Source organism: Thalia democratica, chromosome 5, assembly GCF_965202585.1.
Source record: "Thalia democratica chromosome 5, ktThaDemo2.hap1.1, whole genome shotgun sequence".
NCBI lineage: Eukaryota > Metazoa > Chordata > Thaliacea > Salpida > Salpidae > Thalia > Thalia democratica.
In genome coordinates this window covers 63987409-64059497 of record NC_139169.1, presented here as the reverse complement: position 1 = coordinate 64059497, position 72089 = coordinate 63987409, and the positions used below count along the sequence as shown (strand labels likewise).

At 25.7% G+C, this 72089-nt stretch overlaps 2 protein-coding genes across 3 annotated transcripts in view; one reads left to right on the top strand and one right to left on the bottom strand.

The window, feature by feature from the left end:
• LOC145835812 (ovochymase-like) overlaps positions 1 to 10308 on the bottom strand; it is a 17205-nt gene extending 6897 nt beyond the window's left edge. Inside the window, exons 1-10 of one of the 2 annotated variants that reach the window (XM_082943533.1) lie at positions 10179 to 10308; positions 7890 to 8040; positions 7060 to 7160; positions 6368 to 6529; positions 5670 to 5793; positions 5213 to 5397; positions 4386 to 4502; positions 4083 to 4210; positions 656 to 745; positions 363 to 495 (exon numbers count right to left, since the gene is read on the bottom strand). In XM_082943533.1, the coding sequence (XP_082799659.1) occupies positions 363 to 495; positions 656 to 745; positions 4083 to 4210; positions 4386 to 4502; positions 5213 to 5397; positions 5670 to 5793; positions 6368 to 6529; positions 7060 to 7160; positions 7890 to 8040; positions 10179 to 10275 (1288 nt within the window). In that variant the 5' untranslated portion in view covers positions 10276 to 10308. The remainder of the gene's footprint in view (positions 1 to 362; positions 496 to 655; positions 746 to 4082; positions 4211 to 4385; positions 4503 to 5212; positions 5398 to 5669; positions 5794 to 6367; positions 6530 to 7059; positions 7161 to 7889; positions 8041 to 10178) is intronic. The other variant, XM_082943534.1, reaches the window with a different exon arrangement.
• A 32690-nt stretch (positions 10309 to 42998) lies between these two features.
• On the top strand, positions 42999 to 62348 carry LOC145835792 (uncharacterized). Its single transcript, XM_082943511.1, has 33 exons — positions 42999 to 43118; positions 44983 to 45133; positions 45883 to 45983; positions 46494 to 46655; positions 47126 to 47249; positions 47513 to 47697; positions 48557 to 48684; positions 49028 to 49117; positions 49293 to 49425; positions 49996 to 50109; positions 50305 to 50366; positions 50572 to 50750; positions 51388 to 51480; positions 52497 to 52642; positions 52964 to 53118; positions 53433 to 53589; positions 53693 to 53809; positions 54565 to 54696; positions 54811 to 54927; positions 55479 to 55595; positions 56411 to 56542; positions 56680 to 56802; positions 57058 to 57189; positions 57395 to 57511; positions 58267 to 58398; positions 58513 to 58629; positions 59205 to 59321; positions 60138 to 60269; positions 60407 to 60529; positions 60784 to 60915; positions 61103 to 61231; positions 61614 to 61745; positions 62051 to 62348. The coding sequence occupies exons 1-33, from the start codon at positions 43022 to 43024 to the stop codon at positions 62137 to 62139; spliced, it is 4167 nt and encodes a 1388-aa protein (XP_082799637.1). The 5' UTR covers positions 42999 to 43021; the 3' UTR covers positions 62140 to 62348.
• Positions 62349 to 72089: the final 9741 nt, after the last annotated feature.

Sequence of the window (72089 nt, the reverse complement as noted above, 5' to 3'; positions counted from 1 at the left end):
GTTTGTGCAAAAGTTTTTCCTTAGTTTTTTTTCAGTTTTCTACAAGATTTTGAACTTATTTCGTTATTTAATGTTCTAAAGCGATTAGTTTCAACTTATTTAGCTTCAGTTTATACTTGAAATATTTTACAATGAACTAAATTAAATAGCAGAAACTTATTTGAAAAAGTATTAAAGTGTTAACATAATTTTTTTTCATTAAACTTTTAGGAACTAAGATTTATATATTTTTAATCATAAATTAACAACAAACAAAAAACAGTACCTAACAAATAAAAGTAGTCCATAAAAGTTGACGAAAAATACTTTCAGTTTACTAAAGACATAACTTTTTTAAATACAAAATCATAAACTTATTATACCTTCAAGAAACTTCCATTCTATAATAAATCCTTTTTTTTGTACGTAGCTATCGCTAGTGAAAATGATTTCTACTTTTTCATCTGTCACAAAATTTCTTGCTGGCGTTGTAGAACAAAACTTGTGTCCAGCGTACTAGTTAAATTGTTATTTTTAGATTTTATAATCTTTAAATAAATCTTAAAATCTGTTTCATATAAAAAAGGTTTGATTATCCCAGGTAAACTAAATCTAGATGTGTTATTTAGTTTTAAAAATTTAAATAGTCTTATTTATTTTACAAATGTTCACTTACTACTTCGCTTCCAACATTTAGTTGCAATGCATCATAGCTGCAATAATCATCTTGTTCAATATCAGTTTCAATGAAGCTTATTTCAAGTAACTGTATTATACTATTTGTAATAATAATAAACTATGTTAATACAACAAAACTATATCAAATATTAAATTGCACTTATTTTTGAATTTACAAAGGATAATAAAAAAACAACGTTTAATTTTTTCTTTATCTTTTAACGGCTGCTTTACTAAATTTAAAATGACAATAACATAGTTAAATTTTGTCCTTTAAGTGAAATTCAAGTTACAATTATGTTTCATTGTTTAAAGTGTTTATGTTTAACAATCATTTGAGATAGTAATTTAAGTTTTAGGGTACAAATGACATTAAACTAATAGTTTGTAAGAAGTTGTTTGTGTGTAAAAAAACAAAACTACACATTGGGTGGCTTGGCGTTTAGCCAACAGATCCTTCGCTCTACTGAGCACAAAAAATAGCTTTTTTGAAGAAAGTATTCAACGTTTAAAAAAAGCTTACTGTTATCTAATATAAAAGTTCATTATTGTAAATAGTTAAATAGCGATGAAACCAATGCGAGTTTGAAAAATTAAATTTAAATATCAGTTTTAAACAGGCATATTTTCAAGTGTTTTTTAATGTATTCTTACACTATACTTTATCTAACTTTCGCTATTTGTACAAATTAGTTATGTTGTTTTAAAGGTTAAAATATCTAAATAAATATTATTTTGTTTAAAAATTACATGTAAAAATCAACCTTACCTATTCAAAATTAATTTATATATAAATTAAATATTAAGATAAAATAATTGTTGTTTAATAAGACTTATAATATCGATTTAAAAGTTTTAAACAAAAACTTTTATAATTTTTCTACATTTAATGTAAAATAAAATTACACGATTTTAAAATATTTTTAATAAAAGCATTAATTAACGTATTATCTTTTTTAAGTTAATTTAAATACGCAAAGGGATATTTTTAACATATAGTTATTTATTAATTGTTTCTATTTTAAATAAAAACTAATAAAAAGTAGCATTTACTTATTTAAAGTATAATAATAAATTGTATTTTGAAAAAAGTTTACACTTTAAGATGTAAAAATGATTAAAACTGGTGAACAAATATAATTTTTTTCTTAAAACAAAATAAGAAACTGTTGAAATGTAATAAAACAAATTTATAGATTAAAAGGTTGGAATTTAATCAATTTTAAATAAAAAATAATTTTAATAAATTTATGTTTAAAATAAAAGCAAAAAAAGTTTTAAACGTAATAACTAGAACTCATTTTTAATAGTTATAAGTAATAATTTTAAAAGTTTCAATAAAACTTTTTCAATAATTAGTCTTTCACTTAAAATAAACCTAAAAAACTGTTTAAACGTACTTAGTAGAACCCTTTTCTACATATTTAAAATTAGTTATTGGTCGAGGCATGGCTTTATAGGCAATTTAAGTAGAGAATATGAGAATAAATATACTTTTAAGGTTTTATAAACACGAAAACAAAGTTATAGAATACAAAATTCTAATAATATTGTTTTAGTACATAAATTAGACAGACAGTTTTAATCTAAAGATAGCAGTTTTAACAAAAAAATTAGTAAATATACTTTTTAGTAACAAAAAACGTAAAAATGCTTATAAAACCTCTTATGTAGAGGTTTTTAGCACAAAAATACAAAAAACAATAAAACTTTAGTTTAAGCAGGTATATTATATAAACTTACAATAAATAAACTTTTTTACAGAAACAAAAACACAATTAAAGCGTCTTTAAAGTTATTTTAAAGAAAGCTTTATGAAAAAAAAAAACAAATACTGTACTTAACAAAGAAAGTAACTTATCCTAAAAATATCTACCTACAATCCTTATTGACAACATATATTACAATTCAGATAGTCTAATAATCTGTTCAGCAGTTAAACTTAGTAACAGTTTGTATAGGTAATATAATTTCCTATGACAACAAACAATTTAAAATGATTTGGTAAGCAGTTATAAAAAAGATAATCTTACAAAGTTCAAACTTTTTGGTAAAAATAAATACAAAAAAACTTTTAAAACGTCCTAAGTAGAGGTTTTTATCACATAAGTTAGAAAACTAGTTAAAATATGTAAGTTTAGCATGTTTAATAAAAAAATTTACAATAAATGAACTTTTAGGCTTAAACAAACACAAAAGAAAGAACATTTAAAACGACTTTAATGTTGTTGTAAACAAAATATTTTAAAAATAAATAAGTTCGTATCTTATGTTTGTTTTATGAATTCATTTTTTATTTAGTTTTTTTGTTATTTTAGCCAAATAGACATATAGTTAATTGTTTTAGCATAATTTCTTGAACTTACATCTAAGAATATAATTGCAGTGCAGAAATTTGGGAAAAATTTCTAGAGTTATAAAATTTGTAAAAGCTAAATATGATAACTTCAGTAAGCCCCGATGGCCGAAAGGTTAAGGCGTAAGGCCTCAGAACAGCCTAATCTCAACCGTGCGGGTTCAAAACCTAGCATGGCCATATTTTTAAATGTCAATTGGTATTCTGCTGCGCCCACACCTGCTGGTACTCACCTTTTAACTCAAAAAGTTTTGAATCTAGATTTTGGTTTCTTTAAAACTTGTTTTTTTTAAATGTCACTAAAGGAGTCAAATTAGCTCTGCTGATATAAAACAGGGCTAATTAAATTACCTTGCTGAAATTTAATATTCACTAAAAATAGATATCCTCTATCTTTTTAAAGCAATATACTTAAAATTATTTCATAAAGGCAGATAAATTGTATGAACAAAGAAACAAACAAAATGTTACTAAGGCTATTATAGGGAGGGGTCAATCAATTTTGTAAAGAAAATTTAACACATTTATAAATAATGAGAACTTCAACTAAACAAATGGACTTAAAATTGTATAATATTCACACTATAATCACATTCTTAGATTAGGCTAACACCAATTTTATTTATCTATGTGCTGTTAACTGTGTCACCATTACTACTGTTTATAACTTCAAATATTATAAGATTTTATTGTTTCACTCAAAAATGTTATATTGTGTTTTACTGTTTAGCTGTTAGCATCAATTTATACGGATGAATGATTTTACTTCATTAAAACAAGCTATCTTTTATGCTCAGTAGAGCGAAGAATCTGTTGGCTAAACGCCAAGCCACCCCTACACATTTATTACTTTTAACTTAAAGTATTTTAAGTTAAAATATAATGACGATAAAACTTTACGCCATATTTTTACCAACTTATTCTATTACTTCAAATTATTAGTAAAAAAAGTTAAATGATTACTATAGTGCTAAGTGTAATTAAATAAATACTAACACAAGAAATATAAGATTTTATGATTAAGATGAAAAAAAAAATGAAAAAACACTTTTGATGTTTTCTAACTTACCATCCCTGGTCGTGAATTTATTGTAGAAGAACAACTTTGATCATTGTCGTAAGGCAATGGGTAGTTAGGAGATACTAAATACCCAAAACTATCAGTTGTGTTTTCAAATTCATAAATATTTTTTGTTTCTAATTAATTATGACAGTCAATAAAAAAGCATGAAAATATACAGCAAAATACACAAATATTGAACGAAAACTTAAGTTTAGAAATTTATGAACGAAAATTTTGTCTTTATACATTAAAATTTAATTTTTTTTTCAAAGGAATGTGTTTATTTAAACTAGTAGGTTTTAAACTAACCAACACAAGATGATCCATTGTAGTATAATTCATTACTACAGATGCAATTGTATCCTTCGAAAGTTGTTACACAAGTAGATTCTGGTGGGCATAATGATGTACTATTACAGTTGTTTTCTGAAAAAAATAGTTTAAATAATAGTTATAAAGTTTTAAAACTAAAATAACATTTATAATTAAGATTACTTTAATCTTAATCTAGATTTTAGATCTTGTTGATACTTGTTTTAAATATTTTATTTTTAGTTTTGGGTAATTTTTAATTTATATTAAACTTTTACTTTTTGCATTAGTTTAATTTTTAACTAGTACATGTTTTATTCAATTATTATACATTAATAATTTGAAAGTTTTGAATACGCCATATCTTAGTTTTGTCTTTATTTCATGCATGAACAAGTTTTAATTCTCAACCCTTACTCAACAATATGGTATAGAGCAATTTTATAATTCTTTAAGTTTTGATAAGATCGGAACTTTTCTGTACTGAAACTAGATAACAAATAGAATAGTTAATTCGCACTTGTATTATTATATAGAACATAGGTTAAAAAAGGTTTTTAATAAATATTGTTTAAACATTAAAACTGTTGAAAGCTTACAATTTTATTAACTGTACTTTTGACAATAAGTTAAGGCTAAGTTTAGATCAAAGACTTGTTTTATGTTATTAAAAAATCCTATGTTTAACATCAAAATAAGTAAATGTTTAGATAACAGCATCCTTAGTTCATAAACTTAAAACAAATTCTTAATCATTCTAATGTTTTTCTGACAAAGTATAAACTATAAAAACACTTTATAACATAAGGTAATTAAAAACTTACTTTTCAAATAGATGTTTATCCAATCACTGTACTCTGAAACTCGAGTGTAGACCCCAGGTAGTTCCGGTAGAGCGCACCCAATACCGAAACTGGTAACCCCGTGAAGGTACGAAGTTGCCCCATCCGGACAAACCAATGGTCCTCCGCTGTCACCTTGACAACTGTCCACTCCTCCTATCTCTATTCTATAGTTCAGTCGAAAATTAAAAAAGCTAATTATAAAATTAAATTTTAATTCAAATATATTTATAACTGTTTGTCCTGTTTGTTTATTTTTTGACATTTATTAAAGTTGTATTTTAAGTACTTTGAAGTATCTAATAATAAACTATTTAGTTAGAAAAAGTCAAAGTTTGTTTTTTTTTAAACTATGTTAAATAGCATAATTTAACACTTTGTTTCGAAACATTTTTTATGAATATACTAAAAGTTAAAATTTTAAAGTTTTTAAACTAACCCAGCACATAACATAGAATCAAGTATTTCAATTGTAGGTATTCGTACTCTCAAATAGTCTTCACACTGATCATTACTAAAAACTTTTACATCTGCTTTTTGAAGCTGTAAGGGAAGAGGTCCTCCTGAAATTAATAGTTTTATTTAAATTTATAATACTTTATTGCTTTAACACTTTACGCAACTACAAAAATAAGTGAGTGTTGATTTATTATTTAAATTCAATTTTGATAAGAGACAATGCTTCGTATTTTCTAAACACAATAAATTTTAAACAGTTTAAAATTTATTGTGTTTGATAAATACGATATATTTCTGAAATCACAAGTACATTATAAACTCGTGCTTACTTAAATCTTTACTTATACTTTTCGTTCTTTTTTAAGGCGAGTTTAGCAAGTTAGCTTTAATTTAAGAAAGAAGCTTATTTGATAGACAAAATTACTATTAATATTATACATTACTTAATTAAAATAATCTGTAGTAGATTAAAGTTAAAATAGTAGCGTGAAGTCGTTTTATAGACAAACAAGCCTAATTTATATTTTATTTTTGATAAATGTACATATTTTACTAATACTGACTCACTAAGGGTTTTTCACTAAATTTTATAGTTTTTATTTAATTAATAATACTTACTAGGTTTTTTATATCAATGTACGTTGAGTGATAGGTATTGTTTAGAGACAAAAATTTTACCTAATGAAAGCCTTCCGAGTCCAGTTATAACACAAATTGTGTTGACAGGAATATTTGCACCCTGACTGGGAATTGCAACTGGTTGAACGAAACCATTGAAAATAATATTTTTATCCAGTTCAAGCAAGCTAATGTCATTTTCATTAGTTGATTCTTCGTAACCTAACAAATTATTACAACAAGTTGTTATCGACAAATTATTAATACGCGACATTCTATGTTAACAGATATTAATTATATGGCAAAAAATATTTTAGTCAACCTATTGCTTTTAGAAGTTAATTTAGTTCTAACACTACAAACAAAATTCTTTGTGTAACTTTAGTTTTAATAACTACTATATAAAATAAATCAGCTGAAAAAAAAGTAAAACAAATTAGACTAGTTTTAAGTAAGCGTTATACCTAAAGCAAATCATCTTTTTTAAGTTTTTGTAGATTTTAGTTACATAAACTAAGCTTTTGTAATAAACACAAAAATTTTAATTTAATATCATAAATACAAGTTTAAAACTTTTAGTATATAAGAATTTTATTTTTATGTTTAAAATTTTTTCATTTATAAAGAGTAGCTTCAATGATTTAAAATAAAATTTAAATTAATCTAATAAATCGCACTGTTAAAAATACAAATTTTAAAGTTTGTTGGCTAAATCTTTGATTTTGATCTTTATAATAATAACTTAAAATAACCAGGATATTCAAGTTTTCTTGTAAGAGTAAATTCTTGAATGTTCGTCAAATCATTTCTATTTGTTACTCCAGCAACAACTATCATATCAGAAAAAGCATAACTGTCGATAACAACAAAACGTTAAAGTATACTAAGGTAAGTACGATTATGAACTTGAAAAAACGTTAAAACTTTTTATAGTTTAAATTGCCAAAGACTACCTTTATACTGTACTACGTGTTTGGGTTAAAAAAAAACTTTTTGACATAAAGTAAATAAAATTACTTAATAAATTAAAAAAAAACAAAAAGAATGATTTTAACCGAACAAAATCTGGTAGGGTTCTTTTAACATTTTTGTCATTAAAACATTATTTATAAACCAAAACATTAGAGGGTTACTTTTTGACTAAAACTTTTATAGTGTGTTATAAATTATATTGTTTCAAATTTACTAATGTTATTTTCTAAGATTAGTTATCTACGTATGAAATTATAAAAACTGTTAATAAAGTATTCGTCTTTTAATGATTGTTATCAACAACAGTTATAAACTGAACAAACACAGTATATAGTTTGTCCTTTATTTGAAAAAATAATTATTGAAAATAACTAAACGTAATTAAAAACTAAAATAATTCAGAATCTCATTTCTTTATTATCTAATGTAAATTTGAATTGTTAGATTAAATGCTTATATGAATATATATTAAGTTAGAGTTACAAATTGTGTTTATGGTACAAATATAACACAAAATAAGTTTTTTTTTAATTTTTATTTTAAACTGTGAATGAAATCACACAAGAGGTTTTCATCTAAGGATAAAAGAGAATTTAAGAATTAATCTTACTCTTCAGTGCAGTGCGTAGCTGTTAAAACCCATTTCTCCGATATTATTGAACATCCGCAAAAATAGTTGGAATTATAAATTAGTCGTAGATAGCACTGGTAAGGAAATTCTCCTTCATTGGCATTAGTTCCTCCTACTATTCTGTTGTTTTCTAAAAAGATGTAATTTTAATTGTATGTTTTTAAAGTTCTTAAACAAAATATTTTTGTTATTTATGCTTTTGTTCATTAAACTTGTTTAAACTTTATAAAGATAAACGTTAAGAATCTCGAACAATGTAACGAGTGTCAGAATAGCACGTAGTTGATATATTTCGAGATTTATTACAAAACATAAACAACATGATCAGATTGTAACAACCAGTCATGGTAGCAAGAACAACTTAACAACAGAATAGCATTTAATACTTTAACAAATCCACGAGTTTTTTGTAAAGCAAACACGTAATAAACTTTAGGTACAACATTGGTGTGTCTAACCGTGGCGAACTCAATGTTTTAATGCAAAAATGTTTTTACTCATTAAGTTTTAAAAGCTAAATTGTTACAACTAATTCATACTCTTTAATTAACTATTTGAAAAGTTTATTGCACTAGACAGCTTTAAAACTTTATTTATAATTTTCACAAAAGTGGAGACAAATCTCATTCGAAAACGTTTTATTGAGCATACACATGTAAGATATATTTCGGCTAACCCTTATCAATTACTACTGTAAGCAATTAATTTCAAAATTAAATTTTATTTGAGTAAACAATTTAAAGTTACATCACAAATACTCATTGAATAAAAATAAACAAAAGTAATTAGAGATAGATTAACAACTTCTGTTAACAACTGCAACATAAAAATATTTTAAGTTAAATTGTAGTTTAATTAAGATAAGAATAAGTACAAAAAGTAAGGGAAGGAAATAGAAGACATAAATTTAATAAAAAAAAAAGTTATAAAAAAGATTTTAGTTTTTATTCTGTACTTTTGCTTATATTATTTAGATTACTACTGAAATAAATTATGTTTATCAATTTCGAATTTTCAACTTATTTTAACGTTATGCTATTAAAATAAAATTAAAATTAACCGAGGTAGTTTTTACTATCCAGCTCCCTAAAGCTTCAGAAATTATTTTATTAATGATTGTAGAGTAGTGCTTCATAGTAGTATATATCACTTTGTCTGTCTTACTTTATAGACGAAATCTTTTAAAAATTGTGATCATTGCGTTTGCATGAAACATTGTGTAGAATAAAAACCCTCAATTTGAAATTGTCTAATGTATGTTATATATATATATATAACATACATTATACAATATATATATATAAATTAATATACAGTTTTGTGTTTTGAACTTGTTTTGAAATTGATTTGTGCATAAGCACAAAACTCGAGTCCTTCAAAATTTACATCTTTAAATAAACCTTTTTATTAAAAAAGCCCTTAAGGTAGGCTCCGTGTGAAAGATTTAATTTATTAAGTTAATTTTTTATTTCTACATATATGTATCGATTTCTCACATTTCAGTTGAATCGCAAAAATAAAAAGTTTATTTGGGCCACAGCTCTGTTTGAAAATTTGGTTTTTACACTTTTATTTTTGTTTAATGATGTAGGTTTATTAAACAAGTAAATTCTTATTTAAAGAAACTTGCCCTTTTTAAAATTAAAAATTTTGTTTAAATTTATAGCTTTTTTTTTTTCGTAACTCGCGAAAATTAAGTTTTGTGTTGTAATAACGCACTTGTATGTAACCAATGACGTAAAAATTTCTAGTTTTGTTTGAACCGTTTAAAAAACTTAAAAGATGGTTTTCAAAAACCAATTTATCATTTTAATTTTACGCTTAAATATAGAATTTACGTCTGGAAGTTACGGTGCGTGAACAAAAGTATGAATGTGTAACATGTAAGTATTGGAAAAAACAATTTGACATTTGTTAAATTAAAAATAGTTGCAATTATTTTTAAATGTTTAATTATTTCTTTTAGCAACGTAGTTTATAAAAGTAAAAATGTTTTAAATTCTTATTTTGTTACAAAGTTTTGTTTTAAAAATATAGAGCTATAGTAAACTTAGTTTCGTTTATAATTACGTTTAAGTTTGACAGCTAAAGATTTGTTTGAAAGAAAAGCATTTAGACTATTCATGAGCATAAACTACAAGTTAGAAAAATCTGATCAAAAATAAAGTCAAAATGCAACTTATTGTAATTTTTATCATAAACTAAATAATTTTCTTCACGCATTATAGTTTACATAATTTATTTTATAAAAAAATTGTATAAACTAACCATTATAGTCAATTTTTTGAGCAACATTAAATGTTTTTGAATGAAAACATGGAAATAAAATCAGTGCAACGAAAAGTTCAATATATATTCTCCTCATATTTGCATAAAAATAAGCTTTTGATTACTAGAAAATTGCAAGTGTTTTTTATTAATAACTTTTTTTGTTTAGATGAATTTTAAAGATACTAAAATATAGAAACAACTTAGTAACGTTTTGGTTATCATTTTAGTTTCTAATTATATTGTAACATTATTAAAAATGGCATGTTTAGTAAAGTCAGTAATAAGATTTATAAATATTATATATAATGAATTTTTTACATGTAAAGTTAGAAACCTTCAGATAAATAAGCCTTTTTGCTGTTTACTTAAATAATAAAAATTAAAATTAATACTTTAAACCTTTTATGGTAAATATAAAATTTTTTGAACAAACTACTTATCTAAATTTTCTAAACTATATCTCCAACGATAAAAAAAACATTCTAGTTAAATCACAGATTTTCTTTTATACTAACACTCACAAGCTTTAACAAAACATCCACAACTAAAACAGTATTACTTAAACCTTATATATAATAAAGCCTTATTTCTTTTTATGTGCATACTTGTTTTAACCACTCTATAAATCAAATTTTCCTAACATAGGCTATAAATCAAGTCAAACAAAAGTTCTAAACGTGTTTCATTAAAAGCAAACGAAAAAGAGGAACATAACCGTTTTGGTCGAGCACTTAGAAAATATGTTAATTTTATTTTAATTGCAGAAGTGGAACTAATTACAGTAAGGAAGAAACAAATAAAGTGCAAAATTTTATTAGTTTCATTATTTTCAATTCAAAGTTAACATATACCTAGTCAAATATTTTGAAACACATCTTTTATTTAAAAAGCTGAACACTGTATTTATTTTCGATTTTTACATTGTATATAGTAAACACGAAACTTTCAATCTTTCTGCAAAATACTTTGAAACTTGCAATTTAGCATGGCTTTAAATTTTACTTTTAACACCTTTTTCGAATGTCACTTTCTTTGTTATCCATTTGGTACAATAAATGAATTTTCTCCACAATACATTATAAAAATATTATAAACAAAAGCAGCAGGTTTGGCTCACAAAAACAAAGGAGGTAGTAGCAACTACTTTATATATTTCTTGCATGTTTTTTAATAATAAATCAAAGCAATAAAAGCTTAAAGAATAGTTTAGCTGAAATTTAAATACATCTGTAAATTATGTCTTTTAAAATACTTGAATTAAATTTAAACCATCGAATATATTTACAAAAAGTAGCTAAAACTTTTTATTGCTTGTCGTTATAACAAACCTCCAGACTATAAAAACTAAAACTTAAACAAGATATAAAACATTTAAAAAAATTTTGACTTTTTAAATCTTTTAACGAACGACTATGATGAAACTAGAGCTTATGCTAGGTATAAATAAAGCTACATCATTTGTAAAATAATTATTATTTTTCTCCTTACATAAAATAACTTTTAATCGTATATAAAAAATACTATTTTAACAAATTTATTAACTAGCAATGCTTTTTGTAAATCTATATACAACCTAACTGTGTATTGTTATGCTTTTTGTCACCTTGTTTATTTTTTTATTGTTTTAGATGTTGGTTATTGCTAAAAATAACTATTAAACACTTTAAACTTAATTTTTTAAATCCGGTGTGTTTTGGTTTTGCTTTTGTTATTTGACGGCTCTTTATATTTTTATAAAATTTTTAAAAGTTAAATATGAAGTATAGGTTTATACTTTGGTTTAAGTTGATTATAAAAAAAAGGGCAGTAAAAATCAGAGTTAACTTAAATATTTTATTATTAAAATTGTTTGCAACTTTTAAGGATATAGAAAGTGTTTATTGTAAAATAAACTTAGTCGCACAACAGACCAAAAATATAAAACGATTGGCAGTGTTTCAAGGAATTTAAATGAGTATGAATGCTAGCCTCTATATATTAATGGATTAAGGGACAAAACTTAAACAATGCCAAAATAATTACGTTTTTACACAAATATGCAAAAATTTTATACAAACCTTTTTTTTTCTCTAAATAAAATCCTTGATATTAAGTAAGATTTTATATTTTACAACGTTTTTTTCCTATTTTTATTTAAGTTTATAATTCACGATTTATAAGATTAGTTGGAAAAGTTTTTTAAATCCTTAATTTGACGTCAACAAATACATTAGTCAAAAGTTGTTCTGAAATTATGAAAAACGATTTAAATTAAAAATACCTATTAAGAAATACTGTAATTCATTTACAGCCCAAACATGATGACGTCATGTGAATAATTGATTGTTGATAATCAAAACATGTAATTAGAATGCTTTCGAGATAAAATGTTTAATGAAAGTATGTTGCAAAGGATGCACAAGTAGTAGTTCGTTATTTGCTCAACATTTGATTAGTAACTTGGATCGCTTTGACAATTACAAAATGAGGATAATTCAAAGTTAGTATCAAAGTAACGTAGTGGTTTTTATCTAAAACTTAGAAGAAATTTATATTTTAAACGTGAAACGTGAGCTTTGCAGGCAAAATAAAATTGCAAATTTGACCATTTTGTTTTATAATGTGAACCTAAATTGATAATTTTGTACTTTACTTAATTAATTATAACGGCAGCGTTAAATAAAAAACTTGTAACTAACTTAACTTTGTACTTTAATAGAATATATTTATTTTGAAGTAAAGTAATTATCTTAAATACAACATTTTTAACTTTTATATTAAGCATCATATTAAACATTGATGAACGTAGTAAAATTAATTATAGTATTTCTGCTTTTCTTATTTGTAGTGAATGCAATGTTTTATGAAATTTTGTTGTAGACTATGTAATATGGGACAAAACAATACTCTATACTAGGGTTTCCCAAAGTGGCCCCTTAAGGGGCCATGACAAATACTCTGGGGGCCACGAGCAGCAAAGAGGTAAAAGGGGGGCCATGAAAAGTAAAGGAGCCACAGGGGGCCATAAGGTCATAAATTGAAGCTTACACTTGATGTTCTTGAGTTGCAGATGAAAAGCAAAAAGAAAAAAGGTCTTCTAAGAGTAATACTGTTAAAGGGGGCAATGGCGTTTTCAGTTTCATAAAAGGGGGCAATATGCAAAAAAGTTTAGGAAACCCTGCTCTAAACATAAATAGTTATATGTCGTAACTTTTGATCGTATTTTACGCTTATAAAAACCATAAGTTAAATTTAAACCCATCTTCTTATTTTACTAGCATAAATGTTTTACTTTGAAGCTTATTTTTTAAGTAACACGAGTAACAAAAGATAAAATATATTTACTAAATGTAATAACTGTAAAGTTAACGTAGGCTGAAAACTAAAATACATAAGAAAAACATTTGTTTAAAACTTTTGAGTAAAATTAAATAGCTTTACTTCCAAAAACAAATGAAGCAGATGCTAAAACTATTAGTTTTTATAATAATCAAACTTTTATTCCGCTTTACTATTTTCAAAGTGTAAAAAACACTTTCAAATTTATACACTTAACTAACGCGCACTAAATAGAAGTACATACATTGCATTTATAATTGTTTTACAACTTCATAGTGTTTCAAATGACCAAAGCTCACTAATAGTTATTTCAATTGTTTAAATTTTTTTAGAAAATGGTGATTTTGAGTAATTGATTTTAGTAGTATTTATAAAATTTTTGTAGTAAACTTGTTGTTATAGCAAATTATTTAGCAAATTATTGTATATATTTTAATTTTTGTATTAAACAATTTAAACTGTATGTATTTTGCCAATTTCTTACATGCTTTATCTTTTTATAATTAAATCTAAAGGTGCATACTTAAAGATATTATAAATTCTAAACAACTTAATAAGCTTAAGTAATTTTATGTAAACCCTGTTTTAGAACTTAAATACCATTTATATATATGTACACTTATCAAATAACACTTTTCTTCTTTGTCTTGTAAAACAAAACAGATAAGTAAACAACTGGTGTGATAACCAAAAGTCTTTCTATGCACCAGGTCCTTCGATCGAAGTATTTATTTCTCGTAAAACAATTGAATTATTGATAAATGACTAAAAAAATTACTTTTCCTTTACTTAAGATTTGTATTAACCTTACAACTTACCATATATTTTTAGATTAAAACTACAGCAACTCGTATGTTTTGTTCCATTTTAAATGCAGGGTATCTTGTCATTGAGGAATACCAAAATTTGTTGTTTCTAGAAAAAAAATTTTTGCTTCATATTTTTCAAACTTTTTGCTCTAAAAAAATCTATTCGTTTTTGGAGTATTGTAATTGCTTTATTATGTTTAGTTTGTGAGTATCATCAAATACGACATTTTTAATGATGTTTAAGAAAATGCTATTTCGTACATATTGTCTAAAAATATCTAAATAACCTACTAAAGATTTAAGTTTAAATGAAATGAAATACGTTTAAAAATAAATTTCAAATAAACATTTTATCACGGAATTATTTAGGTAAATCATAAAAACAAAATATTTTTTATTTAAGAGAGCATCAAGTTTAGATAAGAAACATTTTGAGAACTAATAGTTCAAGGTATGAACAACTTATCAGCCAAAATCGTTCCCCTATAAAGTTTAAGAATGTAGTAAGGAAGTGTAAGTTACACCACGCATATCCGACATACAACAAGCCTTTTCTGAAGAAGGTATCACCTGTTTTGTCAAACTCTAGTATCGAATCAGAGGAATTCGAAAATTTGTAAATTCATTTGTTAGGGGCAACACGAATGTGTCAACTGCATAACTGACAAGTCTTGCTAATAAAAAAACCTACATCATTTCAATGTCTACTGTTAGCGAGCCGGCAACACTTGGTACACAAAATTAAAGTTCTTCAAATGATCAAAGCGTTTTCAAGGACATAAAAGACGTCAACGATTGTTTCAAAAAAGTTGTGATCATAAAAATAAAAGTATTTTTTAACAATAATTTGTGCGTTGAACTAAACATCGCAGAAAATCAAAAATGTATCCTTTAATTTATAAAAAAAAACTGTTGAGAAAAATCTAAAACTCTATAAACAATGTAAATCAGATAAGCATATAATACAGAAAAACAAAAAAAAAATTCAAATGAATATAAAAAAGCAAATAAAATGTTAAATGTGAAACATAGAAAAAGTTTTTTCAAGAACACAAATGCAAAAAAAAATACTACTATGTAAAATCTAAACTTAAGATACCACCTGCTTTTTCTGTTTTGCATGACGAAAACAACTTACTAATATTATCAGATTTTGTAAAAACCTCTTTTGTAAAAATCAAGAACCAACTTTGTGGCCAACAGATATACAAAAATAAAACAACTTAAATAAAAAATATTGAAATACTATTAAATGATAAAAGAGTAAATTGCCCTGTGGTGTAGTTGTCTAAAGATGATTTTGACAACTCTCTGAATTGAATTTTTTAAGGTTTAAACCCAGTTGGTTGACACATAAACAAATAATATAAATGCTTAAGTATAAACACAACATTATCATATAACAGCATAACACAAAAGCTTCTGATAACATTATTATATACAATAAACTAACCAAAATTAAACTTTAGTGATTATATTGGACATTTTTTTAAGTTAAATTGTACTTACTAGTTCAAAAACAATACTGTATGAAAAGTTATTTACACTAAGTTACAATTTATAGTGGGAACTAAAGCATCTTAGTAAAAAGTTTACTAGAAAGAAAATGCTACTTTAAAACTTTTACCTATTATGACGTCACGATTGAAATTTTATTTATAATCTAATTCAGCTGGGAAAATAGAGCTTTTTTTTAAGAAAACTTTTTAATCTTTCAGTGTTATAAATTCAATATTCAAAGTTTATCAAATAACCAAAAACTAAGTCAATAAACAAGGTTTTTAGTGTTATTCTAAGAATTTTTTTTTGTTTTTCTTTTCTTTTTTTTCAGGGGGTTCACAGAAAACAGGAAACCAGTCAAAACACGCCCCTGAACTATATGTCTTGGTGTTCAATAGTTTACTGTTGGCAAACTGTTAGATATTACTAAAACGCTAATTGTCAACTTTGAGAAATAGTTAGTTAAGTTTATGTTCTTCTGTGTGAAAAATGTCACGAAGCCAAGATAATATTATTCTGATTAAAACAAAGCATAGAATATCATTAAATCATTACTAGATATAAATGTTAAGTTAAATTCTTGTAATAGAACAAAAAAAATAACACTTTTAAAATAACTTGCTTATCTAAGAGCTTATGATGTTTTTAATGTTTTCAATGTTAATTCAAATCTATAATATAACGTTCTCAGTAGCTTTATCTTAAGTTTTTTATGCGTACTAACTATATTTCAATAGTTTTTTATAAGTAAGTTACTAAATCACAAACAAATGTTTACTTAAGAATTATACATCGTTCTGAAATAAGAGCTATTTATTTGAACAAAACACATTGGTCACAAATAATATTTTCGTTGTAGATTCTTACTATTTCTTACACTAATGCCTTAGAAGTTGGTAAAAAAAATCTTTATTAATTTTAACATAATTTTTTTTTTAAGTTTTCTACTTTGCTACTTGTTCCATTTCTAATATAAATGTTTGATAGAACTATGTAGCAAAATCATATTTTATAAGTTTTAATAAAGTGTAAGATATTTTCAACTTGTTTTATAAAATATTAATCAAACTAAATAGATTTATTTTAAATTAAATTTATACTTGTAGTATACTTTGTAAAAATTATTTTTTACTTAAGAGAATTTCTAATGAATATAAATAAAAAACACTATGTTTATATTATAATGTATCTACCAAGAAAATCAAATAGTAAACTTTTGTTATGGTAAACAAGCAAATACCTGATAAATTAAAAGATTGTTATTTATATATTTTTTGATTTTAAATGCAAGGTTTATGATGTAAATTTTTACTAAAGTATAGAAATGAATAGAGTTTTTATACAACATTATTACGACTTTAAAACAATTGTAACACTAAGATCTTTTAACCACAAAATCACAAAAGGTTAACCGTTGAAAATGAAAAGTACTTACAGAGCTTAAAGCTCCATTTTGGGAGCAACGATGGAACTAAAACACGTTATGTCTTTAGTTGCTTCACATTTTTCTTCAGTCCATTCATTTTTTTCTACATCGTAGCACAGAAAATTTTCTGAAAGTCACCAAGTATAATTAGTTTACTCCCAACTGCAAATGTGCTAGCAACTGAATACAACTCAAGCGTAGTTGAATTTGGTGGCTGTTTCAAAGCAACAAATTTAATAGTTGTTGAATCAAAAACTTCACATGAGTTTTTTATTGACCCAATGACAAACAACTTATTTCTCACAGCAACTGAAGCGTGACTATACCTTGCTTCAGTCATATTCGGCATTGGTGACCATTTATTACTTACATGGTCATATGCCTCAACAGTAATGAAAATATTATCAATATATGCTGCATCAGTGTGACCGTATCCGCCAGAAACAACAATTCTTCCTTCGTACACAGTACAAGCCGCATATGTTTTTGCTTTGTTCGTTCCTGTAACTTGGAACCATTTGTTACCTTTTCTATTGAATGTTACACAATTATTAACAGGAATAAAATCATTACCATCTCCTCCAATTATAAAAACTTTTTCCACAAAAGCAGTAACACAAAATCCTGATCGCTGATCTGAAATATAACTCACATCTTCCCAAGTTTTGTTAATAAAAGAATACTTTGCAACAGTCTTTATAAATTTTTTTTTTCATCATACCCTCCAAATAAAAAAACTGCTCCTCCACAGTACACTGATTGTTCGTATAATCGTATTTTGGTTTTTGGAGCTATATTTTTAACATCATTGAAGTTTTCACAATTGATTTGTTTGGTAAAATCAATCTTTTGAAGAAATTTACCTGGTTGTTTTGCGAAGCCACCAGCTAAAAACACATTAAACATATTCTGACTACAATACCTAATTATTTTATTTTGCAAACAACTTTCTCTTGTTTCTAAAACGTTTGTCAGCATTAAAACACAACTAATAATTTTCCTAAAGGACAGATAATTTTCTTTGATATTATTTAAAGCAGCAACTGATAACAAGTTAAGACGAACTTTAGACAAAAGCCTACATGCAAATTTGCTTCTTTCATCAAAATCATGACTGATTCAAATATCAATTGCTTTTATTACTTCCATCTCTGAATCAATATTTAATTCAGGATCAGAAATAATCTTCACAATTAGAGCGAAACCTAAGTTTTTAAAATTGTTTTTTTTCGTATACTATTGGAAAACAATGTTCAATATAGCTCAAAGAAAGTTTTGCTAGCTCGGCGAAGTTAAAAATACTGGCAACCTGGTAAAACAGAGCCACATTTATATTTTTGAACTTCTTTTCAATTTCTTTGAATGCTTTCTTTTCTTCATCGTTAAGTAAGAAAATTTTCTTTGATTTTAACATCTTTAAAAAGCGGTTTTCGCAAAAGTTTTCTAAATTAAAACTAATTAGTATTAAGTCTCTATGTTTTATACATTAAAAATCTAAATAAAAGTTTAGTCGTACTTCAACAAAAATTTATTCATAACAGTTGATTTGATAGAGTTTAACAAAATTTCAAATAACAAGTTTTTTTCAGAGAGTAAAATCTACTTTAAAATTAAAAAAATAATTAAATCGAACTTAAAAATACTTTTATAAGTTCCGTATTTATTAAATTAAATTCTCATTCAAAAACTTCAATGAAACTTAAACTGAATGGTTTAATCATTTTGTTAGTTTGTTAATTTAACGATAACTAGTTAAAATGAGATAAGAGTTAAGCTTTGAATTAAAGCTTCTAAAACTTATAATAAACTTGGCATAAAGTTATAAACAATCGTCCCTTTACTAGTTAATAACTCAATTAATTGTTGGTTCCTTACTACTTATTGCCGAAATAAATAACCCACAAAATTAGGATCCGCCAAAATTTATATTTTGTTCTAAAATTTCGATTTTGGCAGAACCGGATCCGAATTCAAGTATAAACTTAGGATGCGGCAGGACGCTTTTTTCCGGCTGGAGGCTTTTTTAGTTAGGATCTTAGATCCGATAGGTTTCTAATATCAAATACATGAAGAATAAATTTTCGAGACAAAACTATCAAACTACAACTCGTAAAAAAAAAAATATTAACCTGGTAGGGCAGCATTGTTAAAAAAGTGCAAATCCTTATCGCTATTAACTATTGCTTGTTTACAAACATTTACAATATTGCAATTTGTATATTGACATTGAAGAGAGACAATTTTCTTGTTCAAAGTAATTTTGCTCATGTTACAAATTTTAAAACACCTGAAAAAATAACTTTGGTAGTTCTACTCAAAACCTTAGGATAATAAGTGTTTAAGTAATTATTTAGAACAGTCTTTAAAAAATATTTAAAGCAAGATAAAATTATACAGTCTATTTAAGAAAAAGTACGTTTTTAGATATGTTTTAGTCTAAATTCTTAAGATTATTAAAAAAATATTAGTCAGTAAAAGTATGCAAACTTGTACAAATCTTATCTATCAAAATTTTTCTATCTTTGAAAATACCGACAAAGTTGTTACATAATTTAATTTCATTCTCTGACTTCTGTTTAAAAAGCAGAATTTTTGTGTTTAAAATATTTTAGAATTAATCTCTGCTTTTAAGTGAAATTTATTTTCTATAAGCTTAAAAAATACTAATACAAGTTTAGTTCTTCTTTCTTCTTAAAATTTAAATAAATATATAAGCACTTGGTATACTAGCTATCACAATAAAAACAATAGCTTTTTCAAAATATTTTTAACCTGCAGTTTATTTTGTCAATTCAATTGATTAGTTACTAAGGTTATATTAAAATCAACTTTAAACCACTTAAATATGTGTAACAAAGGTTCTCTATTTAAAATTAATACCAATGTTCAGCAGTTTTAAACTGACAAAGAATCCCTTGGCAGGATTGCCACAAACTGCTATGATAAGATTGTTTGTAAATCTAGCGGTTGTAATTAACTTTTCATACCAAGACTCTAACTTAAAAAAAAATTTAAACTAGTTTTACAATAGATTTATTAAACAAACCCTTACTAATATGGAGCCTACTTTCAAAATTTATATTTATGTGACAATGAGTGAATATAAAAAATTACTGAAGAGTGATAAATTAAAAAAACAAATTTATGATAAATTTTTTTTTTCTTTTCTCGCATTCTGTCAAATTTATTTCCAGAAGTAAAAGATATTTTTTGAGTTTTAAATAATTTTAGCTAAAAACATAATGGAAAAAAAATTTCAAAATTAATATTGATAAAGAAAAAAAAATTAATTTGTAGTACAATCAGTAAAATAAAAGGTATACTTAGAAACTTTTTACTACAATATATCACCAAACTAACCCATTTAAAAAAATTAAGTACCATTAAACAAAAAAATAATTTTTTCAAATGCTTATTATAATATCAAAATTAAACTACATCATGGTATCCAAAAATTTTTTCATGAGGATCTTTTTAAAGAAATTAAAAAAAGCTATGGTGCCTCAAAAATATAGGTTTACATACGCTAAGTTAAGGTTTTATGCCTTTCCCTATTGTAACTTATGACCCCTAAATCTATTAAATGGTCCAATATGGGAAGCCCTGGTCTAGTATAACTTTTAAAACTTATCTTAATTAGCCTAAGACCTATTTTTGTTTGATGTTTACTGCTAACTCCAGAATACCTAGTGTAGTAAGTGGAGGCCCTGTGCCTCTTTTACTACTCACTGCCCCCTTTGATCCCTCAAATCCCATTGGGATATTATTTATTTTAACCTTTAGATGACTTAGTTTTAAAACTGCACTAATGATAATCTAGACCAGTGGTTCCCAACCTTTTTGATGCCCCGCACCCCTAAAGTCTCTTAATTTGATCTTGCACCCCTAACACTATATGCTATTATTATTTATTAATAATTTGATTATAAAATTATTGCTTTTATTAATTAATAATTTGTATTTTAATTTTTATGATAGTGTACTATATTAACAAAAACAAAATACTTGGAAATTTAGAAATATAATAAACTATATTCGAACAAGTTTTATCTATCTTTTAATTTATACAAAAACAATGCTTCAGCCTATGTCTTTTTCATTTAGTTTTTTAAAATTTAAAAAGATATTAGAAGTGAGGAAAAAGCACTAGAAATTAATAAATATTAGGCTTAAAATTAGAAATAAACTTTTTATACACTTTGTTATGAATATGTGTACTTAAAAAATAAAAATCATCTGTTTTAAGTTAAGCTTATGTGATGTTTTATTTTCAAAACTATTGGCAGCTAGGAGGTTTCAAAATAATAAGGGTTTTAGTTAAGATTTTTTAAAGTTAAAAGATTTAAAAGTCTTAAATTGAAAAAGATATGTATAAAAGCAAATACAAAAATAAAGTTTGTATGCTTACAACAGTGGCGTAGCATCATATTTTGGTCAAAAAAATTCCCTAAATTAAAACTTTTGTAATTAGCTATATAAAGATCTTTTTATAAGTAATATAATTGAAATTAATTTATTAAGTAAAATAAGTTCGAAGTAACTGTTTTAAAAAATACTTAGAATTATTAGAAGTTACTTAAATAGAAGATTACATTATAAATATAATAGATTTAACAGAACCTGTTCTTAACAGCTAATAAAAAACCTGCTTAAGATACTAATTTTTATTTAAGTATTTCAACAAAATAGATGCTAGCTCATAAACTGTTTTAAACAACTAATGGCCAGTTAAGAAAATAAAATATTTAAAGAATAGATGATTAAAATTCACAGGTGTAAAACTCTAAGAAAGCTTTAATGAAATGTTAATTCTAAACTAACAGCTATTATATGAAATTAATAAAATGAATTTACTTCTAGAAAAGCTCTCTTGCTCTATGATGTACAACTAAAATTAATTTATTCAGAAAATTAGCGCCAACTTCTTTTTATAACAAAATGTACTTTTTAACTTTGTAAACTTTATTAGAGAGTGAAAATCTCCTTATTTATCATACAAAAATGAAAAGCCATCTCGCACCCCCTGGAATGCTGACTCGCACCCCCAAGGGGTGCGAGCACCCCTGGTTGGGAACCCCTGATCTAGACATTAAATTTTCAAGCAGAAATTATAGCAAAAACTTACAATTAACAACTAGATAGTATTAAATTGTCTGAGAATTAACTTTCAATAAAATCAGAGTGACAAACGTGCATAAATCTGGTTAATATAAGTAAGACGCATAATAAATAAAGCTAGTAACAATGTTGTTATATTAGAACTACAAAAAAATTCTTTATACGTAAGGACTTTCTTTTTGAAACTGCATAAAAAACTAAAATACTATTTTAAACTAATTAAATTGTTGTTTAAATGTTATATAGTCTTGAGCTTGTCTCACGGCAAACGAAAGTCCAGGCTTCTGCTCTGCTGATAACATAAAAACATCTTTCATTTTGTAAGTATGCTACTTTAGTTTGAAACAAATAAGTGGACTAAAGTAGCATACTTACAAAATGAAAGATGTTTTTCAGCTTGTACAGTCCTTAAAGGCAAAATTGTTGTTACCGGAGGTAGTAATTCTAATGGAAGTTAAGATTCGTTAGAAGTATTTTCATCATCATGAAAACAAGTGGACTTATTTATCTGATACAGTTGCAAAAACGTATGATCATTCTACAGTTAGCATTGGTAATAAAATGTTTGTAATAGGTAAAGAAAATCCAGTACTCTATGAGTTGTATGATAGCAATTCTATAAAATTTATTATTTTTAATGTCAGACCACTCTGTTTAAATTTATCTTTTACAATTTTATTTTTTTATTTTTCTGTTTTTTTTTTACTCGCGTGCAAAAATGACCCTCCGTGCAGTATTGTAACTCGTGCAAAATTGACTCTTTGTGAAAAATTGTCATCGTGCATTTTTTCCCCTTGTGCAATTTTGTCCCTTCGTGCAAATTTGTCTTCGTGCAAAAGTATCTTCGTGCAATTTTAAGCCCTCATGCAATTTCGTTTTCGTGCAATTTAGTAACCTCGTGCAGTTTTGACCCGTTCCTAAACAATATTACAGAACCAAATAAAGGTTTTAATACTTTTGGTAATGATTACTATTTAAAATATTAATAAATAATGCAACATCAAGTGTAGTCAGAATCCAGCAGCTTTTCATAAGGAACAGTGCAAATCTACGAAAAACGATCTTTTCTGGCCAAGTTGTCATGTGTTTTAGATAATTTTAGTTGAAAACCAGGTTTAAATGTTTTATTTTATAAAACTATGTAGTGATTTCACTACATTATTTTACTGTATTTTTAAAAGCTAACAAACTTTTGCTCAGCAGGCTACTGCCATAACGAAAGGTACTAACGGGTATATGGTAAATAAAAATCTTTAAAATATGTTTAGAGGATCATTACTCCAAAAGTAATCTATATTTAGAATAATTATTCTAGTAAGTCTCAATAGTAAAACTATGATGAAAAAATAAATTGAAAAAACATTTATAAAAACGGAAAATTAATATTTACCAAAAAACTTCAAATTTAAGCAAGTATTGAAGCTAATTTTAAACATAGCTAAAAAAAAAGTTTAAATTAAAAAAAAATGATCACGTAGGTTTGGTAAACAAGATTATGATAGTGAAATACTTAAAAATTACTAAAAACTATTAGAATTATAAAAATCGTTTACCAAGTAAAAAAGTAACATCAAAAAATTATTAAGATAAGAAATAAATTTCTCAAAGAAGAATTTATACACGTCTGGGAATTTTTAACATACTTTTATTTGAAGCTGTAATAATTATAAAATAATTTAATTTTTTTGAGGTTTGGTAATACTAATTTTGAAAAGTTCAATGTGCTTAAATGGTATAAAATACTGTTTTTTTAACTCAATTTGTTTTGGGTTTTTGTACATAAAAACACCTAAAATATAAAACAAAATAAATAAAAGCTATTTTAAGTCAAGACTGTTAATATTATATAAAAAAACACTTAAATTTAAACTTTTATAGGAAGTTTAATAAAAGCTTTAATACTTTATAGCCATCTTAGGAAAAATTTAAATCAGCTGACAACAAATTATCATCACAGTAATTACAAAAGAAAACAATAATTTTTGATAATTGAAAACTATCTAACCGTGAAACTAGTTAACCTTTTTTATTACACTTTCTAGCATGGTGATGTCATAACTGCTTGCCAACAAGTACTAGTATCATTTTCAACTGACGCGTATATATACTAACTATGTTCATACAAATAGTACATGACTGAGTCAGCAAGCACAAAAGTAGAAGTTGAATGCTGGTCCTGTCATGCCTATTTTTATTTTTACTGATGAGTAAAGTTAAAAACCAAAAAACATGCTTTTTGTTTCACTTTTAGTATATTGTTTTAAACTTCCATGTTTCAAAAATAGTTATTAATTTTTACAAGCAGGGTTGCCAGAAAAATTAATCAAAAATATTTTGGCAACACATTAATCGCCACAATAGCGACTAATAATGTAAAATGAGTTAATAAAAGATGTGTCAAATTGAAAATATTTTACTCCCTTGCTCCTGATTAACACAGAATCAGTTACTTTTGTTTTGTAACCAGTTATGTGTTAATCATAAGCACAATGCATATGTATTGACGCAATGTGACTTGAACCAAATATCTCTGTCTTAACAGCGCGGCGAACCTTAATGCTACCAGCTACATATTTAAATACTTTATAAGGGCTTATAAACATACAGTAATATTACTAGTTTAAAGAGAAAAAAAATAGAGCTAAATTTAAAGGTTCTTTTTTCTTAATTGCACATAAATCAGGTAAAACTTAAGTATGTTATCTTAATGTGGTAAAAAGTTATAAAAATAACAAAAAAATTAATTTAAACAAATTGAAAAATAATATCTCAGATAATATTACAAAATATTACACTCAAATAAGTATAAACTTAAAAACGTACGTATCTTAAACTAGTTAAATTATCTAATAATAAAATTTGTTTTTTTACACAACTATAGTTTAAATACGTGTAGTTATCTTACAATAAAAGTATAATGAGAAAACTATTACTACTTACAAATATAGAGTATAGTACTTAAAAATCAAATACACTATTGAGTATATTTTTTATGTTATAATACTTAAATGGTTTTTTTCTCTTAAATTTCTGTATGGTTTACTATGCATACAAATTTTTTTAATTAAAATTAAGCTTTACTTTTATTTCACTTTCTTAGCATCTAAATATAACTTTTTCTAAATTATATATGTTTTATATTGTTTTAAATCATTTAAAACTATAGTTGTCATCAGAACTCTAAAATAATATTGTCATTTAATTATTCGAACATAACATTCAAAGTTTAAACTAACATCGTCTTATTAAACTTTAAAAAATGTTTGTATGTATATGATATGCAAGTTAAATTTCGTACTAATCCCATATTAATGTAGATTTTCTCAAGCTTAAATTTCTTTTTTCTTTGTCTAATTTTCTAAAACTTACTGATGCAACTCCTCAACATATTTTTATAAATTTAATTATTTTAAATTTTACATATTATATAGTCACAAACAAAGCATGATTTACTTAAACTTTTTAGTAAAAAACCATATAGTTTAGTATAAAATTTTGTAAGTTTTAAAATATATATTGTTATTATCATTTTTAGTAACATTGTTTTCTAACTCTGAAAACTATGAGCACAAAATTAAATGTATGTTTAATTATAAAGTGTATTATAGTATAAGTTATAAAATTTATAGTACATATTTTTTTATGAATAAAGTTGTTTTGCATTAGACTCAAACAACCACCCATTATGTTTTTAATTGATTATTGGTGTATTTATGGCTTTGACTTTATTTGTTACACATAAACAAGCATAAACAAGTTTAAGAAACTATCTAAAATTTGAGAAATTTAAACATTTTTAAAGGTGTTTTTTGGTATATATTTTCTCTATTGTATGGTATACAAAATATTTTAGAACTTGTAACAAACTTCAAAAAATTTTAACATATTTAATAAGAAATGTTTTTTATTAATAAAATTGTCTGTTAGTATCTTTAAACTAACATTTTTTAATTTTCATAGAAGCTAATATCAGTAAAAACTTAAATACATTTTATTATGAAATACTAGATAAAATAGTTTTTTAAAAACTGTAAAACTAAAGTTTAAAATTATTAGTGTTGTTAATTTTTATATTTGGTTGTAAAATTAAACTTTAAATACTGCTTAAACTCATGAAATTAATTTAGGATAAATTTAAAGCTTTAACATCTATAAGCAAATATTCAGAATTTAATAAACTTTTAAAAACAAAGAAAATAAACCTTGTTAATTTTATCTAATGTAATTTTTTTCGAGAAACACTTAGCTTGTATAGCTTGGCTTGTTAGATAGTTTGTATTAGTTTGTCTTTGCTTGTTTAGTAAAAATATTTCTTTTTTTAAGAAATTTGTAAAGTTTAAATTTCAACAAGCTTACTACATTTTAAAATGAATCATTTTTTCAATTATTCATCTGAATTAAATAAAGTTTACGGGAATTTAAAAAAGAGTTTATTTATATCTTATTCATTAATAAGTCCTTAAACATTAGTATAGTAATTCAATTAAAGTCAAGCCTTAATTTTTTTTAATAAATCAAACTAAGTTAAAAACTGTATGTTAATCTTAAAACATAAGAATGAATATTCTTTAAAACTTTAAGATAAGCTTTTTAGTCAAGATTCCAGGCACGTAGCTTGGTACGTTTCTGCAAAACTACAGAAACGTAAATATTTGTGCGAAAAAATCGCTTTTCTTTCGATTATTCAGCTTTTAAGACCTTGTTTCTTTAGCTTCAAGTAATCGATTATACTTAGTTTTGCACTCCTGAGAAATAATTTTATTTTTACGGGTTGTCTAGCGCTTTTAGTGTCGTAAATATTGAACAAATTGAATACATCTAAATTGTATACAAATAGCTTGGTGTAAAAGTCTATTATCATATTACATAGCAAACTATTGTAAAAAAATCCATTTTGAGGCTGTAATGATGTTAGAGAATAAAAAAAAAGTAAATGTGTTGAAATATACATTTTTTGTCTTACAAAAGAGCAAATACAGATAGAAGATATATTAAAAGATAAATTTTAGAATAAATGAACCTCAAAGTAAAGTAACATGAAGAATTAACTTTTGTTTTAAATCAAATTTACTATCTGAGTAGAATGTTTTAAGATTAAATCCCTGTGGTTGACAAACATACAAAAATGAAAAATTTTTGAAACAGAGTTAATATCATGATTTCCTGAAGTTTTATCAAAAAGATTTGAATCTATTAAATCAGGAAAATAACACAATAAGACAAATAGCTTCTAACAAGAAGAAAAATTTAAAAACTCAATAATATAAAATTTTTTTAGAAAAATGTAAACAAATTATTTTTTTTAATTAAAACTGGTTTGAAAGATTTTATAAATGCTTACCTTAGTTAAAGTTTTCATTGCATTTTTTAGCAAAGTTAAAAGATTAAATTGTACATTTTAGCAACAAACTCAAAGCATTCTAGATAACTCTAGGATATTTAGAGTTTCATTTTTGAACTCAGGCTGACTCAGTATAGTTTTTTTTTTATCTATGAACTAATTTTTTTAACTAAAGACATTTTAGGTTTTTTAATAATGTCATAACAGATGTTTTTCTAGATTTGAATGAGATTTTGCTAGCTAGTTTTAATAAATTTTTATCTTATTACCAATTTAAAAAAAAAAAACATTGATAAATTTGAAAAGTTAGTCTTATTAAATAAGAAGAAAAATTAGAAAAATAAAATATTTGAACTGGTGTTGGTCATAGGGTAGAGCTGTTGTTAATACCTATTTTACTTGTATTGTTATATTATTTGTTTACAATGAGTTTGTTTTCTATGCATATTGTTTTATTATATGAACATTTTTTCAGAGTTTTTGGTTTTATTCCCAACTTTCAAAGGTTTTTCATTATCTCTGTATTTTTCATCTTTATATTAACAATTTTTAAGTAGTTTACAAAATTACAAAAAATTAAGTTAGTACATTTGTATTTTCTAGTTAGCTTTACATTTTGAAAATTGTTTTTGAGTTTTATTTGTATTACTACTGTAAACTTGGTACACTATGTGTGGATTTTAACAAATTTAGTTGTTTCACAGACTTTTAAAACTAAGTTTAAAAGTTAAGTTTTCTAAGGTTAGTTAAGTTTTTCAATTATGCAAATATCATTTGAACGATTGATTTGACACCATTGACACTCAAAGCTTTTAACAAAGTCAATCAATCTGAAGTTCAGTTTGTTACAATGAGTTCCAGATAAGTACTTCAAGAAAAAGCTCTTTGAATGATATTTTCAGACAACTATGTAAAATATTAAGTTTGTTTCAACTTGTTTTTAAATATTACTGTAAATTTTATCTTTCTACAAGCATTGTTGTTTATAATATGAAGATTTTTATATTTTATATTTTCTTTAAATGTATCAAGAATATGGATTTTATCTGTTGTTTTAAAATAAGTTTATAAATTTTAGAGTGGTTTACTAATTTAAAAAAATATATTAGTTTAATTCTTTTATTTATGTTTGATAAATGATAAAAAGTTTTAAAGTAAGTTTTATATAAATTTTTCAATCTAAGATTAAAAAGAATAAGTTAGTACTATTTATTTTAACAAGTGTATAGTTGTATTATAGATTAATAAAAAGTTTAAAAAAAACTAATATATTTTATGTTTAAAAATCTTTATGTTTGAATTTATTTATATGTTTCACATTGTATCTGAAAAATATTAATGTTTATCAATCAAGGTTTGTTGTTATTCAACTAAGTTGTTTTATTTAACAAGTTTTTTTTGTAAAAAAAAAATTGATTCTGTTTTACAGCTTTTATTTAGCAATATTTTTTTAATAAGAAAATGTTTTATTCTTATTTACAGCTTAAATATTTATGCTACCAAAGCTAGTAATAACATTTACAAAGACCTGTACTCTTCCTTTCTTTATGAATTTTTTTTGACAAAATAAAGTAATTGTACTTCTGAATTTTATCTAATGTTGTGAACTTTTTTGTTATATATCCTTTTTGTTTTTTATTCAACTCCTAAAACTTATGATTTTTATTTCAATAAAAGCAACAATTTTTGCAAATATTTTCTGAAGTGGGGAAACTGTTTTCAAAGTTATATATTTTAGGCCTATCAGTAATACTATTAAAGTTAAATTCTTAATTGATATTTTTATTTTAAATAAAAAGTTTTAAAGGTTCATAAAAGTATTAACATATAAATAACTATAGGGGGTCAAGAGCAGTACAAATTGTCTTGTTTTCAGTTATTCATTATACTTCAACATTCAATTTACTTTTATACTTTTAACTAAACTGCACACTTTCATATAAAATTAATGGTAGTTAAAACTACTCTATTCCCGTTATGACGTCATCACACATTATTATTGATTTTTTTTGCAGATTCGTAATTTTTTAGAGTTAGCTACGTCCCTGGTCAAGACTATCAACAGCTAAAGTTTAAAATTTCACTTCTTAAACGATTGCCAAGGTGCGCGTCGTTTTTTTTCACAAAGTAATGACGTATTTTAGTTCACCAATTTAAGACTTGAAACTAGTACTTATGTCCTATAAAACGCTTTATTTGAAGAACTTAAGTTTTGTGTACCGACTGACGACTGATGCCGTTTCGCTAACAGTAGACTTGTAATGGTGTAGAATTTTCTTTATTAGCAAGAATTGTCAATTATGCAGTTGACACCTTAGTTTTGCCCCTAACAATTGAATTTACAAATTTTCGAAGTCCTCTGATTCGATACTTGAGTTCGCCGAAACAAGTTTCACCTTCCTCAGGAAAGTCTTGTTGTATGGAGAATAACCGTGGTGTGATTTACATTTTCTCATCTTTTTATTAAAATTAATAGGCCCGTGATTTTTGCTGATAAGCTTTTCATACCTTGATTTATCAGTTTTTAAAATGCTATTTATCTAAACTTGTTTCAATCTTTAAAAAAAAATAAACAGTTTGTTCTTATGACTTACTTAATTACTGTCCGTGGTAAAAAGTTTATTAAAAGTTTATTTTTAAACGTATTTTATTTTGTTTAAACTTAAACCTGTTAGTAGGTTATTTAGAGCAGTGCTTCTGAACCTTTTTCTAGTGGCGGAACCCTTTTCCAAAGTTCAACTTTTCCGCGGAACCCCTAATTTAGTTTTACATAAAATGTTTAATATAATATTTCCTGCAAAAACAAAAGAATTTCAGTGAAAAACGAATTTTTTAGCAAAACTATATCATTGTTAGAAATCATACCAATTGTAATAGTATTAAGCCGAGTCAAACTCAAAGTGCGCCAGAGGCAATAGGTATTTTATGATTCTATAATAAATAAATGAAAACAAACTTGTTTAATTGCAACGTCATAAAAATCTTTCCTTGCATAATAAAAACAAAATGAGAGCTACTAACAATAACGAAATGAACATGAACCTAATCAAGTTCACAGATTACCGTAATAAACGGGTAAGATGCCTAACGAAAAATAAATAAAAAATATTTAGTGCGAAACTTGAACTTGTCTCTTTGCAACAAGCATGTCAATGCGCGGCTGGATTTTGGATAGACTGAGACGGAGATAGGGAGATAAGGTTGGAGTCAGCATACAGTTCCCTTGCTTCGTTTTAATGTTTGTTACATGCGAAAAGCCGGACTCGCAAAGATAAGTGGTAGTGAATGATAAAAGAAATTTTACTGCACGCTTTGCTAAGACGGGGTACTCTGCAATTGCACATATCCAAAAATCTAAAAGCTCCCTTTGAAACTCAGTTTTAAATTTCTATCTTCAGATAGTCGCAGCAATTAGTTTTCTGTATCTGTAGGAAGATTCACTTCTTCTGAAGCAATATCACACATAAAAGGATTCAAAATCCATAAACTTCCGATGCGAACATCTTCAGGAAAATAATGTTGAAACTTTATAGACAAAAGATCAAGGTGGTTGTATGTTTCATCAGAGAAGTTGAATTCTATGCTTTTTTTATGGGCCTCATCAAACCGATGAAACATCGCAAAAATACCATTGCTAACCTTTTTCTTCCAAAAATTAATTCTATTTTTTAACGCCTCAATCTTGTCTGTCATGACAAAAATGGAATTTTGCTTCCCTTGCATGCTTAAGTTCAAAGCGTTCAATTCTTCGAAAATACCGGTGAGATAAGCTAGCCTGGCCAAAAAAACATCATCTTCAAAGAACTTAACTAATTCGGAGCCTTCATCTTTAAAAAAGGTGAACACCTGCTTCTTTAATTCAACGAGACGAACCAGTGTCCGCCCCTTCGACAGCCAGCAAACTTCGTTGCGATAAAGAAGTCGCAGATGGTCAGCATCTAAACTTTCACATAGGTCTTTGAGACATCTGGCCTTATATTTATAAAATTAACAGTTTTAAACGACGCTGAGAGAACTTCTTGTAAACAAGAAGGAAGATGTTTTGTTGCTAAATTTTCTCTATGTAAAAAACAATGTATCCATTTAGCTTCAACTGCTTTATCCTTCATTTTCCTCACTACACCATTTTTGGACCAAGTCATAGACGCTGCACCGTCAGTACAAATGCCGACACATTTATTTCACTCTAAACCAGGGGTTCCCAACCAGGGGTGCTCGCACCCCTTGGGGGTGCGAGTCAGCATTCCAGGGGGTGCGAGATGGCTTTTCATTTTTGTATGATAAATAAGGAGATTTTCACTCTCTAATAAAGTTTACAAAGTTAAAAAGTACATTTTGTTATAAAAAGAAGTTGGCGCTAATTTTCTGAATAAATTAATTTTAGTTGTACATCATAGAGCAAGAGAGCTTTTCTAGAAGTAAATTCATTTTATTAATTTCATATAATAGCTGTTAGTTTAGAATTAACATTTCATTAAAGCTTTCTTAGAGTTTTACACCTGTGAATTTTAATCATCTATTCTTTAAATATTTTATTTTCTTAACTGGCCATTAGTTGTTTAAAACAGTTTATAAGCTAGCATCTATTTTGTTGAAATACTTAAATAAAAATTAGTATCTTAAGCAGGTTTTTTATTAGCTGTTAAGAACAGGTTCTGTTAAATCTATTATATTTATAATGTAATCTTCTATTTAAGTAACTTCTAATAATTCTAAGTATTTTTTAAAACAGTTACTTCGAACTTATTTTACTTAATAAATTAATTTCAATTATATTACTTATAAAAAGATCTTTATATAGCTAATTACAAAAGTTTTAATTTAGGGAATTTTTTTGACCAAAATATGATGCTACGCCACTGTTGTAAGCATACAAACTTTATTTTTGTATTTGCTTTTATACATATCTTTTTCAATTTAAGACTTTTAAATCTTTTAACTTTAAAAAATCTTAACTAAAACCCTTATTATTTTGAAACCTCCTAGCTGCCAATAGTTTTGAAAATAAAACATCACATAAGCTTAACTTAAAACAGATGATTTTTATTTTTTAAGTACACATATTCATAACAAAGTGTATAAAAAGTTTATTTCTAATTTTAAGCCTAATATTTATTAATTTCTAGTGCTTTTTCCTCACTTCTAATATTATTATTATATTGTTTATTGTGCAATGTTGGACTCAGGCATCAAAACCTGAGCCACTTAAACAGGACACACAAAAAGAGAAAAAGAAAATAAACTTATATTCAAAACTTTAAGATAAATTATACATATATATATATACAAACACAATTTAAATGGAAACACAAAGTTAAACACAATATGATAAACAAATGAACTAAATTGAAAATTCAGTTCAAAAAATTCAAATTTATATATTACTTAGTACACACAGTAAAGAAGTTTGTCTAAAATCATGGCTTATAAAACAATATTCATAACTACAAAATATATAAGTAAACTAATAGTTTGTAGGGGGGAGGCGTAGGGAAACGAATATTTTTCCTTTTGTTACAGTGGAAAGTTAGTTAATTTTACTGGTATTTATCGTATTTAAGTCAAATCTTTTTAGCTTTAAACGAAATTGTTCTACCCTCTCACAAGATACTATATCCTGAGGTAGTCTGTTCCACATAGCTTTTGCTCTGTGAAAAAATGCGCCTTGCCACTGACTGTTTTGAAAATTATGTTTACATTTTATTTTCAAATTATTTCCTCTTAGTTGATATTTATTTTGGGAAAAATTAAAAAACTGGTTAAAAAAACTTTTATATTTGCCATTGATAATTTTGTAAAGAATTAATAAATCAAATTCCCATCTTCTATATTCCAGTGATTTTAAGCCAAATTTAATCATTCTATCATTATATGACGTGTAAGATATGTTGCAACGACTACAAATATGACGGGTAAAACTCCTTTGCACAGATTCAATTTTGTTAATATCCTTTTTTAAATGGGGTGACCAAATTTGGGTACTAAACTCAAGTTTAGGGCGAACGTATGTTTTAAATAGTTTTGTCAGAATTGAAGCAGAATTAGTTTTAAAACTTTTCAATATTTGATAACATGTAGTTTTTGCAATCTTATATAAATAGTTGATATGTTCATTCCATTTCAAATCTTTGGAAATATAAATTCCTAAATCTTTAAAAACTTTAATTTCTGGTAACTTGATGTTATTGATTAATAGGTCAGTTGGAGAAGATTCTTTTTTGTTAATGGTTAAAATTTTACATTTGCTAGGATTTAAGTTTAGTTTTCTTGTTTTTAACCATATGTAAATATTATCTAAAGATAGTTGTAATGAAGTATTTGACTGACTAAATATTTTGGCATCGTCTGCAAATAAGCTTAACTCACTTTTAATATCAATGTTTGAACAAATATCATTAATATAAATTAAAAAGAGAAGGGGACCAACTACACCACCTTGTGGTACTCCACTGTAGATTGTTAAAGAGTCAGAAAGCGTATTATTGATGAGTACTCTTTGTGATCTATTATTTAAAAAGTTATCAAACCAATCAATTAAGGTTTCATGTAGCCCATACTGATTTAAAATTTTTAATAATCTTTTGTGTGATACTGAATCAAAGGCTTTTTGAATATCCGTATAAACTACTTTAGTAAATTCATTTTTGAGATAAGGAACTAACCACGAATGTAAGCATGTTAACAGTTGAATGGTTGATGAGCGGTTTGGAACAAAACCAAACTGTTTGTTAGTTAATAATTTGTTATCAAAGAGGTGATTGAGAATTTTTACAGATACAATATGTTCATAAATTCTTGAAAAGCCACTTGTTAGAGATATTGGTCTGTAATTTAATGCATCGTGTATATTACCTTTCTTGTGCACAGGAATAATAAAAGATGTTTTCCATTGTTTAGGAACATCAGATAGTTCTAGAGAGCAATTAAATATTAATGAAAGTGGAAATATTATTGATTGGATAACATGCTTGATATAATAGGGTGGAATGTTTTCTGGCGTTCTTATGATTTTATCTTTTAAGTGGTTAATTGAACTTATAATGTCTTCATAGGTTATGAAAAAATTTTGCATCTTACTACAATTCTTTTGGGGTAGCTTAAAAGACTGGTAACTCTCGTCTTTTTTAAAAACTTTTTGAAAATTAATGTTAAAAAGTGTTGCTATTTCAAAATCTGAGGTTACTGTTTTGTTTTTATCATTATCATATAAGAGATGTATGGAATTATTTAACTTAAGTTTAGATTTCACGTAGCTATAAAACTTTTTTAAATTTGGGTTTTTGCAGAATTTTTTTTCATATTCAAAGTTGTATTTTTTAACAGCTAATTGATATTCTTTAGACTTGTTTTTGTATTTTATCAAAAGTGATTTATTTGTCTTACTTTTTTTGTATAGATTCGCTTTTTCTTTTAATAACTTTTTAATATGAGATGGATATTTTTTACTTTTGTTTTTTTTAGAAAAAATTGGAACAAAACGTTTGATTGAGATTTGGATTGAGCTGATGAATTGATCGTAGAAATGCTGGAGATTTTCTGAATTTTTAAATAAAGAGGTCCAATTAATTTTTGACAGGAAATCATTGATGCTTTCAAAATCTGCTTTTTTATAGTCATATGAGACTTCTTTAGCAATAGGTACTATTTTATTTTCAATTTTAATTTTTAGTGAAAGCAAGTTATGGTCACAAGTGTTTGTTAATGGAAAATTAGTTGAGTGTGATATGATTCTATCTAGACCAAAATGATTGCAAATTATGAGATCAAGAATGTTACCATTCTTATGGGTTGGATTTTCAATTACTTGGGTTAAAAAATTGTCTGTACAAAAATTAAGAAAACACTCATGGGGTTTATTGAAATCTGTGCTAGGAATCCTCCAATCTATATTTGGCATATTAAAATCACCAAGAACATAAAAAGAACACTCTTTTGGAAAAACCATTTTAATCATTTTGATTACATTTTGAACAGTCAGTGCGCATCTAGCAGACAGTGGAGGAAGGTAGACACAACAAAATCTTAATTTCATCTTTTTAAAAATTACATCTACACATAGGTATTCAAAATTGATGTTGCAAGTAGAGATAGATTCGTTTTTAACTTTAATAACTTTAAGCGAATTTTTGAAAAGGATAGCAACACCTCCACCCCTACTAGACCTATCACTTCGGTAAATGTTATAGTTAAAAGGACACACTGTGGCATCGTTGACCTTATTAGTCAACCATGTTTCAGTCAAAAAAATAAATCAATGTTATTCAAATTTATATAGTTCTCTAAAATATAAAATTTATTTAAAACAGATCTTATATTAGTGTAACAAACTTTTAAATAGTTGTTGTTACAATTTATATAGGAAAACTTGTTAGTGTTAAAATTAATCCTATCACTTAATAAGTTTATACCCGTTGACTCATGATTTCCTCCACTAATCCCAGATGTCCTGGGAGCGGTAACGAAAGGGCTGTTTTGTCAGTTCAACTATCTTGTTGTTCCTTATAACATATTTTATGTCCAATTTATTCTCATCAGCGATGGCTTGCTTTATTTTAACTTCTTTTCTCAATTTTCTGAAAGCTTCAATTTCCAAGAGAGTTCTGTCAGGGTTGATGTAGACTTTTGATTCAATTTCACCATTAAACATTTTCAAATCTCTCAGTCTTAACAGTCTGTGTTTGGATGCTAAATTATTTAATTTGACTATAATTGGTCTGATTTTGTTAGCTGCAATTTTACCAACTCGATAAAGTGACTTAAATTCTTCTTTTTTCATTTTATTTTCTCCTAATACTTGTTGAATTATTTTTAGATCATTTTTGCAACTTTCTAGTGCATTATGAGTTGGATTTTTACTTTCTGGAATGTTAAATATTATTACATTTAAAGCCTTCTTTTCTTTCAGTTTTTGTTCATTTTCAGCATCTATTTTTTCTGCTACTAAATTTAATTTGGTACTAATGTTTGTGATAATTTCTGTTGGTTCACTTTTCTGCATAGCATCAGCATATTTGGAGAATTTAGCTTCAAACTTGTTAAATTTAGAAGAAAAATCAGACTTAAATTCTGAGAAACTTTTTTGTAATTCTGTAATTCTATTTTCTATATTGTCTATTCTCTTACTGCTGAATTCATCTTTTTGAATCTGATCAATGTTATTTTCAATAATTCTACTTTTTTCATTATAATCTTTCTTCAATTTAAGCATCTCAGCTTGAAAACAACTAAATTCATTGTCCTTCTTGCTTCCAATGGCAATCAGTTTTTCTTTCAGCTGTTTCCCAATTTTGGAGGACTCAACTAATGCTTTAATTTCAGCTTCAACAGACATTTACTTTTTTATATTACAAAACCAAATTAAAACATATCTTTTTAAATTTTAAAAAACTAAATGAAAAAGACATAGGCTGAAGCATTGCTTTTGTATAAATTAAAAGATAGATAAAACTTGTTCGAATATAGTTTATTATATTTCTAAATTTCCAAGTATTTTGTTTTTGTTAATATAGTACACTATCATAAAAATTAAAATACAAATTATTAATTAATAAAAGCAATAATTTTATAATCAAATTATTAATAAATAATAATAGCATATAGTGTTAGGGGTGCAAGATCAAATTAAGAGACTTTAGGGGTGCGGGGCATCAAAAAGGTTGGGAACCACTGCTCTAAACTCTTGCTGATGAAATAATTTTCGACACATTTCATTACTTCAACAGAAGTTTTTTTATAAATAAATATCAAAAAAAATGTCATTGAGTTATAATAATTAAACAGAAAAAGCAACTACGTAAATAACAAACTTTAAAACTTTGCTAACACATAGGCATTTAAACATTTTTATCATGTGAATTTAAAAAAATATTTCAAACTCAATTTCTGTTAAAATTTTAAAGACCTGGCCACAACTTTTAAAAATCAGAGTATCATTTTTTATCATGTAAGTTTAAAAAAACTGTTTAAAATTCAATTTCTGTTAAAATTTTATAGATCTGGTCAGAAATTTTCAAAATTATAGTTGCATTTTTTAAGTAAAAAATAAGCTTTTATACATATTAAATTTTAATTCAAGCTAATAGACATCTTTTTAAACATTTTTACAGCATTTCAAACAATATAATATACCAGAAATAAGTTTCTGATAAAGATTTTTTATATAGTTTTATTGTGTAAACATTTAGAACTTGTTTTGATTGCTCCTACATTGTTTGCTTTAGTGATAATACAAGTATTTTCATGACTTCACTAAAAATAGAAATTCAAAAAATTTGGGCAACCAGGACACTTATTAATAATGAATACCCATTAAAAGTCCTACCGCTAGATACACACTAAGCAGATCAATGAATGCTATAATTATATATGTTTTTCATTTTATGTGTTCCATTTTTTTTTTTGAAGTTTTATGATTTATGTTGTTTTTCTTTCAAATTTTTTTTTTACGTTCGAAAGGCTTCGCGGAACCCCTAAGAGGCGTCGCGGAACCCTAGGGTTCCGCGGAACCCCATTTCAGAAGCACTGATTTAGAGTATTTAGTCACTATAATCGTTGTTTTAATCTTATAAAACACCATTTTCTTGAGCATTATTGAAGATGTAATCTATTATTATAACCAGAAAATAAACATAATAAAAAATAACATAACTCCAAAAACGAATAGCTTTTTTTAGAGCAAAAAGTTTGAAAAATATAAAGAAAAAAGTTTTGATATTCCTCAATGACAAGATGCCCTGCATATAAAAAGAAACAAAACATACTGTAGTTTTCAAAAATATATACTAAGTTGTAAGGTTCACAATAATATTAAGTAAATATGGTAATTTTTTTAGGCAGTTATGAATAATTCAATTGATTACGACAAATATATTATTAAACACCCCGATCGAAGGACCTGGTGTATAGAAAGACTTTTGGTCATCAGACCAGCTGTTTACTTATCTGTTTTGTTTTACAAAAAAAAAGAAAAAAAGTGTTATTTAATAAGTGTACACACATATGAACGGTATTTAACTTGCAAAATAAATTTTACATAAAACAATAACTTAAGCCTCGTAGCCTATCAAATTGTTTTGAATTTTTATATAATTTTTAAACTTTAAACACACACCTTTAGATTTGACTATAAAGCGACAAAGCACGTTAGCAAATAGCAAAACTTTTGAAACACTATAAAGTTGTAACACAATCATAACTACAATGTATGCACTTCTACTTAGTGCGCGTTAGTTAAGTGTATAAATTTGAAAGTGTTTTTTACACTTTGAAAAAAGTTAAACAAAGTAAAAGTTTTATTGCTAAAAACATATCTTTATTTGTTTAAGCATCAGCTTGTTTTTTTTATGCATGTAAAGCCTTTTACTTTTATTTGTAAGTTTTTAACAAATGTTTCTCTAATGTATTTTTGTTTTCAACCTACGTTAAATTTATAGTTATTACATTATATGAATATTTTTTTTGTTACTTGTGCTACTTTTAAAACAGGGTAGCTATCTAAATTGATCGAGCGTACAAAATTGCACGAAATACTTTTGCACGAGGGGATAAAACTGCACAAAGATAAATTTTCACGAATATAGTTTTACACGAAGACACTTTTGCACGGACACAATTTTGCACTGGTTAATTTTTTTTTTTTTAATATTTTTATTAGTTTTTTTTTTTTTTTCATTTTAGTCTTTTTTACTATCACTGTTACCACTAACCCTTACATTCGGTCGGTAAGTTACTTTTTTAAATAATTATTATTAATTAATTTTTTATTTTTATTTTCACTATCACTGTTACCCTTAACCCTTACTCTCGGTCATTAACTTTTTTTTTCTTATTTTTTGATTAATTTTTTTTTGTCTGTTTATTTTTTTTTTCTGTATTTTTTTACTCTCGTGCAAAAATGTAGCTCGTGCTAAATTGACCATATAGTACAAAACCGTCTTCCTGCAATTTTTTTCCCTAGTGCATTTTTGTGCCCTCGTGCAAATTTGGCATCGTGCAATTCTGTGCCCTCGTGTAGTTTAGTAACCTCGTGCAATATTGTCTTCGTACAATTTAGACCCGTTCCCTTTAAAACAAGCTTTAAAGTAAAACATTTATGCTAGTAAGATAGAAGAATCGCATTAAAGTTTAACTTATGGGTTTTATTACTATAAAAATAAGATCAAAAGTTACGATATATATGTATTGTTTTGTCCCTTATTACATATTCTACAACAAAACTTCATAAAATATTTTATTTACTAAAAATAAGAAAAACAGAAGTATTATATTTATTTTTGCTACGCTCATTAGTGTTTAATATCATGGTCAATATAAAATTTAAAATGTGTAGTAGTATTTAAAATAACTTTTTAACTTTTAAATACGTATAATTTACTGAAATACAAGGCTCAGTTAAGTAGAGGTTTTTTAATTTAACACAAAAGTGATAATTACCTAAGTAAATTACATAATTAATCAATATAAGTTCAACAAACAAAACAAAACAGTCAATTTTTCAAATTTATTTTGCCTGCAAAGCTCACGTTTCACGTTTAAAATATAAAAAGTTTTAGATAAAAACTACTACGTTACTTTGATACTAGTTTTGAATTATTATCCTCATTTTGTAATTGTCAAAGCGATCCAAGTTACTAATAAAATGTTGACCAAATAACGAACTACTACTTGTGCATCCTTTAACATACTTTCATTAAACATTTTATCTCGAAAGCATTCTGATTGCATGTTGTAATTACTAACAATCAATTATTCACATGACGTCATCATGTTTGGGCTGTAAATGAAATAAAAGTGTTTCTTAATAGTTATTTTTAATTGAAATTGTTTTTTATTATTTCAAAATAACTTTTGACTAAAATATATAATGATGTAAAAGTAAGGTTTTTTTAAACCTTTGTCAACTAATCTAATTAAATATTGAATTTATAAACTTCAAATGACAACTGAGTACTTTTTTGTTATATAAATTTCTACGTGTAAAAAGCCTACAACTTCTTCGTAGCTTAATTGAGGTTTTAATACAGTTATTTTTTATGCTGATATAACGTAGAAATTACCTTAGTAAAATAACTTTTAAAAACAAACTTAATCTTTATAGTAGAATTTATAAAAGATTAAAACGGCAAAAACCCGTTGATTCATGTTAAAGTATTAGTTATAATATCAAGGGACTATTTTTAAAGAAAAATATAAGTATAATGTTTTTAAACAAACTAAAGCTTAAGTATTATAAATATATAGAGTAATGAAACAAAAACAAACCGTAATAAATTATAAAAGTTTAACTTAATATCATAATATTTTGTTTAGATAAAGAAATAATTTGTTTAAAATTTTTGCATATTTAGGTAGAAGCGTACTTATTTTGGTATTGTTTAAGTTATGTTCGATTATCCATTAATATAAAGAAGCTAGCTCTCATATTTATCTAAATTCTTTAAAAAGCCACCAAGCACTTTGTATATTTTTTAGTCTAAAATATTACTATGTTTTTTTTTAATAATAAATACTTACTATATATGACATAAATGTTTGAATTAAAGGTATTTTAATAATGAAATAGTTAAGTATATTGCGGTTTTTGCTGCATTTTTTTTTAATAATCAATTTAAACCAAAGTATAAACTTATACTTCCTATCTAGCTTCTAAACTCTTTTTTAATAAATTTAAAGAGCCGTCAAATACCAAAAGCAAAACCAAAACACATCCAATTTATAAAATAAAAATCATAATGCTTAATCGTTATTTTTAGCAACAACTAACATCTAAAATTCTAGAACAATAAACAAATAAACAAGGTAAAAAAAAATCAATTCACAGTTAGGCTGTTTATAGTTTTATACGCAGCAAGTTAAGTATTCTGTAGATATAATATTTTTTTATAAGATTAAAAGTTCTTTTATGTAAGGAGAAAAATAGTCACTTTTTGTAAATGATGTAGTTTTTTTATACTTAGTATAAGCTCTAGTCAAAAATTTTTAATCATAGTCGTTCGTTCAACAAATTTAAAAAATCAAATTTACTAAAAAATGTTTTTACTTTCTAGTTTAAGTTTTAACTTTTATAGTCTAAAAGTTTATTATAACGACAAGGTAAAAAAAGTTTTAGCGATGTTTGCTTATGTAAACATTTTTAATGATTTAAATTTTATTGAATTTTTTTTAAAAACATCAATTACAGTTGTATTTGAATTTAAGCTAAATTATTCTTTAAATTTTTATTGCTTTGATTTATTGTTAAAAAAACATGCAAGACAAATATAAAGTAGTTGCTACTGTTCCCTTTATTTTCGAGAAGCACACCTTTTGCTTTTGTTTATAATATTTGTTTAATGTATTGTAGAGAAAATTGATTTATTGTACCAAATGGATTAAAAAGAAAGTGTCATTTGGAAAATGAGCTAGAAGTAAAATTTAAAGCTATGCTAAATTGCAAGTTTCAAAATATTTTGAAGAAACATTGATAGTTTGATGTTTATTATAAACAATGTAAAAATCTAAAATAAATACAGTGATCAGTTTTTTAAATAAAAGAGGTGTTTCAAAGTATTTTACTAAGTTTATCTTAATTTTTTAATTGAAGCTAGTGAAACTAAATAAATGTAGCACTTTATTTGTTTCTTCCTTACTGTAATTAGTTCGACTTCTGCACTTAAAAATTAATTAACATATTTTTCACGTGCTCGACCAAAACGGTTATGTTCCTCTTTTTCGTTTGGTTTTAATGTAACACGTTTTGCTTTTGTTTAGAATATTTGTTTAATTTGATTTGTAGCCTATGTTAGAAACAATTTGATTTATAGAGTGGTTAAAATAATAATGCTGAAAAAAAAAGAAATACGTTTGTAATATATATAAGGTCTAACTAATATTGTTTTAGTTGTGGATGTTTTGTTAAAGCTTGTAAGTGTAAGTAAAAACGAAAATTCCGTTTTTAAACTAGAATGTTTTTTTTTTATCGCTCGAGATATAGTTTATAAAACTTAGACAAGTAGTTAGTTAAAAAAAACTTATTTTACCATAAACGGCTTTAAAATATTAATTTTTATTGCTATTAGCTCAGTAAACAACAAAAAGGCTTATTTTTCAGAAGATTTCCAACTTTACATAGAAAAAAATTAATATTCAAAATATTTATAAATTTCCTTAACAATTTTACTAAACATTTTTTTGATTATGTTATAATAAAATTAGAAAATAAAGTAATAACCAAAAAGTAACTGAGTTGTTTTTATGTTTTAGTATCTTTAGAATTTATCTCAACAAAAAAAGTTGTTCATAAAAAACACTTGCAATTTTCTAGTAATCAAAAACTTATTTTTATGCAAATATGAGGAAAATATATATTGGATTTTTTGTGGCGCTGATTTTATTTCCATGTTTCTATTCAAAAACATTCAGTGTTGAACAGCAGTTTGACTATAATGGTTAGTTTGAATTATTTTTCATAAAATAAACTATGTGAACAATAATGCGTGAAGGAAAATGTTTCAATTCATGATAACATTTATTCTAGCGGCAGTTTGACTTTATGTTTGATCAGTTTTTTTCTAACTTGTAGTTTATGCTCATGAATAGTCTAAATACTTTTCCTTCAAACAAATCTTAAGGTGTTATTTTTAAACGATATTATGAACGAAACTAAGTTTACTATAGCTCTATATTTTTAAAACAAAACTTTGCAACAAAATAAAAAGAAATAAAAATGTTTTTTTAAATAAACTACATTGTTAAAAGAAATACTTTAACATTAAAAAAAAAATGCAACTATTTTAAATTAATAAATGTCAACTTGGCTTTTCAAATACTAACATATTATACATTCATACTTTTGTTCAAGCATAGTAACTTCCAAACGTAAATTCTCTATTTAAGCGTAAAATTAAAATGATAAATTAGTTTTAAAAACCAAACAGCAACTTTTAAGTATTTTGAACTTTTCTAAACAAAGCTTGAAAGTTTTACGTCGGTCGTTACGTATAAGTGCGTTAATACAACACAAAACTTAATTTTCGCGAGTTACGCGAAACATAGTAACTTAAACAAGTTTATTTATTTATTTTTTTTGTCGAAATAATTAAGCAAAAAAAAAAGTGTAAAAACTAAATACCTAAACAGAGTTGTGGCCCAACTAAACTTTTTATTTTTACGATGCAACTAAAACGATAGACATCGGTATATGTATATATATATATATATATATACAATCAATATTAAAAACATTTCTTAAGCTTAGGTGGAGACTATTAACACTCCCTTAGTTGATTTTTGTTTTATTTTAGTATTATAATGTTTAAAATAAGTTGAAAATTCAAAATTGATAAAAATAATTTCAATAGTAACCTAAATAAGTTAAGCATTGTCCTGGACATGACATTAAACTGTTCTGGTGTATGACTCGATAACCAAAAAGTTTTTTCGTACACCAGGTCCTTGAAACAAACTTTTTGAGCGTATTTTTTGTCGTTCAATAAATAATATTAAGTACAGAATAAAAACTAATATAATTTTTATTTTTATATTTTTGATTTTTTTTTTTTGACTATTTTACTTAGTTTTTATACTTATGCTTATCTAATTTGGCAACTAATTAACTTTAAATGTTTTTAAGTTGTAGTGTATGTTATTAGTCTATCTCTAATTTTTTTTTACTTGTTTTTGTTCAATAAGTATTTCTGATGTAACCTAAAATTAATTACTTGCTTAAAATTTAATTTGAAAAATAGTGGCTATTAGTAGTAATTAATAAGGGTTAGCTAAAGTGTATCTTTCATGTGTTCACTAAATAAAACGTTTTTGAATGAGATATGTTTCCAGATTTTTGTATAAAACTAGAAATAAAGTTTAAAAGTAAAGTAATGCAGTACACTTGTTAAATAGTCAATTTAAGAGTAAGAACTAGTTATAACAATTTAGCTTTTAAAACTTAATAAGGAAAACATTTTTCTATTAAAACATTGAGTCCGCCGCGGGTTACACATAACAATGTTGTACCAAAAGTTTATTACGTGTTTGCTTTACAAAAAACTCGTGGACATGTTATTAAATTCACTTCTGTTGTTAAGTTGTTCTTGCTACCATGACTGGTCGTTGCTATTTGAACATTTTGTTTATAAATCGTAATAAATCTTGAAATGTACCAAATACGTGCTACTCTGACACTCCTTACATTGTTCGAGATTCTTTGCGTTTACAGGTATAAAGTTTAAATAGCTTTAAGCAAACAAAAACAATAATAACATTTTGATCGGTAACGTTACTAAACACACAATGTACGTATTATTTTCGTAGAGAACAACAGAATAGTAGGAGGAACTGATGCCAATGAAGGAGAATTTCCATACCAGTGCTACCTCAGACGAAGCACAGAATCTTTTTATTTTTGCGGATGTTCAATTTTATCGGAGAAATGGGTTTTAACAGCTACGCACTGCACTATAAAGTAAGATTGATTCTTATATTCTCTCTTACCCTTAGATGAAAACCTCTTGTGTGATTTAATACTATCTTAAATAAAACTTAGTTTGTTTTTTTATTTTTATTTTGAATTTTTTTTTTTTACAGAATTAAATATTTTATTTGTATATATATCAAATATATTCAAACAAACAACATTTGATAACGAACAACTAAGATTCAGTAATATTTTAGTTTTGGTTACGTTGAACTATTTTCAATAATGGGTCTTACGATACAGAGCACAAAAAATATACTGAGTTTGTTAAGTTGATAACTATTGTTGAGAATAATCATTTAAAAAAGAATATTCTAATATCAGTTTTTATAATTTTATACGTAAGTATTTTATCTTAAAAATATTGTGCATTTTTTAATTTATCTAAACAGAATTTAAAAAAAACAAAAAAAAAAAAGAAATTAAACAAGTTTTAATCAAAAAGTTTACCTTAAATGTTTTGGTGTATTACTGAGTAATAACGTTTTTACGGCGCTTAAAAGTAATTTAATCATATTTTGCTCGCTTAAAAACTTTTCTTTTTGCTTTATGTAAAAAGTTTTAATTAGTTTTACCTACATCAGAATAAACTTGTATTACTTAATTCAAGACCCCAGCACTCGCAGTATAAAGGCAATTTTTGACAATTTAAACTTACTGATTACAAATTCTTATAATTTTAAAAGTCATAATCGTACTTATCTTAGTATACTGTAACGTTTTATTGTTATCAACAGTGAAGCTTTTTCTGATATGATAGTTGTAGCTGGAGTTACAAACAAAAATGATTTAACGAACTCTCAAGAATTTACTCTTACAAGAAAACTTGAATATCCTGGTTATTTTAAGTTATTTTTATACAGTTAAAAACCAAAAATTTAATCATTAACTTTAAGTATTGTTGTTCTAATAGTACGTTTTTTTAGATTAATTTTAGTTTGAATCATTGCAGCTACTCTATTTAACAAAAATACTTAAACTAAGCAACTTTTATTCTTATATACTAAAAATTTAAACTTATGTAAACGATTTTATTTAAATTTTGTGTGTATATTGGAACAGCTTTTAATGTATACCTTAAATCTAAAAAAATTAATGTTAAAAAAAGGGTTTGCTTTAGATATAACACGTACTTGAAAATGGTTTAGTTTTTATTAACTTATTCTAATTTTAGGTATTAGTTACAAAACTAAAATTATAGCAAGCATATTTGTTGTAAAATTAGAACTAAATTGACTCTTAATAGCAAGAAAATTGACAACAAGATCATTTACCATATAATTAACATCTGTTTACATATAATTCTGAATACTTTGTCGATAACAACTTGTTTTAATATTTTGTTTAGGTTTCGTAGAATCAACAAATGAAAACGACATTAGCTTGCTTGAACTGAATACAAACATTATTTTCAATCGTTACGTTCAACCAGTTGCAATTCCCAGTCAGGGTGCAAATATTCCTGTCAGCACAATTTGTGTTATAACTGGACTCGGAACGAATTCATCAGGTAAATTTTTGTTGTCTAAACTAAACAATACCTATCACTTAACACACATTAACAAAAATCTAGTTAGTATTGTCAATAAAATAAAAAATGTTTTAAAATTTATTGAAAAATCTTTAGTGAGTCAGTGTTAGTAAAATATGTATTCGATCAAAATTAAAATATATACTAGGTATGTTTGATTATAAACTTGCTAAACTTGTCTTAATTAAGAGCAAAAAAGGTTAAACAAAAATTAAATTGAGTCTAAGTTTATCATGTGGCTGTAATCTCAAATGGATACAACACATCGTATTTATCAAACACAATAAATTTCAAACGATTTATTGTGTTTAGAAAATACAAGCATTGCCTCAAAGTTGTCGTTACATAATAGATTAATACTCACTTGTATTTGTAGTTGTGTACCAAGTGTTAAAAATGGTAAAGTTTAACAATTTCATTGCAACTATCTATAAAACTATTAATTTCAGGAGGATCTCTCCCCTTACAGCTTCAAAAAGCAGATATAAAAGTGTTTAGTAATGATCAGTGTGAAGACTATTTGAGAGTACAAGTACCTACAACTCAAATATACGATTCTATGTTATGTGCTGGGTTAGTTTTGAAATTAAAATCATAATTTCTAGTATACTCTTCAAAATTTATTTATAACAAAGTGTAAAATTATACTACATACATAGTTTGTAAAAAGCTAAATTTTGTTATTTTAAACTAAGTAATTTATCATTAGATATTTTAAAGTACTCAAAACACAACTTTAACAAATTTAAAAGAAACACGACAAAATGTTATTAGAATATATTTGATTCCAAAAATATATTATGTTTAACTTTTTTTTTTTTTCAACTGAACCATAGAATAGAGGAAGGAGGAGTGGACAGTTGTCAAGGTGACAGCGGAGGACCATTGGTTTGTCCGGATGGGGCAACTTCGTACCTTCACGGGGTCACCAGTTTCGGTATTGGATGCGCTCTACCGGAACTACCTGGGGTCTACACTCGAGTTTCAGAGTACAGTGATTGGATAAACCTCTTTTTGAAAAGTAAGTTTTCAATTACCTTATGTTAAAGTGTTTTTACAGCTTATATTTGTCAGTAAAAGTTTTAGAATGATTAAGAGTTTGTTTTAAGTCTAGGAATAAAGAAATTAATTGTCTATATATTTACTTAAGTTAATGTTAAAATACCATTTCAATTAATATAAAACAAGTTTTTTTTTAACTTAGCTTGGATTTATCACGAAAAGTAAAAAGTACCGTTAATATAATTGTAAACCTTCAACAATCTTAGTGTTAAAACGATATTATTAAAAGGCTTTTTGTTCGAACAATAAAACAACTGTAAATTGACTATTCTATTTGTTATCTGGTTTCAGTAGGAAAAAGTTCCGACCTTATCCAAAACTTATAAAACAATAAAACTGCTCTATAAAACATTGTTGAGAAAGGGTTGAGAATTAAAACCTATTCATGCATGAAAAAAAAAACTAAGATGTTGCATATTCAAAACATTCAAATTGTAATGTAAAACATGTACTAGTTTAAAAAGTTAGACTTATGCAAAAAGTCAAAACTTAAATTAGTTGAAGGTCATCTTAAACTAAAAAAAAAATTAACAAATATTAACAAGATCTGAAATCTAGTTTAACATTAAAATAATCTAAGTTAAAAAAGTTATTTAGTTTTTAAAGTTTATAATTATTTTTACCCAATATTTTCAGACAAAAACTGTAACAGTACATCATTATGCCAACCAGAATCTACGAAATAAAGTTTTATTGTAACAAAATAAAATTGTGTTCATATTTTTCATTACATAGATTTTCTTTAAATAGTACTTGTTTATTTCATTCTGGTTTTTCAAGATTTTTATCAAAAAGTTATAACAGCCTTATTTAAATAGAAACAACGAACATTTGTGAAGTTGACAATATTGTGGATAGTTCTGGGTATTTAGTTTCTCCTAACTATCCATCGCCTTACAATAATAGTCTCGATTGTTCTACGACAATAAATCCACGTCCAGGGATGGTAAGTAAATAAAAATAAAATTCTTTTTTTCAATTCTGACGTTTTGCTTTGAAAATTTCATCAACCTTTTACAAGTTTACTTTTTATTTTATTACTTTTTTCAAAAAACAGTGTAAGTACTTAGTTTTCCTAAAAATGTAACCAAAGAATTAAAATGTGCACAAAAATTCTTTATTTATTTTATAAGTTAACTTAAAACTCTTCGATCGTTTAAAATAACGTATGATTTTAATTCCATGTTTAATTTTTAATAAACTACAATTTCAAAGCTGAAGGATAATTAGCTTATGGTTTTGTTGTATGAACAAAATGTGTATGTATTGTGAAGACATAACTTTTACAGCTACTTGAAATAAGCTTCATTAAAACTGATATAGAACAAGATGATTTTTGCAGCTATGATGGATTGCAACTAAATGTTGGAAGAGAAGTAGTAAGTAATAGTAGAAGTTAATAAAACAAATAAGACTAACAAAATATTCATTTTTAAATAAATCATGTTTTTTTAGTTTGTTTGGATAGTAAAACTATTTTTATTTAGCAATTTCTTACTATGCTTTGTTTAAAATACAATATTATAAAAATAAGCAAAACCGTAATAAAATTAGTACGCTGGACACAAGTTTTGCTCTACAACACCAGCAAGAAATTTTGTGACAGATGAAAAAGTAGAAATTATTTTCACTAGCGATAGCTCTGTACAAAAAGGAGGATTTATGATAGAATGGAAGTTTCTTGAAGGTATAATAAATTTATGTTTTTTTTACTTAAAACATTTATGTCTTTAGTTAACGGATGGTAACTGTAGTAACTTTACGCAGGATACTTACAGTATTTTAGAATTTTTTTCTTTCTTTTTATTTTTGTCCTAAGAAACTAATGAACCGATTAATATAAGAATCAGAGCCATAAAAATTGAAAACTATAAATTATTATTATTTTCTAAGAAACTTTTACCATATAATATAGTGAATTGAAAACTTCTCAAGTACATACTATGACTAAATTAGTTGTAACTAAGTGGTTTAAAATGTTATATATTAAAAAAGATTAATAAAAAAATTGAGAAAATAAAAAAAAATACTTTTGTAAAAACTAATGAACTTTTAGTTGCATTTTAAGACAATACTTAGATTATCCAATGATCTTATAACATTCAAAAACTCAAACAAAAAAAATTACGGTTGAAAAATGTTTAGATTTCACAAAACAACTTTAGTCTGATGAAAATAGCTCTGAATTGCTTGTTTAGATACTTTTTTTTACTTTTTAGGGGACTTTTTAGTATTGTTTATTATTAATTCGTTACAGACTGTGCTGATGAAAACAACTTCAGATGCTGGGATGGATCTTGTGTTTCAAAAATAAATAAATGTGATGGAAAAGTTGATTGTCCGAACGACAACTCTGATGAGGTTGAATGTGGTGAGTTTTATTAAGATTAAATTATTGTTATTTTGAAACACGTGTTAGTATTTCTTTTTAAATTTAACCAATCGATAAGTCTTCCCTTATAACAAAAATTATTCATAACTTACAAAATATATACTTTTTTGTTCCTTTTCTACTAATTTCAACTAATTTAAAGCTAAAGTAATAAAAAATGTTATTTGTTTTTAGAAAGAAGTTCGACTACCTACGGTCAATGTGGAAAAAATCGAAATAGTGTTCAGTTTTCTTGGGTAAATAATTAACTATAAATAGTCTTTTAAACCTAAAAACTGTATTAGTCGCATTTAAGTATTTCTAATTTTAGCTAAAAGATATTATGCTAAAAGATGATTTAGCTAAAAGCTAAAATGTCAGTTTTTAACTTGTAAGCAAATTTAACGAGTTAGTTTATCATTGAATTTCAAAACCTAGCTATAAAAACTAATCAACACACAGGACAACAGAATTATTGGCGGAAACTTGGCTGCAAACAACTCGTATCCTTGGATGGTGGCATTGCACAGAAGATTAAATGAATCTAGGATTCAATTCTGGTGTGGTGGATCCATAATAAGTTCTAATTGGATTTTAACTGCTGCTCACTGTGTTTACAGTGAAGTAATTGACAGTCCAGAGTTTGTTTTGTTGCTAACTACTTCATTGTATATTTTTATTGTGCGTTCTTTTAAAAAATCTTGTATAATTTTCTTTAAGTTTTAACATTGCTAGTTTATTTATAAACTTTATTTATTATTATTATTATTATATTGTTTATTGTGCAATGTTGGACTCAGGCATCAAAACCTGAGCCACTTAAACAGGACACACAAAAAGAGAAAAAGAAAATAAACTTATATTCAAAACTTTAAGATAAATTATACATATATATATACAAACATAATTTAAACATTTTTATCATTTATATTTTTTTAAACATTTTTGGGAAAGTTTTAACTAAAGTTTATTTAAGTATAAAGACTTACTTAAGTTCACAATGGAGGACGTCTTCTGTTTAAACTTTTACTGAGTTATAAGATATTTATATACCTTACACTTAAATATTCACATTTAAATTTCTTTAATTTTTACATTTAAATATTCTATTCCAAGTTTACTAAACAGCTATACTAATAAAAAAAAAAAAACTACATGGTACTTATCGAGTTTAAAAAAAATTGAGCACTTTAAGACTTAGTATAAAATAGTTACAAAAGTTAGAAAAAAAAACTTCGATTTGTTTTATTAGTGTTATTTAAATATAAACACTTTTAGTGGTCTGCTAGGAATAATTGGAACAAACAACAGACTGGATGGTTCTAACAGAATATTTTTTGATAAAGTAATTGTCTACCCTGGATGGAATGAGTAAGATTATTCTTTTGTGTTGTTTAAAAATTTTGGTTGTACAAAATGTTTAGATTTTTATAAAATAAAACTATGTTATTAGTCGATTTCAAATACAAATAAGTAATTATAGTAAGATTAATACGAAGTTAATTTTAGTCAATTAACGTTAAAAATTTCAATTTTTAAAATATATATTCTTATTGTCATTACATAACCGTTTGTAATTTTAACATTACAGTTGTTTTAGTAATGAGACATATTTAATTTTTAAACCTAATCTTATTTCATAGTAGTAAATAAACGGGTGCACGACTATTCAAATTCGGACAACTCAAATTCCGAGAATTCAAATTTATTAAAAAGAAATAGAAAGGGCGGGCCACTACTAAAAAAATAATGTTTATTTGTCAAATGTAAAAAAAACATATATAGTTCCTATTAATATCTACAAGTATTTTTTTTCTTTTTGGAAGACATTGAATATTTTTTGTGATATGGCTTAAATAAAATAAAATACATAGTTATTTTTAGTAATTTTAAAACTACTTAAAAAATATATAAGTATTTGCAAAAAATAAAAATTTGACTTGTAGATATCAGTAAGATCTACGTATATATATTTAATTTTTTTCAAATTTATATTAATTGTTGATTTATATTCTTTTAAATATTTTATTAAGAATTTGAATTGTTTGAATTTGAGTTGTCCGAATTTGAATTGTCATGTAACCTAAATAAACCATGATTGCTTTGTTAAGCAAAAAACAAGACTAAACAATTTTACACTAACTTTATAAGGTATACTATAAGCTATAAAAAAATTAATATATTAGCAAAAACCCTTATTACAAAAGGTATTTAATATGCAACCTAAAAAATTTATTGGTTTATTTTTTTGTAGACCATATCTAAAAATTTCTTTATCTTTTAAATGATAGTTTCAGAACAAGTTACACTGAAAAAGTTAAGAACACACCAAAAAAATGTATTTATTTGTTTTTATTTGTCTGTTAACCTTAAAATTAACGTTACAGCGCGGTTTTAGTAGGAGATTTAGCACTACTACACACGACGGAGGAAATAATATTCTCTGATAATATTTCACCAATCTGCTTACCTTCTGAAGAAAACTCACCGGTAGCTGGTGATATTTGCATTAACAGTGGCTGGGGAAGATTGGGTAATTTAGACCTTTTATATTAAGTATTAGAATAAAAACGTTTAAGGTATGATTTTAAAAAGAAAACTTAGTATACTATTTAATTATGATAGGTATTCGAACCCAATGTTAAGCTTATTATTCCACTTGCTAAAAGTACTGCGTATTTATTTAATTTTGGAAAACTTTAAAATTGTGTTTATACTTAAAAACGAAATGGTTATAAAGTTTTTTGCTTAACACATATTAATGTGTATAAACTATGTATATTTTCTTTGAAGTGACAGAAGCTTTTGTTTAAAGTAAAAAATACAAAAATGTAAATAGTACAATGTTTTACAGCCACTGGTAGCATACTTCCAACACAGCTGTACCAAGTTCGCTTGCCCATAATTGACAATAATATTTGCGAAGAGGCTTATTCAAACGTCAGAGTTGATTACAGAGGAACTTTATGTGCGGGTAGCGTAGAAAATGGCGGAATTGGTTCTTGCAATGTATGTATTAATCATTTTATTAGTTTTAAACTGATATAAGTAATATCATTTTAATTACTATTTACCAAAATTTATAAAAACTGCAGATTTATTTTAGAAGATAAAGTCGTATATTGCTATTTACACAAGGTTAAAAACATAAACACTATTAAGGTGTTTTCAATCTTGGTTTTAATTAGTTATAAATATTACATTTATTATCAAAAAGATAAAAATATTCATGAAAACTAAATTTAACACGTTTGTAACAAACTGCTTAATAGTTTGAAATTTTTTATACAAAAACACATTGTTTGAAATTTATCCAACTAAAGGGGGATTCTGGTGGGCCACTTGTTTGTTTGAAAGGTGATTCGTTTGTTCAGTTCGGAATTGTTTCGTATGGTCCGAATTCTTGTGGGGCTTCGGGCTTGCCTAGTGTCTTCACTGATGTCCACTTCTATCGTGACTGGATCATGGAAAAAACAGACGGTAATGAGAATTTAATCATTTTGCTTTTAATATTAGTTTTCGAAAAATTTTTAACAAAGTGTTAAATTTATTTAAACTGTTTTTAAAATAAAACCTTGTGTAGATACAAACGAGTGCTTGTCCAATCCATGTTCAGTTGATGCAGTATGTGAAAACACAATAGGAAATTTTACTTGTACTTGTAAAGATGGGTTTACTGGAACTGGATTCGTATGCAATGGTAGTTTTAAAAAAATCATAACTTTGTACTGTACGAATATATTGTACACATTTTCTACTATGTAGTTTTGTATAATGTATTTGGTAAACATAATTTATGTTTGAAGAAGTTTTGGTTTTTAAGCTAACTTTAACATTTATTAGAGAGCAATAATATAACTTATACAAATATGTTACCATATTACTAAACAATTGTTTTTAAAATAGGTTAACACTACATAGATGAATAAGCTTAATAGTAAAATCGTAAAGCTTTACGACATTTTAAGTATATCAATTGATATTCTAGTTTAACCTATTAAAAACAAACAACTTAATAAACGCTTAAAAAAAAGTTTTACTGTATTAACAAAACACATAACACAAAATTTTTAATCTAAGTATTCTGTAGTTGAAATATTAACTAGCTTGTTTAACTTTGACTATCTTGTTAAACCAATAAACTTACTATAAATTACTAAAAAACAAAAAAAATGGTACATTTTTTAAACTTTGACTATTGCAAAGTTTATTAAGTATGTACTTGATTAACTTTTTTAATTTAATAAAGTTAAAATTTATTCACCTACTAAATATTTAATTGATAAAAATTAATAGTTAAGTTTTTATTATTCGTGTACAAAATATAGTGCAATTACTAACATTGCTTTTCTAATTGTTTTTTAATTGGTGCTTTTCTAAGATTAGAATAAGTTAACAATTCTTTGTTTTTAAGCTGTACAAAAATGTCATAAACAAATCAAAGTACGATTTTAGACATAGATGAATGCATGATAAATAATGGAAATTGTGGAGAGGGAAATGTAACGAGAGCAAACTGCGTTAACACGAATGGAAGTTTTATGTGTAATTGCAATACTGGTTTTGAAAATGAACCTATTTGTTCAGGTTTGTTCACTTTTTTGTTGCTTTGTCGAGTTAATTAAAACAAAAACATGTTTTTTTAAATATGTCTATGTATATTTATCTGAAAAAACGATACATTAGCAAACTTTTATGCAGATGTAAATGAGTGCTTGTCAAATCCATGCTCAGTTAATGCAGAATGTCAAAACACTGATGGAAGTTTTACTTGTAGTTGCAAAGATGGGTTTAATGGAACTGGAGCTATTTGCGACGGTTATTTAAATAAAAGCCTTATCATCAAGTTTTAAGACTAAATTCATAAGTCACATTATTCTTTTGTAGTTTAAAATCAAAGTACATGTTAGCTTATAGTGACTTTAAAAATATAAGAACTTACAGACGAAAACTTATTTAATATTTATTAAACATGTTAAATTCGGATTTGAAAGCATGTTTTTAGTATATGACTTCAAAATACTTCCTAAACAAGATATTAAAAAAACACATTTTTATGACACTATATTTAATATACATTAAAACTGAAATTAAAAGTATGTTATTAAGCACACGAAGAAAATAAATTTTTAAATGGTATTTCTTTCCTTTCAACAACTAAGTTAATACTGTGTTTGTGCTAAGTTTTGAATGCGCATAAAAGCTAAAATTTTAAAGTGGTTGAAACTTTAAATTTAAGTTTAAATAAAATTTATCAACTTTTTTGTTTCAAATTTTGTATAAACTATATCTAAGTTTTTCATAAGTTTTAAGAAACAACAAAGAATTACATAAAATCTCACTAGTTAAGCTAAACAAATTTCATGCAGATATAAATGAGTGCTTGTCAAATCCTTGTTCAGTTAATGCAGATTGTCAAAATACTCCAGGGAGTTTTACTTGTACTTGTAAAGATGGTTATTTTGGAACTGGAATAATATGCGATGGTACTTAAGATTTACTTTTATTCGTGGTTTTTTTCTTCTTTTGTTTGTCATTTTTTAGTTTGAATAGTTTAAAAAGGCAAGTAAACTTGAAGGTAAGTCTGATTTAAACATTTTCTAATTCAGCAAAATATTTTTTTTTATATTTTATTTTTATTAAACTTTTTAAAACTTAAAATTAAAAAAATTCTGAGCAATTAGCAAATCAGACTTACCTTTTAGTATACTTTATGTATAAAATCAACAGCAAGTTTTACCAAATAAACTTAAAGTTTTTAACTTTACCAGAATATGTTTTTATAACACTTAAAGTTAAAGATAAAGTTTGTTTGAAAAGTAAGAAGTAATCATGACCTTATAAAGGGTAGTAAGCAATTTAAACTACTTAAAATGTTTTTGTCTTTTTTTTACTTATTGAAAAGGCTTATGTTAAAATTGCAAAACTATTGAAATCTTAACATTTAAAGACTAGAAATAAATAAGTTTACAACAGTTTATGTTGCTCCGGGTTAGACTTGGTACAAAGTAATAATAAAGTGCTAAAAAATCCCCGGCAGTAAGATTTTTAAAATATTTTTTTTTAACTTAAGTCCTACTGCAGGGGATTTTTTAACACTTTTAGCACTGTTTTAACTAAATATGCTCTGGACATTTATAACGTCATAATGCGTTGCCACCGATTTATAGTATAACAAATGTTTTTCGACTTCAACAAAACATTTAGCGCTTTAAATTATAAGAGAAAACCAACTAAAGAAACTTTGCTACAAACTTTTTAAATCTTTACAAGTTATTTAAATAAAATCAATTCTTAACAGACATCGACGAATGCATGATAAACAATGGAGATTGTGGAGAAGGAGATGTAACAAGAGCAAGTTGTGTTAATACGATTGGAAGTTTTATGTGTAGTTGCAATACTGGTTTTGAAGATTCACCTATTTGTTCAGGTAGTTTTTACGACCAATTTTAATTCAAATAAGAATAAATGGTTCTTTAGGTAGATAATCAGTTAGGTGTAAAAAATTTTGAAACTAACTGATGTTTTTATAAAATACGATTGTACTTATTCAACTCATTTTTATAGATATAAACGAGTGCTTGATTGATAACGGTGGTTGTGGTAGTAACGCAATTTGTATGAACACCTTTGGAAGTTCTACGTGTGAATGTAATGATGGTTTTGAAGGATCTTATCCTGTTTGCAATGGTTAGAAAAAAAGTTAATGACTTATGATAAAACATTATTTCTATTTTATTTCTAAAAAACGTCTATACTAAGCAAGACATAAAAAATGAAACTAATCTTTGGTTTAGAATTGACACAGAGTAAAATTAATTTTTAGCAAATGAAATAATTTATCATAAAAACTATTTTTATATGGTGTTTTTTTTTTTAAATATAGTAATGTTTAAAATGAGAAGTGTGCTCTTAGTACTAAAAATAACAAAAAAAAACTATTAGACATAGATGAATGCATGATAAACAATGGAAATTGTGGAGAGGGTAACGTAACGAGAGCAAATTGTTTGAACACATTTGGAAGTTTTATGTGTAATTGCAATGATGGTTTTGAAAACGAACCCATTTGTTCAGGTAAACAATTGTTAATGTTCATTTAACGTTTGTATGATGGTTACAGTAAGGTTAATTGAATTAATTGTACAAAAAAGGTATCTTTATTTTCAGTAGAAAGTGTTTTTTTCAGATTAATAACATTGCTTATAATATTAGTTTTCTAAAAGTTTTTAACAAAGTCTTGAATTTATTTAAACTGTATTTTAAATAAAACCTTGTGTAGATACAAACGAGTGCTTGTCCAGTCCATGTTCAGTTGATGCAGTATGTGAAAACACAATAGGAAATTTTACTTGTACTTGTAACGATGGGTTTACTGGAACTGGATTTGTATGCAATGGTAATTTATAAAAAATCATAACTTTATACCGTACGAATATATTGTACAAATTTTTAACTATGTAGTTTTGTATAATGTATTTGGTAAACATAATTTATGTTTGAAGAAGTTTTAGTTTTTAAGCTAACTTTAACATTTATTAGATAGCAATAATATAACTTAGACAAATACGTTACCATATTACTAAATAATTGTTTTTAAAATAATTACCACTACATAGATAAATAAGCTTAATAGTTAAATCGCAAAGCTTTACGACATTTTAAGAATATCAATGGATATTGTAGACTAACTTATTAAAAACAAACAACTTAATAAACGCTTAAAAAAAAGTTTTACTATATAAACAAAACACATAACATAAGATTTTTAATCTAAGTATTCTGTAGTTGAAATATTTACTAGCTTGTTTAACTTAGACTATCTTGTTAAACCAATAAACTTACTATAAATTACTAAAAAACAGAAAAAACGGTATATTTTTTAAACTTTGACTATTGCAAGGTTTATTAAGTATGTACTTGATTAACTTTTTTAATTTAATAAACTTAAAACTTATACACCTGCTGAATATTAAATTAATAAATATCAATAGTTATGTTTTTATAATTCGTGTACAAAATATAGTGCAATTACTAACATTGATTTTCTAATTGTTTTGTAATTGGTGTTTTTCTAAGATTAGAATAAAATAACAAATCTTTGCATTTGAAATGTACTAGAAACGTCATAAACAAATCAAAGTACGATTTTAGACGAGGATGAATGCATGATAAATAATGGAAATTGTGGAGAGGGAAATGTAACGAGAGCAAACTGTGTTAATACGAACGGAAGTTTTATGTGTACTTGTAATACTGGTTTTGAAGATGAACCTATTTGTTCAGGTTCGTTCACTTTTTTGTTGCTTTGTCGAGTTAATCAAAATAAAAACATGTTTTTTTTAATATATCTATGTATACTTATCTGAAAAAACGATACATTAGCAAGCTTTTATGCAGATGTAAATGAGTGCTTGTCAAATCCATGTTCAGTTGATGCAGATTGTCAAAACACTGATGGAAGTTTTACTTGTACTTGTAAAGATGGGTTTAATGGAACTGGAGTTATTTGCGACGGTTATTTAAATAAACACTCTAACATCAAGTTTTAAATCAAAATTCATAAGTCAACATTATTCTTTGTAGTTTAAAATCAAAGTACATGCTAGCTTAAAGTGATTTTAAAAATATAACACCTTTCAGACGAAAATTTATTTAATGTTTAAAAACGTGCTAAATTCGGATTTGAAAGCATTTTATTAGTATATGACTTCAAAATACTTCCTAAACAAGATATTAAAAAAACACATTTTTATGACACTAAATTTAGTATACATCAAAACTGAAGTTAAAATTTTAAAATAATTTCAAATAAATTTTTAAATGATTTTTCTTTCCTTTCAACTAATAAGTCATTACTGTGTTTGTGCTAAGTTTTGAATGCGCATAAAGGCTAAATTTGTAAAGTGGTTGAAACTTTAAGTTTAAATTAAAATAAAATTTATCGACTTTTCTGTTTCAAACTTTTAAAGAAAATTATCAACTTCATTTTTAAAACTTTGTATAAACCATACCTAAGTTTTCATAAGTTTTAAGAAACAACAAAGAATTACATAAAATGTCACTAGTTAAGTTAAACAAATTTCATGCAGATATAAATGAGTGCTTGTCAAATCCATGCTCAGTTAATGCAGAATGTCAAAACACTGATGGAAGTTTTACTTGTGCTTGTAAAGATGGTTATTTTGGAACTGGAATAATATGCGATGGTACTTAATATTTACTTTTTTTCGTGGTATTTTTCTTCTTTTGGTTGTCATTTTTAAGTGTAAATAGTTTAAAAAGGCAAGTAAACTTGAAGGTAAGTCTGATTTAAACATTTTCTAAATCAGCAAAATAAAATTTTATACATTTTATTTTTATTAAACTTTTTAAAACTTAAAATTAAAAAATTCTGAGAAATTATGCAAATCAGACTTACCTTTTAGTATACTTTATGTATAAAATCAACAGCAAGTTTTACCAAATAAACTTAAAGTTTTTAACTTTACCAGAATATGTTTTTATAACACTTAAAGTTAAAGATAAAGTTTGTTTGAAAAGTAAGAAGTAATCATGACCTTATAAAGGGTAGTAAGCAATTTAAACTACTTAAAATGTTTTTGTCTTTTTTTTACTTATCGAAAAGGCTTATGTTAAAATTGCAAAACTATTGAAATCTAAACATTTAAAGACTAGAAATAAGTAAGTTTACAACAGTTTATGTTGCTCTGGGTTAGACTTGGTACAAAGTAGTAATAAAGTGCTAAAAAATCCCCGGCAGTAAGATTTTTAAAATATTTTTTTGTTAACTTAAGTCCTACTGCAGGGGATTTTTTAACACTTTTAGCACTGTTTTAACTAAATCTGCTCTGGATATTTATAACGTCATAATGCGTTGCCACCGATTTATAGTATAATAAATGTTTTTCGTATTCAACAAAACATTTAGCGCTTTAAATTATCAGAGAAAACCAACTAAAAAAACTTTGCAACAAACTTTTTAAATCTTTACAAGTTATTTAAATAAAATCAATTCTTAACAGACATCGACGAATGCATGATAAACAATGGAGATTGTGGAGAAGGAGATGTAACAAGAGCAAGTTGTGTTAATACGATTGGAAGTTTTATGTGTAGTTGCAATACTGGTTTTGAAGATTCACCTATTTGTTCAGGTAGTTTTTACGACCAATTTTAATTCAAATAAGAATAAATGGTTCTTTAGGTAAATAATCAGTTAGGTGTAAAAAAATTTGAAATTAACTGATGTTTTTATAAAATACGATTGTACTTATTCAACTCATTTTTGTAGATATAAACGAGTGCTTGATTGATAACGGTGGTTGTGGTAGTAACGCAACTTGTATGAACACCTTTGGAAGTTCTACGTGTGAATGTAATGATGGATTTGAGGGAACTTATCCTGTTTGCAATGGTTAGAAAAAAAGTTAATGACTTATGATAAAACATTATTTCTATTTTATTTCTAAAAAACGTCTATACTAAGCAAGACATAAAACATGAAACTAATCTTTGGTTTAAAATTGACACAGAGTAAAATTAATTTTTAGCAAATGAAATAATTTATCATAAAAACTATTTTTATATGGTGTTTTTTTTTTTTAATATAGTAATGTTTAAAATCAGAAGTGTGCTCTTAGTACTAAAAATAACAAAAAAAACTATTAGACATAGATGAATGCATGATAAACAATGGAAATTGTGGAGAGGGTAACGTAACGAGAGCAAATTGTTTGAACACATTTGGAAGTTTTATGTGTAATTGCAATGATGGTTTTGAAAACGAACCTATTTGCACAGGTAAATAATAGTTAATGTTCATTTAACGTTTGTATGATGGTTACAGTAAGGTTAATTGAATTAATTGTACAAAAAAGGTATCTTTTTTTCAGTACACAGTTTTTTTCTTTATATTCTAAAACAATTAGACTTAAAAATAAAACTATAAAAAAGAAAATTCAACAGAGAAATTTATTTTTAAATGTAGATATAAACGAATGTTTAACAAACAACGGAGGTTGCGGAGATGTTTCGAGTACTGAATGTGTAAATAATTGGGGAAACTTTTCGTGTCAGTGTAAGCAAGGATATAACGAAACAGCATCGAACTGTATTGGTGAGTTTAACCTTAAAATTGTTGAACACACCTTGGGTTTTTCCAAAAAAAAAATTCTGTAGATAACTAAAATAACTAAAACACCAATAGGACAACTATTTGCACAAATTTTAAATTTTGGTTTGAAAATCTAAGCACTTTTCTTTTACTATTGCAATAAAAGTAATCAGTTATTAATTTTATACAGCGTCTCAAAACTAGTGAGACTAGCTGAAATCTAAAACATCTAAAGAAAAGCATCTCTTTTTTCTCGCTGTTTTGTAAACTGATGCTGTGAATCAAACTTTTTTTTTACATTACATTTGGCTATTGTAGTTTAATTCAACCATTAAAATTTGACTTCAGACTAATAGTTTTTTATGAAAATATTAATATGTTGCAGACATAGATGAGTGTTTAATTGACAATGGAAATTGTGGAGAGGGAAATGTAACGAGAGCTTCGTGTATAAACTCACCTGGAAGTTTAAAGTGTGAATGTAATGAGGGCTATGTAGATCCACCCACATGCGAAAGTAATTGTTTTAGTATTAAAAAGTAAAACATTTTTTAAGAAATTACTATTTTTTAAATAACTTGATAGTTTCATTTGCTTATAAACTTGAATTTATTAAAAACATAAAAAATTGAAATAAAAATTTAAAAGAAATTATAAACATCTATTGAAATTTAATTTATTAGATATAGTGCTTTCAATTTTTATAAAACATTGACTAAACAATAAGTTTTAGTACGTTATGAAATTCTAAGGTACAAGCCAATTACTTTTATTAATATAGCTTAATCATTATTTTATAATTAAAACACTAAAAATACACAGGTTCAGCATCAATTTTGAAGAGTGGCTTACTACTAGTGTTTGTTTTGTTTCTGACTACATGCTTTGCTGACGAAATGAACTGCCAATAAAAATTCAGTACACGCAAATTTGTTTACTTCAAGCTGTATTATATTGCACTTAATTTTTCTTTTCTCTTTTTTAATCATTGTACTTATGTTTGTAGTTTTATCATTTTACTTCATTTACTGTGAAACAATGTTTAAAATAGCTCATTTATTTTTCTATCAATTTCAACTTATGCAATTGTGTACGACTCGATAACTATAAGGTTCCTTTGTACACCAGGTCCTTAGACCAAACCTTTTGAGCGCTTTTTTTGTTGTTCAATAAACAATATATATATATATATATATAAACTGTGTTTCAGTCATCATATATTTAAAACCTTTTATTTTCAATGAAAAATTTTTTATATATTGGTAAGATTTAAATGATAGGTTAGATTTAGCACTTAAACTAAATAAACTAAGAAAACTGAATTAATGAAATTTTTATTTTGTTTTCTTCTAAATTCTTGTAAACTACATGAGTATTAATTACTTTAAGTATTGATAAATAAAAATAACTTTACATTTATACACAGCAACAAAAATAACTTTTGTTCGCAGATTCAGTTTTGTATTTTATAAAAACTTGTTCTTATATAGTTTTAAAAATTTGTTTTAAATTTATTATCACAAAACTCTTATTTCAGAGTTTCATTTTTTTCTTGTTTTTCTAAAGACTATACTAAAACATATGTTGTACTATGTCATTAAAAAGCAACTTCAATTGTTATTAAGTACTTTAATGACTTGTATGATAGTTTTTTTGAGTTTTGTCAGTATTTCTAGCAAAGTTCTGTACAGATAATCATATAATAAATTCACTCTAAAATAAATGTGATTAATCTATTAAAATTTTTATAAAAAGCTATACTTTGTTTTAGTTAGATGATTTATAGTTTCGAATTATTTTTTCAAAATTTTATTTTTTAGTGTAAACCTGTGTACTAGGTTTGGTCCAAGGACCTGGTGCACAAAAAACCTTTCGGTTATCGAGTTTAACAGTTATAAACAGTTCAACGCATGCCCAGGACAATAGTAGGCTCTTTTTTTTTTGAGAAGAACTATACACACTTAATAATAAAAATAAGTATTAGAAAACAAGAATTTGCAAGTTTAAATGTTAACTTAACTTTTAAATACTTGCTTAAATGTTAACTTTATACTATTTTAATTCACATTATAAAATACTAATAATTTACTTACAATATATTTAAATTGCTTGGCTGACAAGGTTGGAATAGATACTTTATCTATGTGAAAAATTATTCTAAACTTTATTAGACGAACAAACATAAACAAAAATTACAAAAACTAAAATTAATCTGTACTTAAATTGTAATGTATCCCGCGTAGGAATTCAAGTGACTTATCGTTTTCATTAAAATTCAAAACAAGATGAAACAACCGCTCGTCAGCTTGCCGGAATCTTATTCTTTTAGGATCTGGTTGTATCCTTGCTAAAATGTGTTTAACACCTAAATCTCGAGAATTTTGTGTGGAATTAAGTATATCAACGGAACTCCAAAGATTAGGGTGGCTTCCTTTAAGTACGGAGTATAATGCTCGGTGATCTGCTTCTGCGATGTTATTTGACCTTTCACTTCGCGTAAGGACTCAGTGGTATTGACTTCATAAAGGGATAGAAAATAAGGGCTGGCCTCTATAAGTTTAACGTTTTTTTACATTCTTTCCTAAAATAAAGAAATCTATTATTTATGTACATTTCATTATATGAACTTATAATTTAAACTCCAAATATTACACTTTAATCATTAATAAGTATACTTTACTATTGTTTTATTTAAACATATTAAAAAAACAAATTCATTTTGGCAACAAGTTTAATTGTACAAAATATCAATAGATAAATAAAAATGTTCTTAACCTTCAACATAATAGCAGCGGAGCCATTCCAGAACTGTGACTAGTTCTCCAGAAACGTTGGCAATTAGAGTTTCTAACCCGTCGATATCCTTCTCTGTAGAAATGCCCATAACAGAATCATTTTCCCATCTTTAGCAAAGTTAAAATCTGTTTGAAAACTATAAAATATAAAACTAGTTATAATTATATATAGTATAAGTAAACGGCACAATAGTTCCTTTAATGACAGCAAATCTAAAACTACTCTTTTGAAATTTATTTGGAACTTAAAAGGTATAAAATTTAGAAATGAAATAATTTAGAAAAAACGTTAATGAAATCTTAGTGTGTCTATATATAAAGTGATAAACTTAATGAGGAAACAATTTAAAAATGTTTAGCTTAATATATGCGCTTATATGTTATGTTAATAAATATTAGTAAAATGACTAATAAATTGTCCTATTTATATGAACTGAATCATATGTATCAAAAAAAATGTAGTGTTTTGTTAGTAATTTGTTATAAACAAGATTGTTCTAGTTTTAGTGAAACAAATAGTAAATTAAGTAAATAGTAACCTTGATTGTAGACCGGACCTTTGCAATTTTCTCAAACACTTTGATCCATGCGAAAAAGGCACTCTCTATCACTACAAGTTGGGAACTCGTTCTGAAATATGAAATTACATATAGCTAAATTTCTTACGATAAACTTAATAATTGATATTACTTACTTTTACTTCATTTTTAATGAACAATGCTTTTCATCACTTGAAACATTTCAACGTATGATCGTTCCCGTTTGTTCTAAAGTATTATTGGCAAATTTAATTTAATATAAAACAGTTGTTAAAATAGTATCCATTTACTTTTTTTAATAAACCTATTTAACTAAAGTTTCACCTATAAAAACTAGTTTTTTTGTTAGAATTAAAAATTACTGAAAGTAGTCTAACTTGCCACAAGCAATACAGTACAGGTACCGCCCGTTCTCTTTTTTTTGCCTATGACTACAACTACTTGTGAAATTTTTGGCGAAGAAAGTATAAAGGCTTCATAGATAAACAAGCCCACACTTTCCACTAGAATATCAAGTAAAGTTTCTCCGAAATAGGATATTTGTAGCTAAAAAGCATACTATACTTTTGTTAGTTATAATAAAAGATTAAAAATTTTACCTCCCACATATCCATATTTTGTTTAGGACACTCCCACTGTCCAAAAGCAAAAATTTTTCAGTTATATCGTTCCCTTTATACATTTTTAATTATACTTGGATATCTATATCTTCTATTCTATCTGCAATCGGTGAGTAAAGATTATGTGATTTTCTTGCACGTCTGAAATTCATAAAAAGGTTTCTATAAAAAGCCTTATTTAGTATTTATAGCTCTTTATTTCTGTAATTTTTGGATCTTACGGTCAGAAAAATAAATATTACCCGTGATGTAATTTCAGCAATACTATAGTTTGAACAACAGAAATAAAATAAAATCATTATACAAAGTAGTTTAAGTGATTTCTTATTCTTTTTTTTTCAGTTCACAGTCATACTTGTCTAAAGTTTCTTTATTTTAGATTTGTCTTTCAATAATTTTCAAATAATTTTTAATTTAGTATATCGATTTATCAAAATAAGCTTTTTTTATTTATATTTGTGTGTTTAGAAAACTTTTTTAGCCAAAAAAAATTCTGAAACGTCGGTAGTTTTATGTTTTTATAATTTTTAGACTGTACATCTAAATGATGTTCAAATTTTTGTATTTATTAAACTAAAAAACTAAAAAATGCAAACATGAGTCATTAAACTTTTGAAACTGTCGTTTTAAAATAGTCAAATAAAAGTTTTACAAGTAAAACTTTAAGTTATGCTGATTCTTAAAATTTTAAAAGAATAAAAAGGCTAAATAGATAGAAAAGGTAATAGTCTATATATAAATTCTAAAACACATACATACGTATTAAATTAAGTTGCGACACACATACATGTAGAAATAAAAGGAATTTAAAATCTTTTTTGTATTGCGATATTCAAACCTATGTGTATTTTGAAAACTAATTAAGTAAATTTTCAATAATCTGTTAAGTTATCGGAGCTTTAGAAAAAAGGCAATTTATTTATCGGTATTGATAAATATTTATATTTTACTAACTAAAAGTAATTTCAGCTTATTATACATGTTATTAAAAACCTGGAGCTCGTTTATGTTGCTAAAGTTAAAGTTTTTAAATGCCTTCGTTAAAATGTTCTGTAAAATGAGTTAATAGAATTTGTAAAATTACTTTTATATTGTTATTAACAAGTTAAGGTTTGCTTCAAAATAAAATAGTAGTATTTTATATTAAACACGAAGTCTTATTAAAACTTTAGCTTGTAACATATTAAAAGCTTGTTAACTATAGTCTAGACTCTAGATGTTGCATAGTTTGTTATTAGTATTTTAAACATAAAAGTGAAAATGTTATGTAAGCTTAAAAAAGAGTGCCAGTCCATGCTAAAGTGACGCCGTGCTAAAGTTCCACCCGATGCTTTAGTGTTGTTCCGTGCTAAAGTATCACTTTTTGCTAAAGTGTCACCCAGTGCTAAAGCGACGCCCGTGCTTTTCTGACCCGTTCTTACTTTCTGACCTGTTCTTTTTGAGCACCTTTTTATCGTTCGATAAACAGTATTGTCAAGAAGTATTTATATTTTAACTTAAGTATGTTAAATCGATTTTTTTAATAGTTATTTGTAACTTTGTTTTGACAATAAAACCTTTGTAAAGCGCTAAGTATTTTAAGAAAATATGCTCGTAGGCTTCTAAAATTTAGGGTCTGTCCGAAGTTTGTACAAAGCCATGTCTTTATTCGGCTAGAATTCCGCAGTACCAAGTATTTCTCAGCTTCTATACCGTGGTCTGTCAAACGCTCTTTAGAGTACAATAACCGCGCTTTTACAACATTAGTGTCAAAATTTTATGACTTTAGCCACCTGAGTATTTCATTTACCAAGATTATTGACTCAAGCAGGGGTCGGCAGGACAAAAAAGGAACGTTTTTTATGTGATTTGAAAAAACATATTTAATGTTTTTTTTTTTGAAGAAAAAAAGTTTAGGCAATAGATTACCCTTTAGAGATAACACTAAAACTTAATGTTTGTTTTTTGAGAATATTAATATATTAAACTAATTGAAACAAAAATTTCATGTTGCCCGCAGGCTTCAATTTGCCGACACGTGGACTAAAGGTATAAGCCCCGCACACCCCGTGTTCTTCTTGGTTGACTATTTGTCGCAAGGTGTTAGACTCTTGGTCTGGCTGAACAAAGTGGTATTTTTTGTATTATGAGGGTTCTCTAACGGCTGTGGGCAGATTTTTTCTCATTCCAAACCAGCTTTTTTCTGACCTGTCCTGATTTTTTCCCTCTACTGTTCAATCTAATCTAAATGAGTCCTCTGTATTTTTAATTCTAGGTTTCTACGCCCCAGCTGATGTAATTTGTCTTCTGGTGCTCTAGCTGATTCGTTTATTTCTAATTTCTCGTTCTTACGTCTCATATCTCTTACTTCGTCTCTTCTAAAGTCTTTGTTAAATCAACAGAGGTAGAGGCTAGGTAATCTGTCAAATTAGCACTATTAATCTTTCTTAAATGTATGTCTAATTTTCAACTTTTTTAGTTGAACTGTTATAAGGTTTTAAGTCCGTGTTTGGGTCACCAGTTATATTTCCTGAATGCCTGAAGTAGGAAGCTAGTACTACTTGTGGTTACAAATTATTAATAAATGTAGGTAGATTGTTATATATGGGCGTAAAGATATCTATTATACTACGTTTTAGTTTGCAACTACCTGAGTTATTCTAACTCGTTAGATTTAAGTTACCAAAGATTAATGCTAAGGAAAAAGTCTTATAATTCAAGTAAGTTGGTTTAAAAGTTCAAATTAACTATATTGTAAATAACATGAACGTGATGAAAAATATAAAAAATACTTTACTAAAAACATATACAAACTAAAACACAACTTTTCAACATAATAAACTTATGTAACGTTCTATTTTAAAAGGATTAGGCAACGTTTTTAGTCGGCAAGTCACATGAAGAAAGTTTTAGTCTATTGTGGGCCGAAACATTACATGTGTTTAATTTACGAAAGTCATTACTATCCAAATCACTTCAACAAAACTATAATTATATGTAATTTTTTTATGTAGTGAGTTTAAAATTTCTAGAAGATTTTACCTGAGACGTTTTTTTTTTGGTTTACATTTTAATTCTAAAGTGTTCAGTATAAGTTTAAGCAATTCATTTCTTGGGCCAGATCTACATGCTCGCGGAACTCAGATTTGCCGTTCGTAATCCGGATACATCTTAAATTTGTTCAAATACTGGCGGACCAGTCATTTTGACTTTGCAGGCCAAATCCGGCCTGCGGGCCTTACGTTGCTCACCCTTATACTAAAATAAATAAGAAATGCAGATTCATGAATGGCAGCAACTGATTAGCAGTAACTTGATATGCAACCTGACGACTGACTTACCGCGCAAAGAGTAAAACAGAATAAAATTAATATAAAAAACTCATAACTCTTTTTACAATTTTATGAAGTTACTTTTCGATGAGTAGTACTATGGCGCCACAAGCGATAGTTTAAAAACCAGCAAAATGTATTTATTTGGTTATAGTCCTTGTCTTTATAAAACACGGAAACATGAAACATAAACCAAGTATTATGAAAACCACTATTGTTTACGAATGGTATTTACATAAAAATACTCTCAAACAAACATAAAACTTCAGTAAAAATAACTTTTGAGTAAAGCTAAAAGAAGTATTTTATAAAGTTATAAAGTATAATAACATTTTGAGTTGTTTTTATTTTTTTGAATAATATAATTTTTTTCTCGTATATCTATATTTAATATGTAGTAAATTTTAAATAAATACAGATAAATGAAAGTATTATGTTCTAAATTTTTTATGCTTTATAAATTTTGGTATTTACCAACACATAATATTTTTTCTGTTTATTCTGTCTTTACTTTGTCCTCTTTTTTTGATGTTCACCATTAACTCTAAAAGTAAGTTTTAAATTGTAGACTTGTGTCCCCTTAAACAGTCATTCCCTCCCCCTTTGCACCTTGTGTTTAAACCTTGAAAAAACTTTTCGAGAGATTTGGCAAACTTATGAGAAAACTTGACAAGCGTAGCTATATATATTTAGTAAACAGTATCCATACATAAAGTTTTAATTAGTTTTAATCTTTTAAAACAACATGATTAAAGTGTAATATAATATAAAATATAACAGAATTTTAAATTTTAGATATAGTAAAATGCTTTCACATTACTTAAAACTATATCTTTTTTCTTCCTGACTTGTTATAAGTAAACTGATTCTATGTTTTAGATTTAAGCTTAAGTTTATAAATAGTTGTTTCTTATTTTAATACTATTTGATAATATTTTTTTACTTATACGTAATATGCTACGTATAAGCCAAAATAAGTCAACGGTTTAAACCAGAGTTTCTCAAATTCATTTCAATGATTGCCCACTTGGCAAAAATTTATCAAATGTTCGCTTATTTTTTTTAGATAGCACCCCACAACAAATAAATTATCCATTTATTTTTAGTCTCCTTATAGTTATAGGTTCCTTATTGTCGAATTACAATTTTTTTGTTCATTTTAGCTACTTACATTTTCATTATACTTTTTACGATGATAACTTTTATGTTATTGATATTGAAGTTGGTATTAAAAAAATTTTAATTCAAAAAAGCGTTAAACATTTCGTGTCTAACTTACTTCATTAGAAATTAAAAAAACATTTTACTTAAACTTAATAAGAAAACATACATAGCACTTTAATGTAATAAACTTTGATAAAATAAACATAGAATTAAGAAAGTTAATCCTATATAAAGATACATTTGTGACATTTAAACTATATTCATAAAAAAACATAGTTTGTGCGTATTTTTAATAGTATAAATATTTTTTATTTAAAAACTTTTTGTCCTTTTAAACTTAAACTATAAGTAGTTGATATTAAGTAACAAAGCTGTGGATTTTAAAATTTATTAGTGCTTAATAGTGATGACCAGTAATACTACTTTAAAAGTATATAAAATATATATAAACTTAAGTACATAAAAACAAATACTATAGTTTATTTTTAATCAGTTTTAAAGTTATACGCATCTATGTAACAGCCTTACAATTTTTCAAGACTCAATATTAATAACAATTTAACTTGAGTAGTGTTTAATTTTTATTTAATATCTGTTTCCTGTAGTACTTATAATGGTCCACCAACAATTAGTAATAACAATTTAAATAACTGGTACAAAGTACTAATAACTAGAAAAGATTTATTATTCAACTTTTTTAGCATACTAAACTAATAGTTAGCGTACTAACTTATACGTATATACATCTTTATTTAATTTTGAGGAAAATTAACAATTAATTATAATAATTTTTGTTTGCAATGACCTTTTAACTAAACAATTTATTTTTAATTTCTATTTGTTGGAAAGCTAAATGTAAAACACTTGATCCAATGATGTTAGGATTACAAAAACAAATGTACTAAGTAAGTGTGTAAAAACTATTTATTTGAACTATTTTAGCCGACCCTCGTTATAAAACTAATTTTACTGTTACAAAAAACAGAAATTGGACAAACATTAGTTTTTATTGCAGACAAAAGATAAAAAAAAAACACATATTCAGTGTCAGTAAAATTCCTGACAATTTCTAATCATTCCACCAGTTGTGAGTAGATTTGGTCGGCTTCTCCCGTTTCGGCTCTGATCTAGTTATGTAGTCACTCACAACTTTCATTCCGTCTATCTTATTTTGATTTAAAATCTCAAGTGACGAAACCACCCTTTCAAAATCATCACTTCCTTTAACTTTTTGGGATTCCCCTAACTTGACCAAGCAATCCCTTAAAATAGTTTCCCCGTTCATCCCTCTGCGACGCGTAGACCTTAATATATATGCCGCTTGATCTCTGAATGATCCTGACGACGTCTCTTCTTTTTTCGCAGTAACGTTTTCCGGTATCTTATAAAAAATAAAGTTTTAAAAAACTTTTAGATAGAAATTAAGTAATGAAGAAGTTTAGAAATTAAAGAATGAATGGATTTTTCTTCAACTCACATGTTAAAAGTATTATTTGCTAAGTCTTTATTTTTTATCCAGATTGAGAAACAATAGAAAACTCATTCAAAATAAGCTAATAAAACTAAGATAAAACAAATTTATTATTACAGTATACATAAAAAACTATTCAGGCATAAAAACACACCACGATTTTACTTAAGTCTTTTGCAGTACTTTTTCTATTGGAGTATTTGCTTTTGTAGAGAAGATAGCCGAGCAAAATGGTTATTGATAAAACGGTAAAAGTCGAAACATATGGTAAATAGCTAGAGTCGATCACTGCATCTTCAATTACATAGTTACGTAGTAAATTAAATTAAAATCTGAAGAACTAATTTGAAATTTTAGTTAAAGTAAATGTTAAGACACTAATATAAAAAAGTTGTACTTTGTTGGGTCAGTTTGTTTAGTTGTATGAAAGAATAATAAGACTGTTTTTTTTTTTTTGATTAACTAGAGTTTACACTCTAAGACTCGATCACAATTTACGATTTAAACTCAGAAAACGACTTTTTTAAACTTAATTTGTAATAAAGAATTTCCAAAACACATTTGGTACTAACTAAAACACAACTTAAAACTTTACAAATGTTCAGACGCTTTCATTTAGTTTTTATGTTAAATGTTAGCAGTAAGAGTAACTTTATTTTTTTATAACGTTAACGTTTTTTTCAACTTATTGTTTCTTTAGCAAAATACGAAAAAAAGCAATTTAGAAATTAGCTAACCTTTCATGTAAACACTCTCAATTTTGACAAGATTTACCTGTGGTGTTAAGCAAAAAAATATTATAGATTAGAAACATTAAAGATTTTTTGTAAATTGTGAAAAATTTTACATGTTAATTAATCTTTATTGTCAACTAAAGGTTGGTCAATAACAAAGTTATTTTGTATTACATTTTCATTTCTGTAAAAAGCTTAAGACACCCAATTTCTAACTAAACTCATTA

Coding starts and splice junctions, on each gene's coding strand:
- LOC145835792 (XM_082943511.1), top strand. CDS start 43,022: ATGAGGAAAATATATATTGGATTTTTTGTGGCGCTGATTTTATTTCCA. Junction 49,426..49,995: donor AGAATGGAAGTTTCTTGAAG/GTATAATAAATT, acceptor AATTCGTTACAG/ACTGTGCTGATGAAAACAAC. Junction 53,810..54,564: donor AACTGGATTCGTATGCAATG/GTAGTTTTAAAA, acceptor GTACGATTTTAG/ACATAGATGAATGCATGATA.